Below are 72089 nucleotides of genomic sequence, written 5' to 3' on the forward strand. Positions count from 1 at the left end.
AGTTCATATTCGAGATAGGTTTCCATGGGCGACTGCACCACTGTGTCACGATGAGGGGTGCCAGGCGTTTTGGCTTCACTTGGTTCTGTGTTACTTCACACAAGCTGGATCTTGCAGAGCCATCTGCTCTGCAGTTGACACATGCAACCCTTTACTGCAGGTTTTTTTAAGTGGAATTTGTGGCCATGGGCCACTTGTAAGACCCAGCTGGAGAGCGAACCGCCCCACTACCATAATGTAGTTCGCTCAAAAATAAAAGCCCTTAGCGGGTTTTCCTAAACATTACCTTGGCCAAATAACTTTACCAGGTCCACGCTTTAATTTATATTGCACTGCAATCACAGCTATACATGTGACTGCATTGTACTCCAGTGGCCTCAATACACTTCTATGCGCATACTGGGGGATACATATTGTAGTGCAGTAGTGTCCTCGCTGTGCAGTGAGAAGGCAGTGACCAGCAAAAGTTCAAAATAAAGTCTTGTTTAATGTACAGCGTATTCACAAACAGAAAGTAAAACGGATCCTCCGGATCGCAGTCGGGAAAGCAAAGACAATCCCTGACCAGTTGCTGAGGGTTACGGCACCACCGTGTAAGCTGAGGGTGCCAGGCTTTTGGTTCCGCCTCACACAGGTAGTGCTCTGCAGATCTGTCTGTTCTGCCTGCTTGCAAGCCAAAAACTGACATACCCAAGCCCTTTACTGCAGGGCCTTTAAATTGAATCTGTGGCCGTGGGCCACATGGAAAACCCGATGCCAGGGAAGAAAAGGACCAACCCCACTACCTTCCTGTAGTCAGTTTAAAAAATAAAAACCCATGACAGGTTTTTCCTAAATCTGCCTTGGACAAATAGCTTGCCCAAAGCTATGCTTATGTCACGAGCCATGTTTGGATGTGTGGCAGATCTGGTTTCCCTCAGATATAAACTTTTTTCCTTTCTGGTCATTGGGGGTTAATGCAATTTACTCCCCCCGGTGGCCGCTGGTGTTATTGCATTGCATTGCTGCTGGGTCAGCTGATGTTTGTGACCACTCCCACCATCCTTTATAAGGTCACCTGGTGCTTCAGCTGACTGTTGGTTATACAGGTCCTTTGGATACCAACCTTGCTGGAATAAGAGCTTGCTGAGTGCTGTTGTTCTACAGCTTAATACTTATTCCTGGTGCCTTACTCTGCTGTGCGGTGCATTGCAGCAGAGAAAGCTAAGTGTGGTGTTATTGTTTCTTTGTTATTTTGTAGTTTGTGCATTCACCTTTTGGTATCATGTTCCCCTCACTCTCATATTGTTTATTCCTGTTTATTTGCTTTGTGGTGCTGTTTTCTCTGTTCACCTCCTGGGGTGGGGGTTGGGGGTTTAGTTCAGGGTTTAACAGGAGATTATAACCAACCATCCCATATTTTTTTTTTCTGGTGAGCTATGGCTCAAATGCAGGCCTTTGCCCAACTGCTTCAGATCCTTACTGATGAGTTTAAGGTGCTTCGTGGTGAGGTGTTGCAGCAGCTGCAGCAGTTGGTGGGGTTTTGGGCTTCGGCCCAGGTACATGCTCAACCAGAGCCCAAGATATCTCTTCCTGACAGGTTTTCTGGAGGGAGAGATAAATTTTTAGTTTTTCAGGAAGCCTCTAAACTTTACTTCAGGCTCCGCCCTCGTTCATCAGGGAGTGAGGAACAGCGTGTGGGGATTATAACCTCCCTTCTTAAGGGTGATCCCCAATCCTGGGCTTTCTCCCTGCCGGCCGGTTCTCCATCTTTATGGTCAGTGGACGAGTTTTTTGCGGCCTTGGCGCTCGTGTATGGGGACCCTGATGGCGTCTCCCTGGCAGAATCCCGACTGCATAAAATCAAGCAGGGGGCTATGTTGTGAGTTCCGCTCTTGGGCTCCCTCCTGTGGTTGTAAGTGGCACTTTTGTGAGTTCTGCTCTTGGGCTCCCTCCGGTGGTTTTAAGTGGTATGGCTGCTCCTTGGATTTAGCAGTCTGCAACTGCTTCCACTGATTGTCTTTCTGCTCGGCTATTTTTGCCTGGCTCTTCCCTTCAGCCAGTGCCACTTGTCAATGGTTCCTGGTTGGATTCACATCTCTTTGGATTTCACTGTTATCCTGACCAGTTCAGCAAAGTTAAGTCCTTGCTTGCTCTTTTCTGTCCACAGGTTGTGGACTTATCCGTTCTGTGCTTTCTATGTTTTGTCCAGCTTGTCAGTATGAATTAATTCAGTGAAGCTGGAAGCTCTGGGAAGCAGATTTACCCTCCACACCTTTAGTCAGGTGTGGAGATTTTTGTAAACTCTGTGTGGATTTTTTGTAGTGTTTTATACTGACCGCACAGTATTCCATCCTGTCCTATCTAGCTAGACTGGCCTCCTGTGCTACATCCTGGTTTCATTCTGTGTATGTCTTTTCCCTCTCCACTCACAGTCATTACTTGTGGGGGGCTGTTGTGAATTCCGCTCTTGGGCTCCCTCCGGTGGTTGTAAGTGGCACTTTTGTGAGTTCTGCTCTTGGGCTCCCTCTTGTGGTTTCAAGTGGTATGGCTGCTCCTTGGAGTTAGCTGTCATCAGCTGCCTCCACTTATCGTCTCTTCTGCTCGGCTATTTAGGCCTGGCTGTTCCTTCAGCCAGTGCCACTAGTAAATGGTTCCTGGTTGGATTCACATCTCTTTGGATTTCCCTGTTATCCTGACCAGCTCAGCAAAGTTAAGTCCTTGCTTGCTCTTTTCTGTCCACAGGTTGTGGACTTATCCGTTCTGTGCTTTCTATGTTTTGTCCAGCTTGTCAGTATGAATTAATTCAGTGAAGCTGGAAGCTCTGGGAAGCAGATTTACCCTCCACACCTTTAGTCAGGTGTGGAGATTTTTGTAAACTCTGTGTGGATTTTTTGTAGTGTTTTATACTGACCGCACAGTATTCCATCCTGTCCTATCTATCTAGCTAGACTGGCCTCCTGTGCTACATCCTGGTTTCATTCTGTGTATGTCTTTTCCCTCTCCACTCACAGTCATTACTTGTGGGGGGCTGTTGTGAATTCCGCTCTTGGGCTCCCTCCGGTGGTTGTAAGTGGCACTTTTGTGAGTTCTGCTCTTGGGCTCCCTCTTGTGGTTTCAAGTGGTATGGCTGCTCCTTGGAGTTAGCTGTCATCAGCTGCCTCCACTTATCGTCTCTTTTGCTCGGCTATTTAGGCCTGGCTGTTCCTTCAGCCAGTGCCACTAGTAAATGGTTCCTGGTTGGATTCACATCTCTTTGGATTTCCCTGTTATCCTGACCAGTTCAGCAAAGCTAAGTTTTTGCTTGCGCTTTTCTGTTCACAGATTGTGGACTTATCCGTTCAGTGCTTTCTATGTTTGTCCAGCGTTATCAGTATGAATTAATTCTGTCTTGCTGGAAGCTCTGGGAAGCAGATTTACCCTCCACACCTTTAGTCAGGTGTGGAGATTTTTTTTTGTAAACTCTGCGTGGATTTTTGTAGTGTTTTATACTGACCGCACAGTATTCCATCCTGTCCTATCTATCAAGCTAGACTGGCCTCCTGTGCTCATCCTGGTTTCATTCTGTGTATGTCTTTTTCCTCTCCACTCACAGTCATTATTTGTGGGGGGCTAATCTATCCTTTGGGGATTTTCTCTGAGGCAAGATAGTTTTCCTGCTTCTGTCTTTAGGGGTAGTTAGCTCTTAGGCTGTGACGAGATGCCTAGGGAGAGTTAGGAGCATTCCACGGCTACTTCTAGTGTTGTGTTGAGTTTAGGGACTGCGGTCAGTACAGTTACCACTTCCTTCAGAGCTCGTTCCTTGTTGCTCCTAGACCACCGCATCATAACAGTGGGCTATCTATCCTTTGGGGATTTTCTCTGAGGCAAGATAGTTTTCCTGTTTCTATCTTTAGGGGTAGTTAGTTCTCAGGCTGTGATGAGGTGCCTAGGGAGTGTCAGGAGCATCCCACGGCTACTTCTAGTGTTGTGTTGAGCTTAGGGACTGCGGTCAGTACAGGTACCACTTCCTTCAGAGCTCGTCCCATGTTGCTCCTAAACCACCAGTTCATAACAGGGCTAGGCCAGCTGAGGATTACTGCTCGGAGTTTTGGAGATGGGCCACTGACACACAGTGGAATGACCCTGCCCTTAGGAGCCATTTTAGGCAGGGTCTGTCTCTAAGGTTGCAAGATGCTCTTGTGCAGTATGCCGCCCCCAGGTCATTGAAGGCCGCCATGTCCCTTGCCATCCGGGTAGATAGACGTTTGAGGGAGAGACATACACCTAATGTGTCTCCGGTAGTACTTGCTAGGGAGGAGGACACACCTGAGCAAGTGGATGAACCCATGCAGGTGGGAGGAGTTGTTTCTCAAATGGGGTTGCCTGCAGTTCGTCGTGGTGTGGGGGCATGTTTTTACTGTGGGCAGACTGGTCACTTTATCGGTGTCTGCCCAGCTCACGCCAAAAAACCTGTACCACCTAAGAAGCCGCATTCCGCTGGTCATGTGAAGGGAGGCGACCAGGGAGTGTATATTTCCTCCATATCTTCTCCTCAGTGTAACCTATCAGCTGAAGTAGTGGTTGGCGGGGTAACTGAGTGTATACCGGTGTTTGTGGACAGTGGAGCAGGTGTCAATCTGGTGGATGCTCATTTTGTCCAGACCCATGGCCTGAGGTGTAGAACACTAACTAAACCCCTACGTGTCCAGGCCATTGACTCCATAGCACTCAGCCAGAGGTGGGTGACCCAAGTCGTGGATGATATACACCTGCGTATAGGGATTCATCATGAGGAGTTCCTGTCGTGCTATGTCTTGGGGGGAATACCAACACCCATCGTTTTAGGACTCCCTTGGTTGAAAAAACACAACCCGGTCATAGATTGGCAGTCAAGGGAAGTGGTCAGCTGGGATCAGTCGTGTGAGGGCTGCAGCCCAGGGGCAACTGTCTCTGCCGTCCTTCTACAACCTACCCCTTCCTCTCCAGTGGGGGCAGCAGAGATGCTGCTAGAGAGTAGGGGCAAGACTCTTCCCTCACTACATGCTAACCTGGTGTGTCAGAGACCTGGAGGGGTCAGAGGAGGGTGGTGGTTCCCTCTGAGCATAATGGGGGTGTGAGTTTGGTGACACAGGGGGACGCCTCTGTTGTCAATTCCTCTAGAAATTCACCATCTTGTGGCAGACGCATGCATGGATATAAACGTTCAGGTCGGGACCTGGGTGTGAATGAGTATGTATGGGTTTCCACCAAAAACATCAGGTGGCAGTGTGCAACTGGGTCCTGGAGTTCCAGGGTGATTGGGCCATATCAGGTGTCAGCCATTCTCAGCCCAGGGACTTATCAGTTGGAGTTACCCCCAGTTATGCATGTACACAACTCATTCCCCAGGTCGGCACTCTGGAGGTTTGTGGCGCCTCTGGAGCCCTCACTGGTGGCATTTTCATCAGGCCACGTTTGCCGTAAACCTGAGAGTCAGGTGACTGCCGAGGTGAACGTTGGTGGATCGAGGCGTCCTCACCATAGGTTGTTATGTGGTGAGGTCTGATGTTGAGTGTCCAGAGGCCACTCACTGAAAGGGGGGTACTGTCACGATCAATGTTTAGATCTGTGGCAGATCTGGTTTCCCTCAGATATAAACTTTTTTCCTTTCTGGTCATTTGGGGTTAATGCAGTTTACTCCCCCCAGTGGCCGCTGGTGTTATTGCATTGCATTGCTGCTGGGTCAGCTGATGTTTGTGACTACTCCCACCATTCTTTATAAGGTCACCTGGTGCTTCAGCTGACTGTTGGTTATACAGGTCCTTTGGATACCAACCTTGCTGGAATAGGAGCTTGCTGAGTGCTGTTTTCTACAGCTTAATACTTATTCCTGGTGCCTTACTCTGCTGTGCGGTGCATTGCAGCAGAGAAAGCTAAGTGTGGTGTTATTGTTTCTTTGTTACTTTGTAGTTTGTGCATTCACTTTTTAGTATCGTGTTCCCCTCACTCTCATATTGTTTATTCCTGTTTATTTGCTTTGTGGTGCTGTTTTCTCTGTTCACCTCCTGGGGTGGGGGTTGGGGGTTTAGTTCAGGGTTTAACAGGAGACAGGGACTGTTATGATCTGGTGGCCTAGGAGCAGCAGGAGACGTACTCTGGAGAAGGTGGTACCTGTACTGACCGCAGACCCTGAACTTAGCACTGCAACTAGAAGTAGCCGTGGGATGTACCTAACACTCCCTAGACACCTCGACACAGCCTAAGAACTAACTTCCCCTAAAGATAGAAACGGGAAAACTATCTTGCCTCAGAGAAAATCCCCAAAGGATAGACACCCCCCCACAAATATTGTCTGTGAGAGGAGAGGAAAATGACATACGCAGACTGAAATCAGGATTTAGCAAAGGAGGCCATTCTAGCTAAAAACAAAGAATAGGACAGAGTACTATGCGGTCAGTATTAAAACACTAGAAAATATCCACCACAGAAAATACAAATCTCCGCATCTGACTAAAGACATGGAGGGTATATCTGCATCTCCAGAGATACAGCTGGGCTGCAAAAAATCCTTACACAGACAAAGCTGGACAAGACAAAACATGAAAATGCACTGAACTATAAGGCCCACAGCATGTGGACAGCAAAAACAAAGCCAGAACTTATCTTTGTTGAAATGAACAGCAAAACAGGAGAGACCAGGTATGGATGTGAATCCTCCAAAAACAATGGACAACTGGCACTGACTAAAGGATCAAGCAAGACTAAATAGCCCAGTCCAAATTGCAATAAGTGGACACAGCTGATAAATGCTGCGATCCAAAGACAGCAGCACTACCACTCATAACCACCGGAGGGAGCCCAAGAGCAGAATTCACAACAGGGACAGGTCGGTGACTTGGGCCTCCCTACCTTCAAGGGTACCCCCAGGTTAAGGAAAGGCAGGGCTTCCTCTAGCCTGAGGGGCAGTTTAGGGGCCCAGATTCCTCATCTCCTGTTTTCCTATTTCTGCATCGTGACAGCTTACTTTTATTCTGCATTGCAATCACAGCTATGCCTGTGACTGCAATGCACTCCCACGGTTTTCATATGATTCTTTGTTTATCCTGGGAACACATAGTGACCCTCGCATATAACACTGGTCACTGCCTCACAATATCGAGTTTCCTTCCTCAGGTGACGAGGTTAAGTCGTTAGGTGCTGCTCTATTTAACTCCACCTAGTTCTTTGTTCCTGGCCTCCAGTCAATGTTCCAGTATTGGTCTTGCTCTCTCCTGGATCGTTCTTGTGGCCTGTCTGCCCTGCATAAGCTAAGTTCTGCTTGTGTTACTTTTGATTGCTATTTTTTCTGTCCAGCTTGCTATATTGGTTTGTCTTGCTTGCTGGAAGCTCTGGGACGCAGAGGAAGCACCTCCGTAACGTTAGTCGGTGCGGAGGGTCTTTTTGCGCCCTCTGCGTGGTTGTTTGTAGGTTTTTGTGCTGACCGCAAAGCTATCTTTCCTATCCTCGGTCTATTTAGTAAGTCGGGCCTCACTTTGCTAAAATCTATTTCATCTCTGTGTTTGTGTTTTCATCTTTGCTCACAGTCATTATATGTGGGGGGCTGCCTTTTCCTTTGAGGAATTTCTCTGAGGCAAGGTAGGCTTTTTTTCTATCTTCAGGGCTAGCTAGTTTCTCAGGCTGTGCCCGAGGCACCTAGGTCTGGTCATGAGCGCTCCACGGCTACCTTTAGTGTGGTGTGATAGGATTAGGGATTGCGGTCAGCAGAGTTCCCACGTCTCAGAGCTCCTCCTATGTGATTAGCAACTATCAGGTCATTTTCTGTGCTCGTAACCACCAGGTCCATTGTGGTTCTGAATCACCTGTTCATAACAGTACTGGAGGCCCAAAGTACTAAAGCTTCTCAATAGAGGGAAAAGAGAAGTTCTGAGACCATTTTTTTTTCTTTGCACTGTGTTTTGTCTTTCTTTTCCCCTTTACATCAGGGTGGTTCAGAACACAGGTGTAGACATGGACATTCAAGGTCTGTCCTCTTTGATGGATAATCTCGCTATAAGTGTACAGAACATTCAAGATTTAGTGGTTCAGAATCCTATGTTAGAACCTAAAATTCCTATTCCTGAGTTATTTTCTGGAGATAGAGCTAAGTTTCTGAATTTCAAAAATAATTGTAAACTATTTCTGGCTTTGAAACCCCGCTCCTCTGGTGACCCAGTTCAACAAGTAAAGATCATTATTTCTTTATTACGTGGCGACCCTCAAGACTGGGCATTTTCCCTTGTGCCAGGAGATCCTGCATTATGTGATATTGATGCATTTTTTTCTGGCGCTCGGGTTGCTTTATGATGAACCTAATTCAGTGGATCAGGCAGAGAAAATCTTGCTGGCTCTGTGTCAGGGTCAGGATGAGGTAGAGATATATTGTCAGAAATTTAGGAAGTGGTCTGTGCTCACTCAATGGAATGAATGTGCTCTGGCAGCAATTTTCAGAAAGGGTCTCTCTGAAGCCCTTAAGGATGTCATGGTGGGATTTCCTATGCCTGCTGGTCTGAATGAGTCTATGTCTTTGGCCATTCAGATCGGTCGACGCTTGCGTGAGTGTAAAACTATGCACCATTTGGCGGTATTACCTGAGCATAAACCTGAGCCTATGCAATGTAATAGGACTTTGACCAGAGCTGAACGGCAAGAACACAGACGACGGAATAGGCTGTGTTTTTACTGTGGTGATTCCACTCATGCTATCTCTGATTGTCCTAAGCGCATTAAGCGTTTCGCTAGGTCTGCCACCATTGGTACGGTACAGTCGAAATTTCTTTTGTCCGTTACTTTGATCTGCTCTGTCATCCTTTTCTGTCATGGCATTTGTGGATTCAGGCACTGCCCTGAATTTGATGGACTTGGAGTTTGCTAGGCGCTGTGGGGTTTTCTTGGAGCCCTTGCAGCATCCTATTCCATTGAGAGGAATTGATGCTACGCCTTTGGCCAGGAATAAGCCTCAGTATTGGACCCAACTGACCATGTGCATGGCTCCTGCGCATCAGGAGGATATTCGCTTTTTGGTGTTGCAGAATCTGCATGATGTGGTCGTGTTGGGGTTGCCATGGCTACAAGTCCATAACCCAGTATTGGATTGGAAATCAATGTCTGTGTCCAGCTGGGGTTGTCAGGGGGTACATGGTAATGTTCCATTTCTGTCTATTTCATCATCCACCCCTTCTGAGGTCCCAGAGTGCTTGTCAGATTACCGGGATGTATTTGATGAGCCCAAGTCCAGTGCCCTACCTCCGCATAGGGATTGCGATTGTGCTATCGATTTGATTCCTGGTAGTAAGTTTCCTAAAGGTCGACTGTTTAATTTGTCTGTACCTGAGCACGCTGCTATGCGGAGTTACGTAAAGGAATCCTTGGAGAAGGGTCATATTCGCCCCTCGTCGTCGCCATTGGGGGCAGGGTTCTTTTTTGTGGCCAAGAAGGATGGTTCGTTGAGACCTTGTATTGATTACCGCCTTCTAAATAAAATCACAGTCAAATTTCAGTACACCTTGCCGCTGCTGTCTGATTTGTTTGCTCGGATTAAGGGGGCTAGTTGGTTCACCAAGATAGATCTTTGTGGTGCGTATAATCTTGTGCGTATTAAACAGGGCAATGAATGGAAAACAGCATTTAATACGCCCGAGGGCCATTTTGAGTACCTGGTAATGCCATTCGGGCTTTCTAATGCTCCATCAGTGTTTCAGTCCTTTATGCATGACATCTTCCGAGAGTATCTGGATAAATTCCTGATTGTATACTTGGATGATATTTTGGTCTTCTCGGATGATTGGGAGTCTCACGTGAAGCAGGTCAGAATGGTGTTCCAGGTCCTGCGTGCGAATTCTTTGTTTGTGAAGGGATCAAAGTGTCTCTTTGGTGTTCAGAAGGTTTCATTTTTGGGTTTCATTTTTTCCCCTTCTACTATCGAGATGGACCCTGTTAAAGTTCAGGCCATTTATGATTGGACTCAGCCGACATCTCTGAAGAGTCTGCAAAAGTTCCTGGGCTTTGCTAATTTTTATCGTCGCTTCATCAATAATTTTTCTAGTATTGCTAAACCGTTGACTGATTTAACCAAGAAGGGTGCTGATATGGTCAATTGGTCTTCTGCTGCTGTGGAAGCTTTTCAAGAGTTGAAGCGTCGTTTTTCTTCTGCCCCTGTGTTGTGCCAACCAGATGTTTCGCTCCCGTTCCAGGTCGAGAAGATTTTGGATTCTCGTTTTTCGAGGCGGAGGCTTCAGTATCTTGTCAAGTGGAAGGGTTATGGCCAGGAGGATAATTCTTGGGTTGTTGCCTCCGATGTCCATGCCACCGATTTGGTTCGTGCTTTTCATTTGGCTCGTCCTGATCGGCCTGGGGGCTCTGGTGAGGGTTCGGTGACCCTTCCTCAAGGGGGGGTACTGTTGTGAATTCCACTCTTGGGCTCCCTCCGGTGGTTGTAAGTGGCACTTTTGTGAGTTCTGCTCTTGGGCTCCCTCTTGTGGTTTCAAGTGGTATGGCTGCTCCTTGGAGTTAGCTGTCATCAGCTGCCTCCACTTATCGTCTCTTCTGCTCGGCTATTTAGACCTGGCTGTTCCTTCAGCCAGTGCCACTAGTAAATGGTTCCTGGTTGGATTCACATCTCTTTGGATTTCCCTGTTATCCTGACCAGTTCAGCAAAGCTAAGTTTTTGCTTGCGCTTTTCTGTTCACAGATTGTGGACTTATCCGTTCAGTGCTTTCTATGTTTGTCCAGCGTTATCAGTATGAATTAATTCTGTCTTGCTGGAAGCTCTGGGAAGCAGATTTACCCTCCACACCTTTATTCAGGTGTGGAGATTTTTTTTTGTAAACTCTGCGTGGATTTTTGTAGTGTTTTATACTGACCGCACAGTATTCCATCCTGTCCTATCTATCAAGCTAGACTGGCCTCCTGTGCTCATCCTGGTTTCATTCTGTGTATGTCTTTTTCCTCTCCACTCACAGTCATTATTTGTGGGGGGCTAATCTATCCTTTGGGGATTTTCTCTGAGGCAAGATAGTTTTCCTGCTTCTGTCTTTAGGGGTAGTTAGCTCTTAGGCTGTGACGAGATGCCTAGGGAGAGTTAGGAGCATTCCACGGCTACTTCTAGTGTTGTGTTGAGTTTAGGGACTGCGGTCAGTACAGTTACCACTTCCTTCGGAGCTCGTTCCATGTTGCTCCTAGACCACCGCATCATAACAGTGGGCTATCTATCCTTTGGGGATTTTCTCTGAGGCAAGATAGTTTTCCTGTTTCTATCTTTAGGGGTAGTTAGTTCTCAGGCTGTGATGAGGTGCCTAGGGAGTGTCAGGAGCATCCCACGGCTACTTCTAGTGTTGTGTTGAGCTTAGGGACTGCGGTCAGTACAGGTACCACTTCCTTCAGAGCTCGTCCCATGTTGCTCCTAAACCACCAGTTCATAACAGGGCTAGGCCAGCTGAGGATTACTGCTTGGAGTTTTGGAGATGGGCCACTGACACACAGTGGAATGACCCTGCCCATAGGAGCCATTTTAGGCAGGGTCTGTCTCTAAGGTTGCAAGATGCTCTTGTGCAGTATGCCGCCCCCAGGTCATTGAAGGCCGCCATGTCCCTTGCCATCCGGGTAGATAGACGTTTGAGGGAGAGACATACACCTAATGTGTCTCCGGTAGTACTTGCTAGGGAGGAGGACACACCTGAGCAAGTGGATGAACCCATGCAGGTGGGAGGAGTTGTTTCTCAAATGGGGTTGCCTGCAGTTCGTCGTGGTGTGGGGGCATGTTTTTACTGTGGGCAGACTGGTCACTTTATCGGTGTCTGCCCAGCTCACGCCAAAAAACCTGTACCACCTAAGAAGCCGCATTCCGCTGGTCATGTGGAGGGAGGCGACCAGGGAGTGTATATTTCCTCCATATCTTCTCCTCAGTGTAACCTATCAGCTGAAGTAGTGGTTGGCGGGGTAACTGAGTGTATACCGGTGTTTGTGGACAGTGGAGCAGGTGTCAATCTGGTGGATGCTCATTTTGTCCAGACCCATGGCCTGAGGTGTAGAACACTAACTAAACCCCTAAGTGTCCAGGCCATTGACTCCATAGCACTCAGCCAGAGGTGGGTGACCCAAGTCGTGGATGATATACACCTGCGTATAGGGATTCATCATGAGGAGTTCCTGTCGTGCTATGTCTTGGGGGGAATACCAACACCCATCGTTTTAGGACTCCCTTGGTTGAAAAAACACAACCCGGACATAGATTGGCAGTCAAGGGAAGTGGTCAGCTGGGATCAGTCGTGTGAGGGCTGCAGCCCAGGGGCAACTGTCTCTGCCGTCCTTCTACAACCTACCCCTTCCTCTCCAGTGGGGGCAGCGGAGATGCTGCTAGAGAGTAGGGGCAAGACTCTTCCCTCACTACATGCTAATCTGGTGTGTCAGAGACCTGGAGGGGTCAGAGGAGGGTGGTGGTTCCCTCTGAGCATAATGGGGGTGTGAGTTTGGTGACACAGGGGGACGCCTCTGTTGTCAATTCCTCTAGAAATTCACCATCTTGTGGCAGACGCATGCATGGATATAAACGTTCAGGTCGGGACCTGGGTGTGAATGAGTATGTATGGGTTTCCACCAAAAACATCAGGTGGCAGTGTGCAACTGGGTCCTGGAGTTCCAGGGTGATTGGGCCATATCAGGTGTCAGCCATTCTCAGCCCAGGGACTTATCAGTTGGAGTTACCCCCAGTTATGCATGTACACAACTCATTCCCCAGGTCGGCACTCTGGAGGTTTGTGGCGCCTCTGGAGCCCTCACTGGTGGCATTTTCATCAGGCCACGTTTGCCGTAAACCTGAGAGTCAGGTGACTGCCGAGGTGAACGTTGGTGGATCGAGGCGTCCTCACCATAGGTTGTTATGTGGTGAGGTCTGATGTTGAGTGTCCAGAGGCCACTCACTGAAAGGGGGGTACTGTCACGATCAATGTTTAGATCTGTGGCAGATCTGGTTTCCCTCAGATATAAACTTTTTTCCTTTCTGGTCATTTGGGGTTAATGCAGTTTACTCCCCCCAGTGGCCGCTGGTGTTATTGCATTGCATTGCTGCTGGGTCAGCTGATGTTTGTGACTACTCCCACCATTCTTTATAAGGTCACCTGGTGCTTCAGCTGACTGTTGGTTATACAGGTCCTTTGGATACCAACCTTGCTGGAATAGGAGCTTGCTGAGTGCTGTTTTCTACAGCTTAATACTTATTCCTGGTGCCTTACTCTGCTGTGCGGTGCATTGAAGCAGAGAAAGCCAAGTGTGGTGTTATTGTTTCTTTGTTACTTTGTAGTTTGTGCATTCACCTTTTAGTATCGTGTTCCCCTCACTCTCATATTGTTTATTCCTGTTTATTTGCTTTGTGGTGCTGTTTTCTCTGTTCACCTCCTGGGGTGGGGGTTGGGGGTTTAGTTCAGGGTTTAACAGGAGACAGGGACTGTTATGATCTGGTGGCCTAGGAGCAGCAGGAGACGTACTCTGGAGAAGGTGGTACCTGTACTGACCGCAGACCCTGAACTTAGCACTGCAACTAGAAGTAGCCGTGGGATGTACCTAACACTCCCTAGACACCTCGACACAGCCTAAGAACTAACTTCCCCTAAAGATAGAAACGGGAAAACTATCTTGCCTCAGAGAAAATCCCCAAAGGATAGACACCCCCCCACAAATATTGTCTGTGAGAGGAGAGGAAAATGACATACGCAGACTGAAATCAGGATTTAGCAAAGGAGGCCATTCTAGCTAAAAACAAAGAATAGGACAGAGTACTATGCGGTCAGTATTAAAACACTAGAAAATATCCACCACAGAAAATACAAATCTCCACATCTGACTAAAGACATGGAGGGTATATCTGCATCTCCAGAGATACAGCTGGGCTGCAAAAAATCCTTACACAGACAAAGCTGGACAAGACAAAACATGAAAATGCACTGAACTATAAGGCCCACAGCATGTGGACAGCAAAAACAAAGCCAGAACTTATCTTTGTTGAAATGAACAGCAAAACAGGAGAGACCAGGTATGGATGTGAATCCTCCAAAAACAATGGACAACTGGCACTGACTAAAGGATCAAGCAAGACTAAATAGCCCAGTCCAAATTGCAATAAGTGGACACAGCTGATAAATGCTGCGATCCAAAGACAGCAGCACTACCACTCATAACCACCGGAGGGAGCCCAAGAGCAGAATTCACAACAGGGACAGGTCGGTGACTTGGGCCTCCCTACCTTCAAGGGTACCCCCAGGTTAAGGAAAGGCAGGGCTTCCTCTAGCCTGAGGGGCAGTTTAGGGGCCCAGATTCCTCATCTCCTGTTTTCCTATTTCTGCATCGTGACAGCTTACTTTTATTCTGCATTGCAATCACAGCTATGCCTGTGACTGCAATGCACTCCCACGGTTTTCATATGATTCTTTGTTTATCCTGGGAACACATAGTGACCCTCGCATGTAACACTGGTCACTGCCTCACAATATCGACCCTCGCATATGATCCCCCTCACATGTCCCCCCTTCTGTTCAAACTTATGGGGTAGAACATTTGTCACCAAACAGCGTGCCCGTGACAGGGCATCCGCATTCCCCTGCGACTTCCCCACCCGACATTCCACTGAAAAACTGAAGTTTTGTAGGGACAAGAACCATCTGGTGATCAGAGCATTCTTTTGGGTGAATGGTCTGTTACCAAATGAAACTGACGCCCGAGCAAATAGCGTAGGGACTCCAAGGCCCACTTAATCGCCAAACACTCCTTCTCCACTACGCGATAATTTCTCTCTGCCGGTGTCAGTTTCCTGCTCAAGTAGGTGACTGGATGTTCATCTCCATTCACCTCTTGTGACAGTACTGCTCCTAGGCACCCCTCCGATGCATCTGTTTGCACGATAAAGGTTTTGGTGAAGTTGGGGCTGATGAGGACAGGCTGTCCACACAATGCGGACTTCAGGGACTAGAATGCTTGATGATTCCACCGGACCATAACCGACCTCTTACCCTGTAACAGGGCGGTTAGGGGTGCTGATCTCCCAGCAAAATTGGGTATAAACTGGCGGTAGGACCCAATGATGCCAAGGAATGCCCTAATCTGTTTTGTACTTTGCAGCTTGGGCCAGTTTTGGATGGCCTCAATCTTATTTATTTGGTGTTTGTTAACCCCGCGGCCAATCACGTATCCTAAGTACGAGGCTTCCGGGAGTCCTTTCGCACACTTTTTTTGGGTTCCCTGTTAGCCGAACCTGCAAAAACTCTAGTCCATGCCCTCATCATCTCCCGCATCGACTACTGTAATCTCCTGCTCTGTGGCCTCCCCTCTAACACTCTCGCACCTCTCCAATCTATTCTAAACTCAGCTGCACAATTAATCCACCTGTCCCCCCCCCCCCGCTATTCCCTGGCCTCTCCCCTCTGTCAATCCCTTCACTGGCTCCCCATTACCCAGAGACTCCAGTACAAAAGCCTAACCATGACATACAAAGCCATCCACAACCTGTCTCCTCCATACATCTGTGACCTCGTCTCCCGGTACTTTCCTGCACGCAACCTCCGATCCTCACAAGATCTCATTCTCTACTCCCCTCTTATCTCCTCTTCCCACAATTGCATAAAAGATTTCTCTCGTGCATCACCCCTACTCTGGAACTCTCTATCACAACATATTAGACTCTCACCTACCATCGAAACCTTCAAAAAGAACCTGAAGACCTACCTCTTCCGGCAAGCCTACAACCTGCAGTAACCACCGATCGACCAAACCACTGCACGACCAGCTCTATCCTCACCTACTGTATCCTCACCCATCCCTTGTAGATTGTGAGCCCTCGCGGGCAGGTTCCTCTCTCCTCCTGTACCAGTTGTGACTTGTATTGTTTAAGATTATTGTACTTGTTTTTATTATGTATACCCCTCCTCACATATAAAGCGCCATGGATTAAATGGCGCTATAATAATAAATAATAATAGAATAATGAATCACAGGGTTATTATTATTATTGAGAGAATCCAACACTGCTAGTACCTGGGACAGGTGGACATTCCAGTTGGTACTAAAGATGACTATGTTATGTAAATATGCCGACGCATACTTCCGATGAGGCTCTAACACTATGTCCATCAGACTCAGGACTGTGGCCAAAGCCCCATGTAATCTATAAGGCAAGAGGAAAAAGTGATAGAGACCCTCTAGCTTTAAAAATGCAGTTTTCTCTTTTGCCGATTCTGTCAGTGGAACCTGCCAGTAACCTTTGGTGAGATCAAGCATGGTGAAGTACTGGGCCTCCCCCAGTCTTTCAAATAGCTTGTCAACCCCGGGGGAATTGGATAGAGGTCAAACTTTGATACCTCATTCAACTTTTTGAAGTCATTACAAAAGCGTAATGACCCGTATGGCTTTGGAAGTAGTACAATGGGGCTAGCCCACTCACTCTGAGATTCCTCAATGATTCCTAACTGGATCATTTGCTTCACTTCAGCTGCAATGGTTTGTGTTATGTAGGCAATCCAGTAACACAGTGTGCAGCAATCAGAGCACATACAGTGATCTGACAATAACCCAAAAACAATAGAACGAGCTCTGAGACGTGGAATCTCTGTAGACCGCAATACCTGAACCTATCCTAACACAACTAAAGGCAGCTGTGGATTGCGCCTGTCACTACCTATGCAACTCGGCACAGCCTGAGGAGCTGACTAGCCTGAAGATAGAAATACAAGCCTGACTTGCCTCAGAGAAATACCCCAAAGGAAAAGGCAGCCCCCCACATATAATGACTGTTAGCAAGATGAAAAGACAAAACGTAGGGCTGAAATAGATTCAGCAAAGTGAGGCCCGATATTCTAGATAGAGCGAGGATAGCAAAGAGAACTATGCAGTCTACAAAAAACCCTAAAGCAAAAACCACGCAAAGGGGGCAAAAAGACCCACCGTGCCGAACTAACGGCACGGCGGTACACCCTTTGCGTCTCAGAGCTACCAGCAAAAACGAAAAGACAAGCTGGACAGAAAAAACAGCAACAAAAGCAAAGAAGCACTTATCTAAGCAGAGCAGCAGGCCACAGGAAAGATCCAGGAGCTCAGATCCAACACTGGAACATTGACAAGGAGCAAGGAAGACAGAATCAGGCGGAGTTAAATAACAAGGCAGCCAACGAGCTCACCAGAACACCTGAGGGAGGAAGCCCAGAGGCTGCAGTACCACTTGTGACCACAGGAGTGAATTCAGCCACAGAATTCACAACAGTAACCCCCCCTTGAGGAGGGGTCACCGAACCCTCACCAGGGCCCCCAGGCCGACCAGGATGAGCCACATGAAAGGCACGAACAAGATCTGGAGCATGGACATCAGAGGCAAAAACCCAGGAATTATCTTCCTGAGCATAACCCTTCCATTTAACCAGATACTGGAGTTTCCGTCTAGAGACACGAGAATCCAAAATTTTCTCCACAATATACTCCAATTCCCCTTCCACCAAAACAGGGGCAGGAGGCTCAACAGATGGAACCAAAGGTGCCACGTATCTCTGCAACAACGACCGATGGAATACATTATGTATGTAAAAGGAATCCGGGAGGGTCAGACGAAAGGACACAGGATTGAGAATCTCAGAAATCCTATACGGACCAATAAAACGAGGTTTAAATTTAGGAGAGGATACCTTCATAGGAATATGACGAGAAGATAACCAAACCAGATCCCCAACACGAAGTCGGGGACCCACACGGCGTCTGCGATTAGCGAAAAGTTGAGCCTTCTCCTGGGACAAGGTCAAATTGTCCACTACCTGAGTCCAGATCTGCTGCAACCTGTCCACCACAGAATCCACACCAGGACAGTCCGAAGACTCAACCTGTCCTGAAGAGAAACGAGGATGGAACCCAGAATTGCAGAAAAATGGAGAGACCAAGGTAGCCGAGCTGGCCCGATTATTAAGGGCGAACTCAGCCAACGGCAAAAAGGACACCCAATCATCCTGGTCTGCAGAAACAAAACATCTCAGATATGTTTCCAAGGTCTGATTGGTTCGTTCGGTCTGGCCATTAGTCTGAGGATGGAAAGCCGAGGAAAAAGATAGGTCAATGCCCATCCTACCACAAAAGGCTCGCCAGAACCTTGAAACAAACTGGGAACCTCTGTCAGAAACAATATTCTCAGGAATGCCATGCAAACGAACCACATGCTGGAAGAACAAAGGCACCAAATCAGAGGAGGAAGGCAATTTAGCCAAGGGCACCAGATGGACCATTTTAGAAAAGCGATCACAGACCACCCAAATGACTGACATCTTTTGAGAAACGGGAAGGTCAGAAATGAAATCCATCGAAATATGTGTCCAAGGCCTCTTCGGGACCGGCAAGGGCAAAAGCAACCCACTGGCACGTGAACAGCAGGGCTTAGCCCTAGCACAAATCCCACAGGACTGCACAAAAGTACGTACATCCCGTGACAGAGATGGCCACCAGAAGGATCTAGCCACTAACTCTCTGGTACCAAAGATTCCTGGATGACCAGCCAACACCGAACAATGAAGTTCAGAGATAACTTTACTAGTCCACCTATCAGGGACGAACAGTTTCTCGGCCGGACAACGATCAAGTTTATTAGCCTGAAATTTTTGCAACACTCGCCGCAAATCAGGGGAGATGGCAGACACAATGACTCCTTCCTTGAGGATACTCGCCGGCTCAGATAAACCCGGAGAGTCGGGCACAAAACTCCTAGATAGAGCATCCGCCTTCACATTTTTAGAGCCCGGGAGGTACGAAATCACAAAGTCAAACCGGGCAAAAAACAGCGACCAACGAGCCTGTCTAGGATTCAAGCGCTTGGCAGACTCGAGATAAGTAAGGTTCTTATGATCAGTCAATACCACCACGCGATGCTTAGCTCCTTCAAGCCAATGACGCCATTCCTCGAATGCCCACTTCATGGCCAGCAACTCTCGGTTGCCCACATCATAATTACGCTCAGCAGCAGAAAACTTCCTGGAAAAGAAAGCACATGGTTTCAACACTGAGCAACCAGAACCTCTCTGTGACAAAACCGCCCCTGCTCCAATCTCAGAAGCATCAACCTCGACCTGGAACGGAAGAGAAACTTCTCGTTGACACAACACAGGGGCAGAACAAAAACGACGCTTCAACTCCTGAAAAGCCTCCACGGCAGCAGAAGACCGATTAACCAAATCAGCACCCTTCTTGGTCAAATCGGTCAATGGTTTGGCAATGCTAGAAAAATTACAGATGAAGCGACGATAAAAATTAGCAAAGCCCAGGAACTTTTGCAGACTCTTCAGAGATGTCGGCTGAGTCCAATCCTGGATGGCTTGGACCTTAACCGGATCCATCTCGATAGTAGAAGGGGAAAAGATGAACCCCAAAAATGAAACTTTCTGCACCCCGAAGAGACACTTTGATCCCTTCACGAACAAAGAATTAGCACGCAGTACCTGGAAAACCATTCTGACCTGCTTCACATGAGACTCCCAATCATCAGAGAAGATCAAAATGTCATCCAAGTAAACAATCAGGAATTTATCCAGATACTCACGGAAGATGTCATGCATAAAAGACTGAAAAACAGATGGAGCATTGGCAAGTCCGAACGGCATCACTAGATACTCAAAATGACCCTCGGGCGTATTAAATGCCGTTTTCCATTCATCTCCTTGCCTGATTCTCACCAGATTATACGCACCACGAAGATCTATCTTAGTGAACCAACTAGCCCCCTTAATCCGAGCAAACAAGTCAGATAACAATGGCAAGGGATACTGAAATTTAACAGTGATCTTATTAAGAAGGCGGTAATCAATACACGGTCTCAGCGAACCATCCTTCTTGGCTACAAAAAAGAACCCTGCTCCCAGTGGTGATGACGATGGGCGAATATGTCCCTTCTCCAGGGATTCCTTCACATAACTGCGCATAGCGGTGTGTTCAGGCACGGACAAATTAAATAAACGACATTTAGGGAATTTACTACCAGGAATCAAATTGATAGCACAATCACAATCCCTATGCGGAGGTAGGGCATCGGACTTGGGCTCTTCAAATACATCCTGAAAATCAGACAAGAACTCTGGGACCTCAGAAGGAGTGGATGACGAAATAGACAAAAATGGAACATCACCATGTACCCCCTGACAACCCCAGCTGGATACCGACATAGAGTTCCAATCCAATACTGGATTATGGGTTTGTAGCCATGGCAACCCCAACACGACCACATCATGCAGATTATGCAGCACCAGAAAGCGAATAACTTCCTGATGTGCAGGAGCCATGCACATGGTCAGCTGGGCCCAGTACTGAGGTTTATTCTTGGCCAAAGGTGTAGCATCAATTCCTCTCAACGGAATAGGACACCGTAAAGGCTCCAAGAAAAAGCCACAACGTTTAGCATAATCCAAATCCATCAGATTCAGGGCAGCGCCTGAATCCACAAACGCCATGACCGAATACGATGACAAAGAGCATATCAAGGTAATGGACAGAAGGAATTTGGACTGTACAGTACCAATGACGGCAGACCTATCGAACCGCTTAGTGCGCTTAGGACAATCAGAAATAGCATGAGTGGAATCACCACAGTAGAAACACAGCCCATTCAGACGTCTGTGCTCTTGCCGTTCAACTCTGGTCATAGTCCTATCGCACTGCATAGGCTCAGGTTTAATCTCAGACAATACCGCCAGATGGTGCACAGATTTACGTTCGCGCAAGCGACGACCGATCTGAATGGCCAAAGACATAGACTCATTCAAACCAGCAGTCATAGGAAAACCCACCATGACATCCTTAAGAGCCTCAGAGAGACCCTTTCTGAACAAAGCTGCCAGCGCAGATTCATTCCACAGAGTGAGTACAGACCACTTCCTAAATTTCTGACAATATACTTCTATATCATCCTGACCCTGGCACAAAGCCAGCAAATTTTTCTCAGCCTGATCCACTGAATTAGGCTCATCGTACAGCAATCCGAGCGCCAGGAAAAACGCATCGACACCACTCAATGCAGGGTCTCCTGGCGCAAGAGAAAATGCCCAGTCCTGAGGGTTGCCGCGCAAAAAAGAAATAATAATCAAAACCTGTTGAACTGAATTACCAGAAGAATGAGGTTTCAAGGCCAGAAATAACTTACAATTATTTTTGAAGCTCAGAAACTTATTTCTATCACCAAAAAACAAATCAGGAATAGGAATTCTTGGTTCTAGCATAGATTTCTGATCAATTGTATCCTGAATCTTTTGTACATTTATAACGAGATTATCCATTGAAGAGCACAGAGCCTGAATATCCATGTCCACAGCTGTGTCCTGAAGCACCCTAATGTCTAGGGGAAAAAAAAGACTGAACACAGAGCTGAGAAAAAAAAATGATGTCAGAACTTCTTTTTTCCCTCTATTGAGAATCATTAGATGGGCTCCTTGTACTGTTATGTAGGCAATCCAGTAACACAGTGTGCAGCAATCAGAGCACATACAGTGATCTGACAATAACCCAAAAACAATAGAACGAGCTCTGAGACGTGGAATCTCTGTAGACCGCAATACCTGAACCTATCCTAACACAACTAAAGGCAGCTGTGGATTGCGCCTGTCACTACCTATGCAACTCGGCACAGCCTGAGGAGCTGACTAGCCTGAAGATAGAAATACAAGCCTGACTTGCCTCAGAGAAATACCCCAAAGGAAAAGGCAGCCCCCCACATATAATGACTGTTAGCAAGATGAAAAGACAAAACGTAGGGATGAAATAGATTCAGCAAAGTGAGGCCCGATATTCTAGATAGAGCGAGGATAGCAAAGAGAACTATGCAGTCTACAAAAAACCCTAAAGCAAAAACCACGCAAAGGGGGCAAAAAGACCCACCGTGCCGAACTAACGGCACGGCGGTACACCCTTTGCGTCTCAGAGCTACCAGCAAAAACGAAAAGACAAGCTGGACAGAAAAAACAGCAACAAAAGCAAAGAAGCACTTATCTAAGCAGAGCAGCAGGCCACAGGAAAGATCCAGGAGCTCAGATCCAACACTGGAACATTGACAAGGAGCAAGGAAGACAGAATCAGGCGGAGTTAAATAACAAGGCAGCCAACGAGCTCACCAGAACACCTGAGGGAGGAAGCCCAGAGGCTGCAGTACCACTTGTGACCACAGGAGTGAATTCAGCCACAGAATTCATAACAGGTTTGCCTCCGGGCCTCTGGCATTCGGTACAGTTTCATCCGTACCCTTACCTGGGGTTCGGTGACAATGTTGCGTGGGACCACCGAGGTTCGACCTTGCAGTTCTGAGAATATGTCTGTATTCCGTTGTACCAAAACTCGAGCCTCCCATTGCGGCTGTTGAAGGGGATGTGCTGGGTACATATAATACTCCACTCTCTTCTCTTTTGATAAGGTTATAATTGCTGTTATGTGCCTAATGTACAGTATATAATTTTATATTGCATGTACTTGTTAAATAGGAAAAGTGTAGTATTGGAGTTTGGACACTAGAGGGGGGCACAATAACGTGCATAGTCATGATAGGAGGGGTCAGCTGCAGTTAAGATAGGGAGGACTTCCTGATTAGAGTCAGAAGGACCAGGGTGCCCAGACAGTCCACACTGGCTAAAGTGCCAAGGACAATAGCAGCAACCACACAACGTTTATTAACAGAGTAGCCCAGCCATCCACAGCATCGGGCTGGAACAGCAGAGGCCAGTACAGCAGCGGGAAAGGAGAAACTAGACAGAAACACTGACAGGACGGGAGCACAGGTAGCTCCATGATTTGGCAGCTTATAGCTTGGGCAGATGCCCTCAGTACTGGGGGGAAACGGCCGCTGAGAGAACGCTCGGATGCAGTGAGCTTGGAACAGGAGTACACTGGGTCACCACGAAGCACAGTACAGAAGGGCAGATCGCTCGCCACGTAGCAACTAGCTTTGGAGACAGAAATTCTCTTGTCTGGAGCGAAACAGTCTAAGGAAGGACTAACCATTACAGAGCAGAATTGGGAGGACTCCGAGGAACCGTGCGGCACGGTCCAACCCGGGTGTGTGCTGTGTGACAGGAAGGGAAGTGCAGGGAAAGAAGTAGAAATGTGTAATGCGAATCCTGTTGTTAATGCTGTGAAGAATATGGATGTGCTGTGTAAAGGAAACAGTAAAGTTGTTTATTTGAAAGTTGAAAAGGACTGTGTCTCAATCTTTATAACACAGACTGATTTGAGCCTACAGCGAAACAGATGTGACCCTGACGGCACGGAAAGTGGAGCAACAGGTACGCAAAGTGATGGACAATGTTTTCATGTAATGGGAGGCCAGTGCTCTGGTCGTGCCTCTTACACTGTCTTGTGAGGAATTCATTGATCTTAATGTCACCCTGGCCAGTGACAGAGGGTTCTCTAATGGTATGACCGGAGTCACCTCCGTAACCAAACATTCCCGGTCCTTCCAGCCTTTTATCAGGTTCACACGGTACAATTGTTCAGGTTTGTTTTTTTTCGGGCTGGTAGACTTGGTAGTTCACTTCTCCCACCTTCTCCCGATCCCCCTCTTTAAAGGTCCTGACCGTGGCTCTTTTATTATACGTGCAGCTCTGAGCGGCTGGGCATCCATCAGATGCTCCTTTACTATGGGCTTGACTGCCGCAATCCAGTCTTGCATGCTTGCCACGTGCTCGATTACACTCTGATGCGGAGTTGGCTCTGGTTCCCATGTCTCCTTGACTATGTCCAGCAACCCCCTTGGATGCCTGCCATACAATAGCTCAAAAGGGGAGAACCCTAGCCTGTGAAACCTCGCGGATAGCAAACATTGAATAGGGCAATAACATGTCCCAATCCCTCCTGTCCTTGGAGACCACCTTTTTGAGCATGAACTTCAGGGTCTTATTAAACTTTCAACCAAACCGTCGGTTTGTGGGTGGTACACCGACATGCGTAGCTGTTCAATCCAGAGCAGCTTACATAGCTCCCTAGTCTCCTTGGACATTAAAGGAGTCCCCTGATTTGTAAGGATCTCCTTTGTTAGCCCAAGGTGACAAAACATGGCAAACAGCTCGGGGGTGATTAATTTTGCCCAGGTGTGGCAAAGTGGTATCACCTTTTCTGTACCGCATGGCATAGTCCACCCCAACAAGAATATGCTGATTTCACTATAGGCCCTACCAGATCCATTGCTATCTACTCAGAGGGTACCTCTATAATGGGTAAGAGGCATCCATGGACTCCGGAATTTTGCAATGGGTGTGGTCAGTTGGCAATCGGGGCATGACTCAATACCGTTGTACTTCCGCAAAAACCCGGGCCAAAAGAACCGCTGAAGTATACATTCTTGGGTCTTCTTACCCCTAAGTGTCCCTCCAGCATGTGTGTATGCCATCTCTAGTACTGCCCAAAGGAATAACTAGGGCACCACCAGCTGTTCTACCACTTCATCTTGGATTTTATCAATCCTATGCAATAATTCTTGGTTGACAGCCATGTGGGGAAAACCCATTTCTGCACCTGGGTGCTGAGTCACCCCATTTATTTCCACCACCTTTTCTTGTGCTCGGGCCAGGGTGGGATCCTGTAGCTGGGCAGTCCCAAACGTACCAGGGGACACTTCCAGCTCTGGGATCGACAAAGTCTCCGTGACCTCTCTTGCCAATACCTCTAAGGGAAACCTATTGGGGTTACAATCTGTCCCTAGGTTGGCGACCCCTTCGGCACGTATCCCCGACTTGGGATCTTTGGGTTCCATGTCCAGAATGACATTTACCCTGGGAGGGTTAACTCTGTTCTCACACTGGGACCAAAATGGGGGCAAGTCTCTTTCCGAATAAAGTTCCATAAGGAAGGGTCTTTGCCACTTCCACCACGTTTCATCTCTCCCCACGGAGTGGAAAAAACAACCTCTGCTGTCCGATATTCTCAGAGGCCCCCATATATACATGCAACCCCCAATTTTCGACCCTTGGGGTTGTCCCAAGCAACTAGCGACCCATGGACCAGAGTCACTAAGCTCCCCGAGTCCAAGAGAGCCTACGTTTGGTACCCATTGACGAGTACCTGGTACAGGTCGAGTTCCATGCCTGCACTGCGATGCAGACTGGCTGGCCATACATCGAGTCTTTGCGCGTAAACCCGTAGTCCATAGGTTCAGCTGTCAGGGGGCAGTTGGCAGCCATATGTCTGGGCCCTTGGTACCGCCAACACCTAATAGCAGCAGCATGATTGGTCCATGGGACCTGTAATGGGGTCTACCAAGCTGGGGTACCTCTTTCAGTACCACCCCGTGTTTCAGGAGGTCCACTCTGCTTTGGCTGGAGTCTGAATGAAGGACGCTGGCTGGAATTGCTTGGTTACATGGGCGCATATAAAAGATCACTGCTTCTCCACGTATTTCCAGTCTGACAACACTTTATTCACAGGACACAGAATATATCACACAGATACAGAGGGCAGGCCAATAGAAAAGCGGCAGGTCAGACATACATTACAATAGCCGCAGGTAGCCGGAGCCTGCCGATATTTACTGTGGCACTTACAAAGGTGGGGGGGCGGACAAAAGGGGAATATCGTGTCCCCTCTGCCCAGGGCACAGCCTGTGGGCTGTTGCATTAGGGACATGCATCTCACATGGAACCTATTATACATACATATAACTGCACAACATATTCTGGGTGCTGAGTGGTTCCGTAACACGTAACAGGACCAGTTTAGAGGAAACCAAATTTTTGTCACTCTCACTTGGGAGAACCCCCTCAGTACAAGCTTGGTTCTGATTGGCCCCAGCAGAGGGCTGTGGACGTTTGCCAGGGTCCTTGGCTGGCGGTGCCCGACGTTACAGCCAAATTGGACCAATGTCCCGTATAAAGTCCTGAGTGGCCATATACCACTCAATCAGTCCAACCACCTGGTCCAGAGTGCCTGGGTCCCCTTGCTTCACCCAACGCTGAATGGCTGCTGGCAGAGCCCTCACCAGCTGGTTGACCACTACCCTATCTACCATCTGGAAAGGGGTTAAGGTCTCAAGCTGAAGCCATTTTATTTACCAGCTGCAACAAGTCATATGCCTGAGACCTGGCAGGTCGAGTCTCCACAAAGGACCATTGGACACCTATTGTGCATGTATGTGTTATCCCCCAGTTGGGCAAGGATCTCACCCTTCAGCTTCCCATAGTCCAGGGCATCATCCCGACTGATGTCCAAGTAGGCTTTCTGGGCACTTCAGCCCACTGGGAAAGCGGCAAGCACCTTCACTCTGCTGTGCGTGCGAACACTAAGGGAAGTCTCCATATCATCCTCAGGACTCATCTTACAGAGTGCTGACCAAACCTTGTACTGGGCCTCAGAACGGATCGGAGTCATGGGTGAGGGCGACTCCCGCAGGGCTGGAATCTGTTGCAGGATAAAACTATTGGTCTGCTGCTGCTGACTAAGGACCAATTGCTTCAGCAGCTTCTCCTTTTTGTCGGTCGGCTTGGGCTGCGGCATTACAGGTCTAATAACCAACATGCAATGGGCTTTGGGTATGCCTCAGTTCACACTGCCTGCATTCTGCACCATACATAGTGCAGCTGGGTTGGTGCAGTGCGACAGATAGGCAGTGACCACAGGAAAGTTCAAAACAAAGTGTCTAATGTCCAACGTAACTCACAAATGGAAAACAAATGGTATCCTCCGGACCACAGCCAGGGCGCCAAGACAGTCTGTATCTGAGTCCAGTTGCCAAGGGCGACTGCACCACAGTGTCACAGAGGGGTGCCAGGCGTTTTGGCTTTGCTTGGCTCTGTTACTTCACACAGGTGGATCTTGCAGAACCACCTGCTCTGCATCTTGAAAACCAAAAGTGACACACCCAACCCTTTGCTGCAGTTTTTTTTTAATGTAATCTGTGGCCATGGGCCACTTGTAAGATCCGGCTGGAGAGAGCGAACCGCCCCACTACCATCCTGTAGTTCGCTCCAAAAATAAAAGCCCTTAATGGATTTTCCTAAACACTGCCTTTTATTTTCCCTTCCCCCATGATGGCACACCTGAGAGAGGAGATCCGCCCAGCCAGGACAGGAAACCCTACTGAAAATAAAAGGGCGGTACCTCTCGGTCGCTTCAGTTGGATTTCCTGTCTTGACAGGGACCCTCATACTGAAACACGGCGGTGATTCCACTTACCCAGGTCCCGTCCCGGCGTGGAAGAATCAGGCAGCGCCTGTGCGTCGGGTTCGGGAGTCTGGAAGCGCCGTCCGCAGGTCCCCCGGGTCTCTGCATCCGAGCGGGCGTTGTTGCAGCACGGTCGGAGGTTCCAGCTCCTTCCGTGGATGCCGCGCCGCCCTCCTCCCTCTGCCGGCGTCCAGGTGCAGCAGCCATTTCCGGGTCGCCCGTCTGACGTCACGCGCAGGGCACTCTGGGAATAGGTGTGCCCGTGTGACGTCGGGGGCGGGCGCCGGATCCAAGATGGCGGCGCCCATGAAGAAACGCCGGCCGGTGGAATGGGACTCCGGCAACGCGGCAGAGGAGGGGAGGGATCACTATTGGGCACCGAAGGAGGCGGGGAGTGCAGTGGTCCCCCATTAAAGGGTGTCTGACCACAGAAGACGCGCTCATGTCCACAAGCTTCAACATGGAAGTGGGACAACAGGAGCAGCAGCAGCAGCAGCCACCGCCATTACAGCAGCAGCAGCGTCAGGAGCTCTCATCAGATGCCTTGCCGAGCCACCAGCACAGGAGCAGCCGCTCAAGTGGTAGGAGTGGCGGCCGTCCCGTCCGGCAAGACTCTTCAGCGTCCAGGAAGGACACTACACGTGTAACTGTCCAGCCTCCAAAATCGGTACCCTTGACGGTCGGCGGTGGTGAGTGATCTACGTGAATGTCACCCTTATCGTAACAGGGTCCATTTTTTCTGCTTGATCACTAGGGGTCGAGGAAATCTAGCGGCAAAACAAAGAACCGTGAATGTGCCCTTTGTAAAGTCCCGCTTGCAGTTCAGTGGCAGAAGGACCTCTGCGCTGACTGTATTAATAGAACTATTCAGGAAGAGACCCCTAATTTTGCCACGAGCCTTAAAGCCATAATTCAGGCAGAGATAAAAGACTCCTTAAAATTGGCCCTCAAAAAAGCTGGGAGGAAAAGCCGTAAAGTGTCTACGGATTCGGAGGCCTCTCAGAAACAAGGGAGTCAAAAATCATCCCGGTCTCCTTCTACCTCTTCCGCCTCTGTCCAGTCCTCAGATTCCTCCTCAGATAATGATACAGGGGGGGCGTCCATGTTTCCCAACTGAGGATGTAGAAAAATTAGTTAAAGCGGTCAGAACTGCTATGGGTCTTAAAGAGGAAAAAACGCCTAGGTCACTTGAGGATGTCATGTTTGGCGGTTTAGAAGAAAAAAAGAAGCGAACATTTCCGGTCAATGCAAAAATCAAGGCATTGATCGAAAAAGAATGGAAGAAACCTGAAAAAATGGGTACCCTACCTTCTTCTTCAAAAAGGAGATATCCTTTTAAAGAAAAAGACTCAGAATCATGGGAGAAAATCCCTAAGATTGACGGTGCGGTAGCCAAATCCTTGAGGAGATCATCCCTTCCGTTAGAAGATTCAGGGGTCCTAAAAGATCCACTAGACAAAAAAGCAGATGGGTTCTTGAAACACATCTGGGAAGCCGCGGCAGGAGGCCTGAAACCAGCTATAGCTGGAACTTGTACAGCTGGAACTTGTACAGCTAAGGAATAAAGTTCCTAGGAATGACATTCTTGCAAACATATCCTAGTTCAAGGGGCAGCAGCCTTCTTGGCAGATTCCTCCATAGACTCTGCGAAGTTAACGGCTAGAGCAGCGGGCCTGTCCAACGCGGCCAGGAGAGCCTTATGGCTCAAAGGGTGTCCGGGAGATTTACCATCCAAACATAAGCTTTGCTCCATCCCATGCGACGGTCAACTCCTCTTTGTGAAAAAGTTAGAAGAGATATTGGAAGAGGCAGGAGACAAAAATAAAGCCTTTCCAACCTTCCCTAAGGATCCTAAAAAACCTTTTTTTCGGAGAAGATATAATAGAGGCAGACCTCCAGGAGATAGGAGAAATTGGGATTTCAAAGATAAAAGGAGATCGGGCTATATGTTCAAAGGGCCCTCTACCTCAGCAAAAAAATCCCCCCAATGACATTACATCACTGGTTGGAGAAAGACTTTCCCTCTTCTATCCAGCCTGGATAAACATCTCCCCGAGCACCTGGGTTCTAAATATTATAAAAGACGGCCTAAAAATAAAATTTATCCATCCACCCAGGCACAATTTTGTAATAACTCCTCGGAGGAAAGTCCAGCAGGAACAATTAGCTCCCGAAACAGAAGTCCTTGGTCTGATTCAAAAAAATGTCTTGCAAGAAGTCCCGGTTCAGGAAATAGGAAGGGGGTTTTACTCCCCCCTCTTTCTGATACAGAAACCCGATGGTTCATGGAGAACCATAATGAACCTAAGAAAACTCAACCATTCAATAGACAATCACTCCTTCAAGATGGAGTCCATCAATACAACCACAAAGCTTCTGTTTCCTCACTGCTTCATGACAGTAATAGACTTGAAGGAGGCGTATTACCATATTCCAATACATCGCGGATACTGGAGATACTTGAGAGTGGCACTCTCCATACAAAACCAAGTGAAACATTACCAATATACAGCCCTTCCATTCGGCCTATCTACAGCTCCCAGGGTCTTCACCAAGGTGATGGCAGAGGTAATGTCATATCTCCGTTCCCGGAATGTCATGATTGTCCCGTATTTGGACGATTTTCTTGTGATAGGGAAGACAGAGGCCGATTGCTCCCATCAGATAACGGTAGTGACATCAACTCTAATAGAGCTGGGTTGGATGATAAATGTTACCAAATTGAAATTAGTTCCAGTAAAGGTACAGTCTTTCCCAGGGTTAATACTAGATTCAGAACGTCAGCTCTGCCTCCTCCCGGAAAACAAAGTAGCCAAAATAATCAACTTGACCACTGCAGCAATACACCAACCCGAGATGACCCTAAGAAAAGCGATGTCCCTACTAGGCTCGTTAACATCTTGCATTCCGGCCGTAGGGTGGGCACAATTACACCTGAGACAACTACAGTGGGAAGTTCTGTCAGCCCAAAGACTGTTAAAAGGGCGTTTGGAAGGAAATCTATGTCTTCATCGGGATGTAAGAGATTCCTTAGTGTGGTGGACCATAGAGGAACATCTCACTATGGGAGTTCAGTGGCAGAATCCGGTCGAGGACATCATCACGACCGACGCAAGCGGTTTAGGTTGAGGAGCTCACTTAAGATCCCATTCAGTTCAAGGAACTTGGTCCTCCCAAGAAAAGAGCTATGGCTCAAACGTAAAAGAACTATGGGCAGTAGAAAAGTCCTTGAAACATTTTCTTCCCCTGCTCCAGTGCCGCCATGCTCGAATTATGACAGACAATCGAGCAGTAGTGGCCTACATCAATCACCAAGGGGGGACGAGGTCTTGGAACCTCATGGAGGTGTCAAATTTACTATTTCATTGGGCAGAACAACACCTATCTTCCCTAACAGCACTACACATAAGGGGTGTAGAAAACTCACGGGCAGATTTTCTGAGTCGCAGAATTCTGAGACAAGGGGAGTGGTCCCTGAATCCCGGGGTATTTCAACAAATAGTACAGGCCTGGGGTACACCAGAGATAGACTTATTTGCCACCTCACACAACAAGAAAGTGAAAAAGTTCTGCTCACTGAACCCAAAGGAACATCCTTTCGCGGTAGATGCCCTACTAATACCGTGGAAATTCTCTCTGGCTTACGCATTTCCCCCGATAGTGATGATTCCAACAGTAGTCCGTAAAATCAGAGAAGACCGAGCGAAAATAATACTCATCGCTCCATTCTGGCCAAGAAGACCATGGTTCTCCCTTCTAAGGCAGATGTCATTAACAGACCCGTGGATCCTGCCAGATGTGCCGGACCTGTTAACCCAGGGACCAGTAACCCACTCTCAGGTGAAGGGCTTCCATCTGGCAGCCTGGAATTTGAGAGGGCGTTACTGAGTCGCTAAGGATTCTCCCCAGGGTTAATCTCCACCCTGTTAAAAAGCAGGAAGCCTATAACATCCAGAATCTATAGTAGGACCTGGAATAAATTTTTAGACTTCTTGGGTGAACCGTTAGGGGATGTAGCTCCAGTGGGTCCCATCCTAGAATTTCTACAAGCGGGTTTGCAACTAGGATTAGCAACTAGCACCCTTAAGGTTCAGGTTTCAGCCTTAGGGGCCCTATATGTTAGGGGTCGAGTTCCCGCTTCTGCACTGGGGGAATCTCGAGCCACTTCCGCTGCGGTCTCCCATTCTTGTCCAGCCGCAGTGGAGCCTGCTCAGCAAGGACGTCGGTCCCAGCGTCTTGCTCATTCTCACTCTGTTCAGAGAGTTAGTGCTGCTTCTCCAGTCTCTGCCATTAAAGTCAGTACTGGTCAGCAGCGAGCGGACTTCTCTGGGACTAAGTCCTTGTCTGCATGTACTGAGCATGCCCAGCGTAAGGTCTCCCGTTGGAGATCGAGGGTCATGTGCTCAGGCTCTGCAGCACATTCCATTGGTCCTCTTGGCAGGTCCTAGAAGGGCAAAAGTGCTGTGGCCACTTCCTGTGCTGCTCCTATATAAACTGCGCATGACCGCACGGCCATGCGCTAGTATTGTCTAACAATTGTTGATGTGTGTATGTTGTGAGTGCAAGTCGTCCTTTGAAATCCCTTCCCTATTGAATGTCTGTTCGCGGAAGGTGTATGGCTGCTACCTAGCGCCCGACTTAGCCTACAGCACTAGACACACATCTCAGCGTCCTGTAGCTGTGCCTGCCAGTACGGCGCCGTGCGCCTGCCTTGCGCTTTCCATACCCGAGTCTGGGTGGTTAGTGGCGTCCGTTAGTGCGGCATCGCTCGCACTCTTGTGCACTTATACTTCTTAAAGTTCTCTACACACCCAGTTGCGGTGTTACGCCAGCAAGGGTCTAATCGGGCTCCAATCCCTTCTGGGGTTAAGTCCGCTGACCACTTGCTCGCGCACTAGTGCGGTACTGCGGTCCTGTGGATTAACAGGATCGCTTTCTTCACGCTGGGTGAGGTTTAACCCACGCGTGTATCCTTTAGTGTACCGCCATATTGTCCGTCTTGCTAGCTGCAGGGTCTTTTACCTGCACGGTGGACCTCGGACTGCGAACGCACCTAGTTTCGTACCATCTATACATGGTGCGTTCCGCCAGTCCTTAACATAATACTAGCGCCAAGGTCTGGCTAGTATGGCGGACATTCAGCAATCTTTGCGGTATATCCAGCAGTTGGAGGGTAGGTTGAAGGTTCTCGAGAACTCAACCTCAGCTGTGGATGTTACCGCAGTTGCTGTAAAGGCTGCTGGCGTGGCGGCAGCAACCTTGTCCACTGCCACCCCTGTTCCGACATTATCCCGCCTCCCGTTGCCAGAAAAATTTTCTGGAGATTGCAAAACTTGTAGGGGATTCGTGAGTCAGTGCTCTATCCACCTCGAGCTCCTGGCTGCACGTTTTCCTACAGAGCGGGCTAAGGTGGGATTTATTGTCTCGCTGTTGTCGGACAGGGCGTTGGAGTGGGCTACGCCGCTGTGGGAGCGTGATGATCATGTGGTGCAGAGTGCTCCGTTGTTTCTGGGCACGCTGAAAAAGGTCTTTCTAGGACCTCAACTCACCCATGATACAGCGCTCCAACTACTGGCATTAACTCAGGGTGAGTCCTTGGTCAGCCATTTTTCCGTCCGATTCCGTACGTTAGCTTCCGAGCTGGAGTGGTCGGATAAAGCCCTTATCCCCATATTCTGGAGGGGCCTGGCTGACCATGTTAAGGACGCTCTGGCCACTAGGGAGATTCCTGCCACACTGGAGGAGTTAATATCTATTTCTACTCGTATAGACCTCCGTTTTAACGAGCGGAGGTTGGAACGAGCCCAGTGTAGGCAGAGGTTTCGGCTGGCTCCTACCTTCGCCAAACCTTTGAAATCTCCAGTCCAGACATCGGAGTCACATGAGACCTTGGAGGTGACACGAGCGGGATCCAAGTCTCAGTCCGCTCGTGCACATAAGGTTCGTCCTGTTCGCCAGCAGTCAGGACGTCTTGCCTCCAAGAGTCCTCAGCGGTCGGGGAAACGTCAGCGTCTAGTGGCAGTTGGAGGAGGTACACTAGACACGGCGACGTTTGCCTCAAAGTTGTCCTTCAAGGGGACAATTACCATAGGCCCATCCACTCTCACGGTCGAGCTATGCTTGGACTCTGGGGCAGAGGGTAACTTTATGTCCTCCGCCTTTGCCCAGCGTCACGCAATACCCTTGGTGATGCTCGCCCAGCCAGTGACCGTTCGAGTGGTAAATGGGTCAACACTACCTTCACAGATTACTCACCAAACCATTCCTTTCACCCTATCTGTGTCTCCATCACATCAGGAGATAATCTCCCTATTAGTCATTCCTGAGGGAATTGATGAGGTCCTGTTGGGGATGCCATGGCTTCGCTACCATTCTCCTCATATTGAGTGGTCCTCTGGGAGAATTTTGGGATGGAGTAAATCCTGTGAGGGTAGATGTCAGAGGGAGTGCGTTCAGGTTGCTTCTACACAGGTACCCGCAGATCTTTCCTCTCTCCCCAAGCACTATTGGTCCCATGCAGACGTGTTCTCCAAAAGAGCTGCGGAGACCCTTCCGCCTCACCGCCCCTATGACTGTCCTATTGACCTCTTGCCTGGTGCTGAGCCTCCCCGGGGTCGAGTCTACCCGTTATCTCTCCCGGAGACGGAGGCAATGTCCCAGTATATTCAGGAGAATCTGGCAAGAGGATTCATTAGGAAGTCAGTGTCACCGGCAGGGGCTGGGTTCTTCTTCGTACAGAAGAAGACTGGAGACTTACGTCCATGCATAGACTACAGGGGTCTTAACGCAATTACCGTTAAGAACAAGTACCCATTACCCCTGATATCTGAGCTCTTTGATAGGCTACGGGGAGCAAAGGTATTTACAAAGTTAGATCTGCGGGGTGCTTACAACCTGATTCGCATCCGTGAGGGGGATGAATGGAAGACGGCTTTTAACACCAGGGATGGGCACTATGAATATCTAGTGATGCCTTTTGGGCTCTGTAATGCCCCAGCCGTTTTCCAAGACTTTGTGAACGACATCTTTCGGGATATGCTCACCACCTCGGTCGTAGTCTATCTGGATGACATTCTCATCTACTCTCCAGATATAGACTCCCATCGGAGAGATGTTCGCAAAGTCTTCGACCTCTTACGGGCAAACTCCCTCTACGCTAAGTTGGAGAAGTGTGTGTTTGAGCAGGAGTCCTTGCCTTTCCTTGGATATATCATTTCTGCCCAGGGTTTGGCTATGGATCCTGCCAAGCTACAGGCTGTAATGGACTGGCAGGAACCCCATTCTCTTAAAGCGGTGCAGCGCTTTATGGGGTTCATTAATTATTATCGCCAGTTCATTCCACACTTCTCAACTTTGGTAGCTCCCTTGGTCGCCCTCACCAAGAAGGGAGCAAATCCCAAGTTGTGGTCAGAGGAGGTCTCCAAGGCCTTTCTCTCGATTAAGTCACACTTCGCTAGCGCTCCCATCCTACATCGCCCCGATGTAGATAAACCATTCATCTTGGAGGTGGATGCCTCATCCGTTGGTGCTGGAGCAGTCCTTTTCCAAAAGGATGCTCAAGGTCGGAAGCATCCTTGCTTCTTCTTCTCCAAGACCTTCACACCAGCGGAGAGGAATTATTCCATCGGGGACAGGGAGTTGCTAGCTATGAAGTTGGCTTTTTCAGAGTGGAGACACCTCTTGGAGGGAGCTCGCTTTCCCTTCCAAGTCTTCACTGACCACAAGAACTTGGTGTATATACAGACGGCCCAGCGGCTGAATTCTCGCCAGGCTAGATGGTCCCTGTTCTTCTCCCGGTTCCATTTTACTCTCCATTTTCTCTCCGGGGAGAAGAACGTTCGTGCCGACGCTCTCTCCCGCTCCGTAGTGTCATCTGAGGAGGAGGAGGAGGAGCCTCGGCTTATTGTCCCTTCTGAGAGCCTGAGAACTGTAGCTCCGGTTTCGCTAGAGTCTGTGCCCCCGGGCAAGACTTTCGTGCCAGCTAACTTGCGACCGGAGGTTCTCTCTTGGGCTCACTCCTCCAGAGTGGGGGGGCATTTTGGGACAAAGAGGACATCAGAGCTTTTGGCGAGAACATACTGGTGGCCGCATATGGCCCGAGATGTCAGGGACTACATTCAGGCGTGCGTTTCTTGCGCCCAGAATCGGTCTCCTCGGCAACGGCCTGCTGGGTTGCTTTACCCTCTACCGGTGGCAGACAGGCCCTGGGAGATGGTCGGAATGGACTTTGTGGTGGGTCTACCCAAGTCGCGTGGCTGCTCCATTATTTGGGTTGTCACTGACCATTTCTCTAAGATGGTGCATTTGGTGCCGCTTCCTCGGTTACCCTCAGCACGGGCCTTGGCGGTGTTGTTCGTTAAACACGTTTTCCGTTTGCATGGTATGCCTGATAAGATTGTCAGCGATCGGGGTCCCCAGTTCGCATCTCGGTTTTGGAGAGAGCTCTGCCGTTTACTCAGCATAGAGTTAAACCTCTCCTCTGCTTACCATCCCGAGACGAATGGGTTGGTGGAGAGAACCAACCAGACTCTGGTGACATATTTGCGACATTTCGTCTCTGCTAGGCAGGATGACTGGGCATCTTTGCTACCTTGGGCGGAATTTGCCCTGAACAACGCCGTAGCCGATTCCACTGGTCAAACTCCTTTTCTCCTTAATTACGGCCAGCATCCGCGTGTCCCTGTGCCCATGCCCGTGTCCTCCACCGATTCTAGGGTGGCAGACTGGGCGGTGGAGGCACGTGACATCTGGGACCGCACACAGGATGCTATCCGGGCCTCCAAGGAGAGAATGAGGGTTTCGGCTGATACACACCGGCGCCCCGCTCCGGTCTTTGCTCCCGGCGACTTAGTGTGGCTCTCCGCCCGTAACATCAGGCTGCGAGTTGAGTCCACTAAGTTTGCTCCTCGCTACATTGGCCCGTTTAAAGTTCTGGAACAGGTCAACCCTGTGGTTTACCGTTTGGCCATTCCTCCACGCCTTGGTATCACCGATACCTTTCACGTTTCCCTCTTAAAGCCCGTTCGCTTGTCTCGGTTTTCTGAGTCTTCTGCTGGGACATCGGGTTCATCCACGGATGAATTTGAGGTGAATGCTATTGTGGGAAGCAAGGTGGTACGTGGCAAAAAATTTTATTTGGTGGATTGGAAGGGTCATGGTCCAGAGGATAGAACCTGGGAGCCTGTGGAGCACATTCGGGCTCCGCAGCTCATTGCTGCCTTTGAACGTAGCGAGGCCCAAGGAGGGGGGGGCCCTAGGAGGGGGGGTAATGTTAGGGGTCGAGTTCCCGCTTCTGCACTGGGGGAATCTCGAGCCACTTCCGCTGCGGTCTCCCATTCTTGTCCAGCCGCAGTGGAGCCTGCTCAGCAAGGACGTCGGTCCCAGCGTCTTGCTCATTCTCACTCTGTTCAGAGAGTTAGTGCTGCTTCTCCAGTCTCTGCCATTAAAGTCAGTACTGGTCAGCAGCGAGCGGACTTCTCTGGGACTAAGTCCTTGTCTGCATGTACTGAGCATGCCCAGCGTAAGGTCTCCCGTTGGAGATCGAGGGTCATGTGCTCAGGCTCTGCAGCACATTCCATTGGTCCTCTTGGCAGGTCCTAGAAGGGCAAAAGTGCTGTGGCCACTTCCTGTGCTGCTCCTATATAAACTGCGCATGACCGCACGGCCATGCGCTAGTATTGTCTAACAATTGTTGATGTGTGTATGTTGTGAGTGCAAGTCGTCCTTTGAAATCCCTTCCCTATTGAATGTCTGTTCGCGGAAGGTGTATGGCTGCTACCTAGCGCCCGACTTAGCCTACAGCACTAGACACACATCTCAGCGTCCTGTAGCTGTGCCTGCCAGTACGGCGCCGTGCGCCTGCCTTGCGCTTTCCATACCCGAGTCTGGGTGGTTAGTGGCGTCCGTTAGTGCGGCATCGCTCGCACTCTTGTGCACTTATACTTCTTAAAGTTCTCTACACACCCAGTTGCGGTGTTACGCCAGCAAGGGTCTAATCGGGCTCCAATCCCTTCTGGGGTTAAGTCCGCTGACCACTTGCTCGCGCACTAGTGCGGTACTGCGGTCCTGTGGATTAACAGGATCGCTTTCTTCACGCTGGGTGAGGTTTAACCCACGCGTGTATCCTTTAGTGTACCGCCATATTGTCCGTCTTGCTAGCTGCAGGGTCTTTTACCTGCACGGTGGACCTCGGACTGCGAACGCACCTAGTTTCGTACCATCTATACATGGTGCGTTCCGCCAGTCCTTAACACTATATAATTGCAACCTAGCATCTAATAGGTGGGTTTCACGATTTATAAAATCCTGTGGCAGGTCTAGACCGGTTATTATCCCCAAAATTCCTTCTTGGGATCTAAATCTGGTCTTGGAGGCTTTAACCAAAGATCCTTTTGAGCCTTTGCAGGACATATCACCTAAATTACTCACTCTGAAAACAGTCCTACTAGTAGCCCTAACATCGGCCCGTAGGGTAGGTGATTTACAAGCTCTATCAATATGCCCTCCTTACACTCAGATTCTTGATGACAGGATAATCCTAAGACCAGATCCAGCGTATCTCCCCAAAGTAGTACAAAAGTTTCATAGGAGTCAGGAGATTACGTTACCATCATTTTGTAATAATCCTAAAAATCTGGGGGAACAAAAGTTCCATATGTTAGATGTGAGGAGATCCATGTTACAATTCATGACCATGACTACTCAGTGGAGGAAAGATCAAATCCTATTTGTAGCCTTTCAGGGTAGTAAAAAAGGGTGTGGGGTAGCTAAAAGTACCATTGCTAGATGAATCAGGGAGGCCATTAGTCTGTCCTATTTTGCAAGTGGCACTCCGGTTCCTAACGGCATCAAGGCTCACTCCACCAGAGCTATGGCTACTGTTGTGAATTCTGTGGCAGAGTTCACTCCTGTGGTCACAAGTGGTACTTCGGCTGATTCTCTCTGGGATCTTCCGTTTGTGGAGGAAAGTGGTACTGCAGCTTCTGAGTTTCCTCCCTCAGGTGATCTGGTGAGCTCGTTAGCTTCTTCTCTACTTAACTCCACCTGATGCTTTGATCTATGCTTCCTGTCAATGTTTCAGTGTGGGACTTGTTTTTTTCCCTGGATCATTCCTGTGGCCTGCTGCTCTGCAAAGCTAAGTTTTGCTTATGTTATTTTGTTGCTATTTTTCTGTCCAGCTTGCTTAATTGGTTTTTCTCGCCTGCTGGAAGCTCTGAGACGCAGAGGGACCACCTCCGTACCGTTAGTTGGTGCAGAGGGTCTTTTTGTCCCCTCTGCGTGGTTTTTTATAGGTTTTTGTGCTGACCGCAAAGTTATCTTCCCTATCCTCGTTCTGTTCAGCTAGTCGGGCCTCACTTTGCTAAATCTGTTTCATCTCTATGTTTGTGTTTTCATCTTACTCACAGTCATTATATGTGGGGGGCTGCCTTTTCCTTTGGGGAATTTCTCTGAGGCAAGGTAGGCTTATTTTTCTATCTTCAGGATTAGCTAGTTTCTCAGGCTGTGACGAGGCGCCTAGGTTCTGGTCAGGAGCGCTCCACGGCTACCTTTAGTTGTGGTTTGATAGGCTTAGGAATTGCGGTCTGCAGAGTTCCCACGTCTCAGAGCTCGTTCTATTATTTTGGGTTATTGTCAGTTCACTGTATGTGCTCTGACCTCCATGTCCATTGTGATTCTGAATTGCCTTTCATAACAGGCTACCTCCTGGGCAGAGAAGGCTGAGGTATCAATTGACCAAATTTGCAAGGCCGCTACCTGGTCCTCACCCTCGACTTTTTTCAAACACTACCGGCTAGACCTTTCCTCCTCTGCTGACCTAACCTTTGGTAGAAGGGTACTCCAAGCGGTGGTCCCTCCCTAAGGTTTTTTCTTTCTACAAAAGTCTCTCAGGTGTGCCGTCATGGGGGAAGGGAAAACACCAAGGTTACTTACTGGTAGCCGGTTTTTCCAGAACCCATGACGGCACCCGTATATTCCCCCCCCTTTTATCACCCTTTCGGTGTGCACTATTGTTTTGGGTGCTTTTAGTTAATATGATGTGGTGTTGGATTGCCATGTGTACTAACCAGGGGGGCCTCTCATGCTCTGAAAACCAACTGAAGCGACCGAGAGGTACCGCCCTTTTATTTTCAGTAGGGTTTCCTGTCCTGGCTGAGCGGATCCCCTCTCTCAGGTGTGCCGTCATGGGTTCCGGAAAAACCGGCTACCAGTAAGTAACCTTGGTGTTTTGCATTGCAATCACAACTATGCCTGTGACTGCAATGCACTCAAGCAGCCTCAATATGCTTCTATGCGCATCCTGGGGAGATATGTATCGACCATTGCATATGATCCCCATCACTGTCTCACACACACAATCAACGTTGTAAAAGCAAAACACAAAAAAAGGCGGAACTGCATTCTTTCTCCAATTTCACCACACTGAACATTTTTTCCCATTTTTCAGTACATTTAACCACTTTCTGAAATCGGACGTAATGATCCGTCTATGTGACTTGGGCCAATTTGACCCTGGATGGATCATTACGTCTAAGCGATCGGCCACGCTCATGGGGGGTTCTTGGGTGATTGCCGCTGGGTGTCAGCTAATTCTGACACCAGGAGTGGTCACAGACCCCTCACAGCACTTTAACCTCCGAAATGCTGCGATCAAATACGATCGCATCATTCCGGAAGCCGGCACAGAGCTGACAGCCCCTCTGCCTTTGGATTGGAGACCCCGCGGTGTGACGCGGGTTTCCCGATCGTTGCCATGGTGAGTGGATGTCGTCATGACGACATCTGGGTCAGCAGAGTGAGGACTCTTTCTAACTAAGTAAAAAAGTTAGAAAAAGTAAAAAAATGTTTTAAAATAATTGTAAAAATATAGAAAAAATAATAATTATAAAAAAAAATCAATATATATTCTATCACTAAATATATATTTGAATGAAAAAAAATCTAAACAATAAAAGTACATATTTTTGGTATCACTGTGTCCGCAACGACTCGACCTATAAAACTGTCCCACTAGTTAACCCCTCTAGTGAATACCATAAAAAATAAACATAAACAACAAGGCAAAAAAACAATGCTTTATCATCATACCGCCGAACACAAAGTGGAATAACATGCAATCAAAAAGATGGATATAAATAAACATGGTACCGCTGAAAACGTCATCTTGTTCTGCAAAAAAAACAAGCCGTCAAACAGCTCCATCAGCAGAAAAATCTAAAAGTTATAGCTCTCAGAATAAAGTGATGCAAAAATATTTTTTTCTATAAAATAGTTTTTATCGTATAAGAGTTAAAACATAAAAAAAAAAGATATAAATATTATCGCTGTAATCGTTCTGACCCAAAGAATAAAACTGCCTTATCAATTTTACCACACACGAAATGGTATAAATGCCCCCCCAGCCATCTTCAGGGGGTGGGGGATAGGTGGAGATAGTAACTGGGCTACACACGCACACTTAAGGTACCTTCACACTGAGCAACTTTAGAACGAGAATGACAGCGATCCATGACGTTGCAGCGTCCTGGATAGCGATCTTGATGTGTTTGACACGCAGCAGCGATCAGGATCCCGCTGTGACATCGCTGGTCGTAGCTAGAAGTCCGGAACTTTATTTGGTCGTCAGGTCGGCGTGATTCGTCATGTTTGACAGCAAAAGCAACGATGCCAGCAATGTTTTTTCATGGAGCTAACAACCAGCGAGAACGACAAGTACGTCACTGGATCGCTCCTGCATCGTTCTGCTGTTGCCGTGTTTGACGTCTCCTAGCGACCTAAACAGCGACGCTGCAGCGATCGGCTCGTTGTCTATATCGCTGCAGCGTCGCTGAGTGTAACGGTACCTTAACACATAAAATTACTTTGATTAGGGAACGTGATAGGCCGCTCTGAACAAATGTGTTTTGAGGGAGCACCTACAACTGTGCAAGTTGTGGCTGGTCCTAATTTATTGGGATAGAGCACTCCAGAGGATTGACGCAACGTGGGAGAAGTATTTGTGCGATGTGTTTGGGCAAGATGGGCTGAGGTTTTTCAGGAAGGTGAGAAGTGCTTGGGAGCTGTACATATTGCAAAACAATGGGGAGAGAAAGAGCGCAATAGGGTCTTATCCACGTTACACAGAGGAGAATATACACCAAATTTGCTCACCTGGTTAGGATGAGATTAGAGCATATAGATAGCGGCTGCTGCAGATCCACAGGTCTTCACCGACCAGAGAAAATAATGTCTTCAAAGGGAGATTTGTAGTTAAAATTCTGCGCTGCCGCTAAGGCCGGTTTCACACGTCAGTGGCTCCGGTATGTGAGGTGACAGTTTCCTCACGTACCGGAGCCACTGACGCATGTAGACACATAAAAATCAATGCATCTGTGCAGATGTCATTGATTTTTTGCAGACCGTGTCTCCGTGTGCCAAACACGGAGACATGTCAGTGTTCGTGGGAGCGCACGTATTACACGGACCCATTAAAGTCAATGGGTCCGTGTAAAACACGTACCGCACACGGACGTTGTCCGTGTGCAGTCCGTGTGCCGTGCAGGAGACAGCGCTACATTAAGCGCTGTCCCCCCCACTGGTGCTGAAGCCACGATTCATATCTTCCCTGCAGCATCGTTTGCTGTAGAGAAGATATGAATAATCGTGTTTAAAATAAAGATCTATGTGCCCACCGCCCTCCCACCCCCTGTGCGCCCCCCCCCCCCCCCCCGTTCTGAAAATACTCACCCGGCTCCCTCGTTGGCTGTCGCTGCTTCCTCTCCTGGCCGCACCTTCTACTGTATGCGGTCACGAGGGGCCGCCGATTACAGTCATGAATATGCGTCTCCACCTCCCATAGGTCAGGGAGGATTAAGATCCGTAACGCGCATCGGGGTGCGCTATATGCGAGGTACATTATGACCTATAGGGCATCACACGTAGGCTGATATATATGGATATTTCTTGGTAATTGCAACTCTGCACTTTATATATCGCAAATTAGATATACTACCTCACATATAATTTTTGTCATAAATTTTTGTCATTTATTTCTGTTATAAATTTTTTCATATATATATTTTTTTAAACATAGGGTAGCACTAACCTTATATCTAGATATATAAATCAAATTGGGTCAGCCTTTACCATTTCCTTTTTAATATATATATATATATATATATATATATATATATATATATATATATATTTTTTATATATCAAATTAGTTGTAAATTTTTCTTGTCCTGTTGTGCGCACAATTTGTTATATTATTATTTTTGCCAATCACATATAATAAAGGCATTTTAGATCTATTCCCTGCTTGGTGTTTTTTCTGGGTACTTCTGTATATTGGTTGTGTTTGCCTCTATTACTCCCATCAGCCTACCCCTGCTGCTGCTAATAACAGTAACAGCAGGAGCGGCTGATGGGGGTATTCATCAGCCGCCTGTGCTATAAATGAATACATGTAAAAAATGGCATTGGTTCCCCGGCACTTTGTCAGCTTCAGCAAGGCTGGTTATCAATAATAGAGGGGTCCCCACGCTGTTTTTTAAAAAAAATTATTTAAATAAATTTTTTTTAAAAATGGCGTGGGATTTCACGCCATTTTTGACAACCGGCCTTGCTAATGCTCACAGCTGGGGGCTGGAATTCTCAGGCCATAGATATTAACCTCCCCCAGCCCTGTAGCGGAGGCAAGGGGGGTTCATATTTGTGGGGTTGATGTCACCTTTGTATTGTCAGGTGACATCAAGCCCAAGGCTTAGTGATGGAGAAGTGTCTATACAGTAAAACACCTCTCCATTACTAATCCTATAGTTATATGGTAAATAAAGACACAGCCAGAATAAAGTCCTTCAATTGAAAAAATGACACCTTTATATATTCTCAATCAAACCATACTTACAACCTCCCCTAACTCCACCAAAGCCTTTGATTTCCTGTAATAAAAGGAAAATAAAAAAACAACAATATACCATACCTGTCCTTCTTTCTGTCCCATGTCATAATCCATGTCTGGGGGATAATTAGTTTTCAACCTGGACGGTGCCAAGATGCGACCGTCCATGGTGAAAACCACCGGTGAATGAGCTGCTGGGAATGCAGCGACAGTGACTGGGGGTGATATCATAGAGGTAACCTACAGTCCCTGGGCTCCGTTCCCAGCCGGGCTGCGCTGCGGTGAGATCCTTGCTAGCACCGTGAGTTGCGCTCAGTGACCGGGGGTGACGTCATAGAGGTTACCTCCAATCATTGGGCTCCGTTCCCAGCCGGGCTGAGCTGTGGTGAGATCCCAGCTAGCACCATGAGCGCTCATGGCTCTGTGACGCTCTGTTTTAAGGGCATAAAAATTTGAAGTTTGAAAATTGCTAAATTTTCCAAATTTTTGCCAAATTTCCATTTTTTTTACACAAATAAACGCAAGTTATATCAAAGAAATTTTACCACTAAAGTGAAGTACAATATGTCATGAAAAAACAATCTCAGAATCGCCAAGATCCATTGAAGCGTTCCAGAGTTATAACCTCATAAAGGGACAGTGGTCAGAATTGTAAAAATTGTTCCGGTCATTAACATGCAAACCACCCTCGGGGGTTAAGTGGTTAATGGTAAAATGAATGCATAATTCAAAACTACAACTTGTCCAGCAAAAAAAAACAAGCCATCAAACAACTATATGTATGGAAAAATATGGATCTTGGAACAAGAGGAGGTGAAAGACCCACAAAAATGAAAATTGGTTGCAGGGGGAAGTGGTTAAAGGGCTTTTCTCATTACAACAAATGGTAAAAATAAAAATAATTTGTAAATTAAAATTGATACATACCGTAGTTTTTTTAGTTAGCTAAATACATTTTAGCTCTTGTGCAGTTTTTAGAAAGTGCCTCCAAAGCTATACTGCCTTCCTGGTCGAATTTGTGCCACACTTTTAGTTCTCTGCTCTTCTCTGAGTCCCCGGACCGCAACGCCCATCGGACCGGACCGCCCCCCCAGGTGAGTATAATCTTACCTCTTTGTCTCATATTTCAGGATACATCAGGGGCTTATCCACAGCATTATAGAATGCTGTAGATAAGCACCTGATGCTGGTGGGCTTAGCTCATCATCGATTTTGGGGATGACAGGTTCCCTTTAATTTTTTGCATGTTTCACTGAAGTTGATTGGGTCTATGGGTATGACAGAGCACGTTCAGCAACAAAGTAATTTTGGGGCATATTTTTGAGTCAATGAGCTTCTTATAGAAAAATCACATGAAAAAAAATGCATGACAAAATTGTATGAATTCCGAAGCTACCACAAAAATTACACGAAGGAAAAAATACATAGAATTCTCAGTAATTTTATTTTATAAGCCAACAAAAAAAGTGTGCAGTAAGGAGACCTTACCCCCTGGTTTAACACAATTTATGCCGCATTTTTGCATAGTAAAGTTTAATCTTGTGCTCAGATTACAGCACATAAGGGCAGGACTAGATGACTATATTTCTGAGTGTGATACGACAAAACATCAGATCGCACTAGGACCAATGTTATTCTATAGCACCATGCATATTTTCAATTTTTTCTAGGCTCAGATCACGACAGCCTGAAAGAATCACTGCATACCCGAGTTGGATCCAATATTTGAATCACCCTTAGCCATACCAGTCAATGAGTTCATGGAAAACATTGGACTGCACTCGAATGACATCTGAATGCAATCTGAACTGACAGAATGGAGAAGATGAAGATAACATTTTCTTTCTCATCTGAGAGAATCGGATCTCACTGATCACACCCTGATTACAGTGTGACTTGCATAATCAACCCCATTCCCTCAAATGACAGAATACACAGTCGTCTGCACCTGCCCTAAAAGTGATAACCTTTCTTTAGGATAATCTATCAATAAAAGATCATTGGGGTCCAACACTGGCAGCCCTCCGAGTAGCCGTTATCACCCTCGCTCGATGTACACAGGGAACAGAATCAAAACAGCCCAATGCCATTCACTGCTGTTGCCAAGAACTGCAGCTTAGTCCCTATTCAATTGCAAACTGCAGATTTTTACACTGTTTAGTGTCGCTGCTAGGTACAGCAGATCAGCTCCTATTGAAATGAATAGCAGATGATTGGTAGTATCTTGGTGCAGCTATTGAATAATGTTTGGACATCTATACTAATGGCAGTTCATCAATATAAAGCCGGGATGGGGAACCTTAGGCCGGTTGGCCGTTTAAGGCCTGCGATGACCATTTCTCCTGCCTCCAAGCAGATTCCCGGGACTGCAGTACTCAGGAGGGCAGCTGCATTTGGACGGCTGCCAGTCCTTTACAGTATTTTTCAGACTATAAGATCCACCGGACCATTAATGGTTCAATTGGGGTTCCATCTTACAGTCCTGAATTCAGCTTACCTGGGGGGGATGATCGGTAGCGCCGGTGGAGCGGAGTCACAGGGGGTGTTTGGTTGTCCGGCGATGATATGACCCAGAGTGGTGCACAGGTTCGGCGGTGCTCGATGGTGCGGGGGCGATATTTTGTGAAAGCCAGGAGCCCCTGTAGCCCAGATCCCAGTCTGGTGTTGCAGGTTCAGCAGTGCTCGGTGGTGCGGGGGCTACGTCGACATTTTGTGAAAGCCCCTGGGCCCCCGCACTTCTATTGCCTCGATGCTGTGACCTCTTGGAAAATGGCCGCCGGAGGCAGCGCATGAGCAGATTGAGATCTCGTCTTGAGATCTCGGGAGACGACATGTCAGAGCTGAGAGCTCAATTTGCGCATGCGCCGCCTCCGGCGGCCATTTTCCCAAAGTCCAGAATGATTCCCCAGGTGCATATTGAGATCTTGGCAATGAGAGGTCGCCCCGAGATCTCAGGAGAGGAGATCTCAGAGCCGACATCTCAATCTGCACATGCACCGGCGGCCATTTTCCCATAGGCCACAGAATCGAGGCAATAGAAGTGCGGGGGCTCTGGGCTTTCATAAAATGTCGCCGGAGCCCCCTGCACCACCAAGCACCGCCGAACCTGCCGCACCAGGCTGAGATAGGAGCGAGATCATCGCCCTGCAGCGTCGGACCACCGGAAGAATCGACCAACTCCTGCTGCCACCACATTAACTGTAAGTACATTCAGACTATGAGACGCACCCCTGTTTTCCCCAAAAAAAATTTGGGAAAAAAGTGCGTCTTGTAGTCTAAAAAATATGGCAATTTCTTTTTACACATTCAGCGTTTACTACTGAATGCTGCGATGCCTGCAATGAACAATTACGTTGTGACACTAACTAGTACCAGTGTCAGGACGTACTTTGTGGGCAGATTTATTGCACAATGAGGTCCCTCAAACGACAACAGTCCCATGTCTCCTGTGATGTACATGCTGCAGCACCGAATCTCCTGTGATGTCTATGCCACAGACTCATATCTCCTGTGGTGTCTATACTGCAGCCTCATAACTCCTGTGATGTATATACCCAGGGCCAGACTGGCCATTGGGCAGTTCTGGCAAATGCCAGAAGGGCCGGTGCCAGTAGTGGGCTGCTGCATGCCGACTCGCCCTTCCCCCCCAGCGCCGCTGCCACATTCAACTACACCAGCGTCTAGAATGCCGGTACAGTTGAATGCAATGATGGAGGAGAGAGCGTCACCTGATGCTCCCTCTCCCATCATTCCCCGCTCTGCCTCTGACACTGCGGGTGCACGCAAACTCACTGTGTCCCAGGCGGTGCAGTGGCAGCCGCCAAGACAGGAGCAGGGAGCACCGCAGGCAAGAGGGGAGGTGAGGAGTTTTTTTTTTGGTTTTTTTACTGGACTGTGGGGCCATTCTAGGGGGGGAGGAGAGATGTGGGCTCTGCTGTATACTACTATGTGGGCTGTGCTATACACTACTATGTGGGCTATGCTGTATACTACTATGTGGGCTATGCTGTATACTACTGTGTGGGCTGTGCTGTATACTACTATGTGGGCTGTGCTATACACTACTATGTGGGCTCTGCTGTATACTACTATGTGGGCAGTGTTGTATACTACTATGTGGGCTCTGCTGTATACTACTATGTGGGCTGTGCTGTATTCTACTTTGTGGGCTGTGCTGTATACTACTTTGTGGGCTCTGCTGTATACTACTGTGTGGGCTGTGCTGTACACTACTATGTGGGCTGTGCTATACACTACTATCTGGGCTCTGCTGTTTACTACTATGTGGGCAGTGCTGTATACTACTATGTGGGCAGTGTTGTATACTACTATGTGGGCAGTGCTGTATACTACTGTGTGTGGGCTGTGCTGTATACTACTATGTGGGCTGTGCTATACACTACTATCTGGGCTCTGCTGTTTAGTACTATGTGGGCTGTGCTGTATACTACTGTGTGGGCTGTGCTGTATACTACTATGTGGGCTGTGCTGTATACTACTGTGTGGGCTGTGCTGTATACTACTATGTGGGCTGTGCTGTATACTACTACTATGTGGGCAGTGCTGTATACTACTATGTGGGCTGTGCTGTATACTACTTTGTGGGCTGTGCTGTATACTACTGTGTGGGCTGTGCTGTACACTACTATGTGGGCTGTGCTATACACTACTATCTGGGCTCTGCTGTTTACTACTATGTGGGCAGTGCTGTATACTATTATGTGGGCAGTGTTGTATACTACTATGTGGGCGGTGCTGTATACTACTATGTGGGCTCTGCTGTATACTACTATGTGGGCTCTGATGTATACTACTACGTGGGCTGTGTTATCTGCCATGCGGGTTGGGCTATATGCTATGGGTGTATATTATATTCTATGGGGGAGGCCGTGTTACAGTAGATACTATGTGGCTGTTATATACTATTGTGGGGGTATATTATATTCTATGGGGGAGGCTGTGTTATACTATGGGAGGCTGCATTATATTCTATGGGGGCTACATTATATATTATGGGGAGGTGGGCTGTATTATATTCTATGGGGAGGCTGCATTATACTCTGGGGTGGCTGCATTATATTCTGTATGGTGGTGGCTGCATTATACTATATGTGGGCTGCATTATTCTGTATCGAGGATTATGGGGAATACGTTATACTACATGAAGAACTATGGGGTGCATTACACTATGGGAAGTGAATTGTACTACATGGATTACTATGGCGGTGCATTATACTAAATGGAGCACTATGAGGAGTGTATTATGCTATATGGAGGACTGAGCAGTGTATTTTAATATATGGAGGAGTATAGGGAGTGTATTATACTATATGGAGGACTGTGGTGCACATTATAATATATGGAGGACTATGGGGTGTATTTTACTAAACAAGTAAAATTCTGCATATTCAGATTGTTTTTGCTGGAACAAAAATCATTGTACTCAGCAGCACATCGCCGGTGTAAACTGTAGATATTATGCAGTCACCATGTGACAAGTGGGCCTATGTAACTTCAAATGCCAGGGCTGAATTTTAGTCCCAGTCCGGCCCTGCATCATGGTACAGTATTGAAGAACGTAGGGACATTGGGAATATTCAGGATAGAATGAGGAGGGGCGAGACTGGGAGGGAATTTTGAAATGAAAGAAATAGGTAACAGATAAAATCTAGGTTCTTGATTCAGTTTTTGAGTTTCTTTTGTTTGATTATATGTTCAGATAGGAGGAGAACTGTTGTAATAGTAAAAATATTAAAAAAAAGGATTAGATAAAAATGTGCATTTTTGTTATATTTCTATCTGTTACTGTTTATTTATTGTTTGATATCACATTGTTGAATATTATCAGCTGCAAATATTCTGTCTCATCAAATAAAGCTTGTTAAAAAAAAGTCAAAAGGCACTATCAGGGGATATCGGCCAAATCTTGTTTTTCATGGCTTCAGCAAGTTGCCCAGATAGAGCCACTGACAAGGACAAACTGTAATTTGTAAAAATGAATCTTGATAACAGTGCCAAGCAGTGCCATAAGTGGAGGATGTGACAGGGTGTGTGAAAGCAGGCAGGGACAGCAGGCAGATTAACAATACAAAAGCTATAAATTGAGATGGGGAGAATATAACATCACACGTAGATATGGTTTCTTAAAGCCTGCAAGGAATATGCAACAACAGCCTTTATATTCGGTACCCAAATCCAGCAGGGTGACGAAACATCACTATCCCAAGTGGCAAATGATCTCCAATATCCATACATGGAACCAGGACCTGGCCGCAGCTGCATATCCTCTCCCTTCCAAATAATAATAATAATAATAATAATAATAATAATTTTTATTTATATAGCGCCAACATATTCCGCAGCACTTTACAATTAAGCGGGGATATGTACAGACAATAAATTCAATACATGTTAAGACATTTTAAACAGTGACATTAGGAGTGAGGTCTCTGCTCGCAAGCTTACAATCTACAAGGAAATGGGGGGACACAATAGGGGAAAAGTGCTTGTTATTTCAAGTCTGGCAATTATAATAAATAGGGATTTTCATATAAAGCTGCATGATCCGGTCATAAGCCCGTGTGTTTAAGTTCAATAGTCAAGAATCAAGTGCAGTTGTCATGTGCATGGAGGGTGTGGAGACAGATGAATAGTAGGATGCAGATTCAGAACAATATTTGGAAGGAGGGAACAGGGCAAAGTTAGTTTACTGAGTAGTTGATGTGGTTGGCTTGTTTGAAGAGATGGGTTTTCAAAGTGCGCTTGAATAGGTCGGGGCTAAGAATCAGTCTGATCATCTGGGGAAGTGCATTCCAGAGAGCTGGCGCAGCACGAGAGAAGTCTTGGAGACAGAGGAGCGAGGTTTGGATTACGGGGGATGTTAGTCTTAGGTCATTTGTAGAACGGAAGACACGTGTAGGGCGATAGACAAAGATGAGAGAGGAGATATAAGGCGGTGCAGAACTGTGGAGAGCTTTGTGAGAGAGATGAATTTATACTGGACCCTGTAGCGAATGGGTAGCCAGTGTAATGACTGGCACAAGATGGAGGCATCGGTGAAGCGGCTGGACAGAAATATGACCCCGGCTGCCACATTCAAGATGGATTGGAATGAGAAAGTTTGGTAAGAAGGAGACCGATCAGATGAGAGTTGCAGTAGTCCAGACGAGACTGAATAAGAGCGACAGTAAAAGTCTGAGAAGGTGAGAAAAGGTTGGATTCTGGAGATGTTTTTAAGATGCAGGTAACAAGAGCGAGTGAGTGATCGGATATAGGGTGAAAAGGAAAGTTCAATGTCGAATATGACCCCAAGACAGAGGGCATGCTGCTTGGGAGTTATGGTTGAACCCTCCAGGGTAATTTCGATGTTAGGTAGAGTGAGGTTAGTAGAAGGGAGAAACACAAGTAGTTCAGTTTTGGAGAGATTTAGTTTCAGATAGAGGGAGGACATGATGTTAGAGACAGCAGACAGACAATCCTTGGTATTTTGAATTAGGGTAGGGGTGATGTCAGGGGAAGAAGTGTATAATTGGGTGTCATCAGCATAGAGATGATACTGGAACCCAAATCTGCTGATTGTTTGTCCAATAGGGGCCATGTATAGAGAGAAGAGGAGGGGGCCTAGGACTGAGCCCTGTGGAACCCCGATAGTAAGGGGACGAAGAGAGGAAGAGGAGCCAGCAAAAGATACAGTGAAGGAGCGGTCAGAGAGGTAGGAGGAGAACCAGGAGAGGGCTGTGTCCTTGAGGCCTATACAGCGGAGCATAGTGAGAAGGAGCTGGTGATCTACAGTGTCAAATGCAGCAGAGAGATCCAGGAGAATCAGCAGAGAGCAATGATCTTTGGATTTAGCTGTTATTAGATGATTAGAGACTTTAGTGAGGGCAGTTTCAGTGGAGTGTAAAGAGCGGAAACCAGATTGAAAGGGGTGTAGAAGAGAGTTATCCAAGAGATATCGGATTAGATGGGAGTGGACCAAGCGTTCCAGGAGTTTAGAGATGAAGGAAAGGTTAGAGACAGGTCTGTTATTAGCAAATACACAGCATCAACTAACTAAAAAATATGACTTATTGTACTATCTCTCTTGGGATCAGCTCCGTTATTGGTCAGAGATACTAACACCCACCCCCTTAAACATAGCTCAAAGGATGAAGACTGTTCCAGAAGCCTTGTCTCAGCCTGTCTGCAGGTTTGTGTATTCTGGGATGCCCCCTGCAGAGAGGAATAAAGACAAACGTGCCCCCCCCTTCAGATGCAGGAAAAGAAATGCTAATGTAGGCTTGATTACAGTATGGTCCATAAAAAAAGGCTGGGGTGACACTCCCTTACAACCCCTTCCCCCCTCAAATTGCGTACAGACTAGTGACCTCAACAGGTTGCTTGTCAGGTACAAGTAGACATGATCAACAAGACTCATGGCTCTTCCTTTCTGGACAATCCATCAGTATTTTTGTGTTGACTTCCTCTTCTATACTTTATGGTGAAGTTGTAGGGTTTAAGACCGACCTCCATTTCACATCCTCGTTGACTTAAACTCTGCTTCCTGCACCCACAAATCGACATTGTAGCTCTCCCACATCAATATCTGCAGGCAGGCCCCTCATCACCCCAACCACACATTACTTGACCTCCAAAGCCAAAGTCCAGTTCTATAATTGCTTTTGGAATATTCATTCATTGGCCTCCAGCTAATTCAATTGTAATCCCAGGTCCTTGCTGTACTGCCTCTGGCTGAACCACTCTGGGATCAGCTATGGTGAGAAATACCCCAGAGTCACAAAAACCAAGAACTCTCTAACAATCCAGCACAACCTCCTGTAAGAGCTTTCTTTAATGATTAGAGGAACTCGTAGCTGTGGACAGCACCCTATAAACCCCTAATGGTCAAACATTACTGTCTGAGCCATTAGGCAAATCAATTTGGAGGGATGACACCTCTTCTTCCATTGTATTTGCCTGTAAATAATTGATATGCTGAATTGGTGAATGGTCATTTCTCAATTGACCCTGAGGGCAGGTGTCTTGCAGATGCCAAGGCTGCCCACATCGGTAACATCTGTGATGTATCGCTTTCCTACCCTTTTGCATTCTGGGAAGGAATTAAGGGAATCTTGAGGCTGATAGCCATGTGAAGGTGTATGAGGTGGTTGTTGGGGTTGAAAACGATTCCTCCACTGGATAGCTGGGCATGTGGCCTGCAGATGCCCACAACCATAACATCTACGTTCTACTACTTTCTCTTCTTGTCACATTCCAAAGGATGAGGTAGGACTAGCTGGAAGGTGATTCACATGGGTACCAACATGAGGTGGTGGTCTAGTGGGAAAGCAATCCTTGGGGACTGAAGGATAAGGGACTAGATACAAGACAAGGAATGCTAGTACGATACGATACACTTTATTGAAATTATGGGAAATTATAGTATTACAAACAGCATTTCAAACACTACAACATTACAAATAGCATTACATAAAGTAATTACTAGACACGGATCTTGCACATGACTAACCACATTACGTAACAAACAAATTTGGGTGAATGTAGGTACTTAAATCTCTGATCATTGCCATTAGTACACTAGCCATAGGTCATTGTCGTCTTTCATCCTTAGGAAATTGTTATATATCCCCATAGCAGTAGGCACAAACGATTTCCTGAATTTCTCCTTCTTGCACCTAAGTAGGATTAGACGACTGCTGAATGTGCTGTTCTGCTTCAAGAACAGCTCGTATAGTGGGTGTGTATTATTGTTCAATATAGCCCTACACTTAATCTGAATCCTTTCTTCCACTACCTCCTCAAAAGAGTCAAGATGGAAGCCAACAGCTGCGCTTGCCTTCTTGATAAGTTTGTTAAGCTTATTAGCGTCAGCTACTCGCACCCTACTGCCCCAGCAAATGATAGCAAAAAAGATGGTGCTTGTCACAATGAACTGGTAAAACATTTCGAGCATTTCACTGCACACATTGAACGACCTGAGCTTCCGAAGAAAGTACAGTCTGCTCATTCCCTTCTTGCAAACCTTCTCGGCAAGATACCGATATGATAATGTAGGCTTGATTATAGTATGGTCCATAGAACAGAGGAGGTGCCTATTGAAACATATAGAATACTGTAGGCAACAACAACTTTTATTCTGCCCTAGTTCTCCACAGTGGAGCAGATGTAACAGTGGACAAATTATATAGCAAATAGTGCCAAATAATGTATCTATCAAATGTGCCATATACACATAAGAGTATGTCCAACTAACTATCCAAACTAAGGCCGGGATCACATATGCGAAAAATACGTCCGAGTCTCGCATGGTAATACCCGGCATTGCCGCCGTCACTCAGGAGCGGAGAGTGCGGCCGCATAGCAATACATGCAGCCGCATGCTCCGCTCCAGAGAGACTGTGGCAGTGACGGGTATTACCATGCGAGACTCGGACGTATTTCTCGCATGTGTGATCCCGGGCTAATAGTGCTATACAGTCCACGCAAAAACGATAAATAATGTCCAAATAATGTTGCCAAACAATGTCAACTAAAATAGCTAATTAATTTGTAAATAAAAAAATTAGTGTAAATAATAAATTTATTAAGGGCAGAATTAATGGCAGGGGGAGGAGTTGAAGAGGGGAATGATACATTGAGGGTGATGAGACGTCCTGTTTCTACATAGAGCAGAGAAAATGGAAGAATTGACTGGGTAGAAAGGCAAAATGAGCAATTGTAAGTACAAAGTGCCATATAATATGATGATTGCAATATAAGAGGGTAAAAACTTTTATGGGAGGAGGAGTGTTTCTTTAGAAAGAGTCCTGGGTATATCACATCTTTAGATATAAAGTATAATTTTTCACAACACAAGCCCCATTGTCTTTACCAAATATTACAAACTCCGTCTAGTGTGATACATAAAATCATGTGTGCACATGTGGATTTATGTACTTGCAAGAAAGAAATTATTTGCCATGAAGCCCTGGTTCGTTCCAGATCTATAGTGTCAAGAGAATTTAAAGTGATGGATATTGGTGAACACTTTCTATATGTTTGCAGGGGCTGGCTGGCACTTTTCAGCCTGGGGGGCAATCACAAGGCAGTGGCCCTTCAGTTGCGGTGGCCCTCCTTTTTCCTGCTTACCTCTGGCCATTGCATTAAAGCAGCAGACATAACAGGCTTTAAAAACATGCTGGTACAGAGATATGGAAACAGAACTGAGCTTGCTGCATAGATATGGGAGCAGAACTGAGCTTTCTCCAGAGATAAGGGAGCAGAACAGAGCTTACTACAGAGATATGGGAGCAGAACGGAGCTTACTACAGAGATATGGGAGCAGAACGGAGCTTACTACAGACATATGGGAGCAGAACAGAGCTTACAACAGAGATATGGGAGCAGAACGGAGCTTACTACAGAGATATGGGAGCAGAACGGAGCTTACTATGAGATATGGGAGCAGAACTGATCTTTCTCCAGAGATAAGGGAGCAGAACAGAGCTTACTACAGAGATATGGGAGCAGAATGGAGCTTACTACAGAGATATGGGAGCAGAACAGAGCTTACTATGAGATATGGGAGCAGAACAGAGCTTACTATGAGATATGGGAGCAGAACAGAGCTTACTACAGAGATATGGGAGCAGAACCGAGCTTACTACAGACATATGGGAGCAGAACAGAGCTTACTACAGAGATATGGGAGCAGAACGGAGCTTACTACAGAGATATGGGAGCAGAACGGAGCTTACTATGAGATATGGGAGCAGAACTGATCTTACTCCAGAGATAAGTGAGCAGAACAGAGCGTACTTCAGAGATATGGGAGCAGAATGGAGCTTACTACAGAGATATGGGAGCAGAACAGAGCTTACTATGAGATATGGGAGCAGAACAGAGCTTACTACAGAGATATGGGAGCAGAACAGAGCTTACTATGAGATATGGGAGCAGAACTGATCTTACTCCAGAGATAAGGGAGCAGAACAGAGCTTACTACAGAGATATGGGAGCAGAACGGAGCTTACTACAGACATATGGGAGCAGAACGGAGCTTACTATGAGATATGGGAGCAGAACTGATCTTACTCCAGAGATAAGTGAGCAGAATAGAGCTTACTACAGAGATATGGGAGCAGAATGGAGCTTACTACAGAGATATGGGAGCAGAACAGAGCTTACTACAGAGATATGGGAGCAGAACAGAGCTTACTATGAGATATGGGAGCAGAACTGATCTTAATCCAGAGATAAGGGAGCAGAACATAGCTTACTACAGAGATATGGGAGCAGAACGGAGTTTACTACAGACATATGGGAGCAGAACGGAGCTTACTACAGAGATATGGGAGCAGAACGGAGCTTACTACAGACATATGGGAGCAGAACGGAGCTTACTAGACATATGGGAGCAGAACAGAGCTTACTACAGACATATGGGAGCAGAACAGAGCTTACTACAGAGATATGGGAGCAGAACAGAGCTTACTACAGACATATGGGAGCAGAATAGAGCTTACTACAGAGATATGGGAGCAGAACGGAGCTTACTACAGACATATGGGAGCAGAACGGAGCTTACTACAGACATATGGGAGCAGAACAGAGCTTACTACAGAGATATGGGAGCAGAACAGAGCTTATTACAGAGATATGGGAGCAGAACGGAGCTTACTATGAGATATGGGAGCAGAACTGATCTTTCTCCAGAGATAAGGGAGCAGAACAGAGCTTACTACAGAGATATGGGAGCAGAATGGAGCTTACTACAGAGATATGGGAGCAGAACGGAGCTTACTACAGACATATGGGAGCAGAACAGAGCTTACAACAGAGATATGGGAGCAGAACGGAGCTTACTACAGAGATATGGGAGCAAAACCGAGTTTACTCCAGAGATAAGGGAGCAGAGCAGAGCTTACTACAGAGATATTGGAGCAGAACGGAGCTTACTACAGACATATGGGAGCAGAACAGAGGTTACTACAGAGATATGGGAGCAGAACAGAGCTTACTATGAGATATGGGAGCAGAACAGAGCTTACTACAGAGATATGGGAGCAGAACAGAGCTTACTATGAGATATGGAAGCAGAACTGATCTTACTACAGACATATGGGAGCAGAACAGAGCTTACTACAGAGATATGGGAGCAGAACAGAGCTTACTATGAGATATGGGAGCAGAACTGATCTTACTCCAGAGATATGGGAGCAGAACAGAGCTTACTACAGACATATGGGAACAGAACGGAGCTTACTACAGAGCAGTGGCGTAACTACAAAAGTTATGGGCCCCGCTGTGAACTGTCAAATGGGGTCCCCCCATGCCAAAATATATAGATGAATTAGAAATGGCGACACACGCAAACGTCATCTGCATTAGTAATACATGCACCATTACATAATTAGTTGTAGGCTGGGTTCACAAGAGTGAAGTTTACATTCTGTATACACACCACAACCTCCAGCCTAGCGGAGGGTATCCCTCCTGTAAACCCAGCCTGACGGGGTCAACCCCTTATAAATGGAAGTGTGCTCCTCTAAACCATGTAATCACTGCCAATCCTCCAACCGTAAGTGGTGAATTTCCAGAGCTGGGAAATGGGAGCTCAATATTAGAACACGTCAACTTTAGTTCCCATCCCGCCTCAAGGAAGTATGGCAGACAGGTGTGATAAGACTATTAGAAAAACTACTGCCACACACACAGCAGTACATACTGGCAGAAGTGTGAGGGCATTAGTGCCCGTGTATGGACATGTTAGTGCCTCTTAGCTTCTGGCAATGTTTTACCTCAGCTCACATTTGGGCCATACCATTGTAAAACAGGTAGACACATTTACCCACTGACCCTACTATTCATAAGGAACTGCTGTCTACCCCTTAGTTGCCACTGTATATAGTCAGGGTGGGAATGTGGGCTACAGAACAACACAGGGCGATGACACTGCTACCTGAACCCTTCAGCTGCCCTACTATGTGCAGGGAATAAAACCAGTACAAAGTAAGGCAGCCTCCCTGCAGAGCTGTCCAGGGCCGTACTGGAACAAAAAAGGAGCAATGCCACACAAACCCCACCAGCCCACAGACTATAACACTCCCCGACACCCGATCAGTGGATTTTCCTATACTGTGTTGTGTTCTTCAACGCTCCTCTTAAAGGCGTTATTGGAAGAGCTATGTTTGAATGCCGTCGCAGTGCGCACGATTGATCGCTTCTTTAGAGCGCCGGTTCTCGAGATCATGGGGGTCCCAGCGTTCGGACCCCAGCAACTACAAAGTTCTCGGGAAAGGGAATTACTTGGTATAATCCATTTAAATGTGTTTTCCAATATATATATATTTTTTATTTTCCCATAGTATTCCTGAAAATAATAAACCAATATTAACCCTCCCAAAGACCAATGTCGCCTATCCGAGAACAGGACAGGAGAAGTGGTACTGTGCATTGTATGTATACAGGACAGGAGGAGTGGTACTGTGCATTGTATATATACAGGACAGGAGAAGTGGTACTGTGCAGTGTATATATACAGGACAGGAGGAGTGGTACTGTGCAGTGTATATATACAGGACAGGAGGAGTGGTACTGTGCAGTGTATATATACAGGACAGGAGGAGTGGTACTGTGCAGTGTATATATACAGGACAGGAGGAGTGGTACTGTGCATTGTGTATATATACAGGACAGGAGGAGTGGTACTGTGCATTGTGTATATATACAGGACAGGAGGAGTGGTACTGTGCAGTGTATATATACAGAACAGGAGGAGTGGTACTGTGCAGTGTATATATACAGGACAGGAGGAGTGGTACTGTGCATTGTATATATACAGGACAGGAGAAGTGGTACTGTGCATTGTATATATACAGGACAGGAGGAGTGGTACTGTGCAGTGTATATATACAGGACAGGAGGAGTGGTACTGTGCAGTGTATATATACAGGACAGGAGGAGCGGTACTGTGCAGTGTATATATACAGAAGTGGTACTGTGCAGTGTATATATACAGCAGGAGTGGTACTGTGCAGTGTATATATACAGGACAGGAGGAGTGGCACTGTGCAGTGTATATATATAGGACAAGAGGAGTGGTACTGTGCAGTGTATATATACAGAAGTGGTACTGTGCAGTGTATATATACAGCAGGAGTGGTACTGTGCAGTGTATATATACAGGACAGGAGGAGTGGTACTGTGCAGTGTATATATACAGGACAGGAGGAGCGGTACTGTGCAGTGTATATATACAGAAGTGGTACTGTGCAGTGTATATATACAGCAGGAGTGGTACTGTGCAGTGTATATATACAGGACAGGAGGAGTGGCACTGTGCGGTGTATGTATACAGGACAGGAGGAGTGGCACTGTGCGGTGTATATATACAGGACAGGAGGAGTGGCACTGTGCGGTGTACATACACAGATACTTAGATTTACACCACGCAGGCTATATACAGTATATAAAACTGAGCAGCACCAAATATTTAAGGGCTTGTCCACTACTAGGACAACCCCTAAATGTTCGGCCCCGATAAATTAATAAAGCCTATACTCACCTCCTGTGCCAGCGCCGTTCCCACAGAGGCTGTGATGTGGTGTTGTGACACGTGATGCCCGGCACCAATCAGTGCTGGTGTCACTGTCTCAATCTTCACACAATCTGAACATGAAGAGGACGTCCGGGATCAAGCAGCTCACCCTGCACGTCCTCTTCATGTTCAGTTTGTCTGAAGGCGAAGACAGTGACACCAGCACTGATTGGTTCCGGGCATCACGTGTCATAACACCACATCACAGCCTCTGTGGGAACGGCGCTGGCACGGCAGGTGAGTATAGGTTTTATTAATTTATCGCGGCCGAACATTTAGTTTAAGACGAGGTTGTCCTAGTGGGAGACAATCCCTTTAAGCAGTGGACTCTTTATTAGCCCATATTCTCGGCCATATTCTCGGAGTCCACCGCACACACACAGGGAACCGTGGAATTACTGGGGCTCTGGCCTGTCGCAAAATGGCAGCCCCGGACACCTACGCAGCACTGCTGGGCACCGGAGACACCCGCAGCACCGGCCAGCAACCGCCAGGCACCCAGAGACACCCGGCAGCAGCACCAGACATGCACCAGCACAAGACCCCCCACACCATCACGCCGCACATCAGTGCCCCCCTCATCCTGGCCTGCAGCATCACCCCACTCCTGCCTCCTCCAGCAACGACCCTGAGACCCCCCTTCACTGCACCCACTACTCCTAGTAAGCAATAAGACGCATGGATTATAAGAAGCACCACCATTTTATTAAAAAATATTTTTTTCTTATTTTTCTCCTCAAAATTTGGGGTGTGTCTTATAATCCGGAGCGTCTTATAATCCAACAATTACGTGTATATATATATGTATCCAAAAACGAGGCAGCACTCCATAGTTCAATATAAAAACGTGCAGGGTTTAATTTACCCACATATTCTGGCAACGTTTCAGCTCACAATGAGCTTTTCTCAATAAGTATTTCTGTGCTGTTCCCTTTTTCTACTCGATATATATATATATATATATATATATATATATATATATATATATATATATATATATATACACACACACACACACATACATGCACGCACACACGTAGACACACACACATACAGACACTCACACACATATCTATATATACACATACATAGACACACATACATACATGCATGCACACACACAGAAACACACATATACACACACATACCCATACATACATGCACGCGCGCACACACACACATACATAGACACACACACTCACTCACACATACATTATATAGGTGAAACCGCGACTGCGGTATGTACATTATATAGCTGATACCACTGTGTGTAATATACTGCGACCGCTATGTATAGCCCATAAAGGCCAGACGCTGTGTGTGTACAAATGTGTGTGTGTGTGTCTGTGTATGTATATATATATATACACACACACACGTACATAAACACTGCGGCTGACCTCTATGGCCTATACACAGCGGTCGCAGTATATTACACACAGTGGTATCACCTATATAATCTACGTACCGCAGTTTCACCTATATAATGTATATACAACAGTATACAATATACATTAGACAGGTCAAACTGCAAATGCTGCATATACTTACAAAAGGTTTCATCTTGGTTCTCACCTGAGATAGTGGAGGATGAGGAGGGTCCACTGTCCAGCCGGCATTGGAGGTGCTAAGGGCGTGGGGCAGATGCCGGCTGGGGATTGGTGAGGAGAGCACTGTTCTCTGATGCTGGTTCTGGCCAGGGTCAGACACGGTGAGGCTCAGGTGTCTCTGCGTGCGGTGGCGGCCTTTTCAAACCTTTGCACAGGCCCTGGTGCGTGCGCTCTCCTGTTTGCATTCACTGACAAAAGCTGCAGCCGTGTACGCAAGCACGAATGAGGGCTGTGCTCATGTGGGCCGCCACGGCCTTGGTCAGCGCGTTCAGCAAAAGAGCACGCACCAGGGCCTGTGCAGAGGATTTAGAGGGCCGGTGGCCCATTTTGTAGCTCTGCGTGCTTAGGGGTCCCTTAACACTCCGGGCCCCGCTGCAACCTCTGTAGTTACGCCCCTGATAGTGGTATACCATAGGCACAGATATACAATGTTATATACACTGGATGGATCAATCCTGCACCTGGCCCTGGACATACATGCACTGTATATATATACAGGGCCATGTATATAGCATGTGATGTCTGGTCACCAGGTTCAGGCTTGATCACTCCAGTGCTGGATTCTGTAGACAGTCTCTGCTCACTCTCGGTATAGGGAGATTTATTGCAGGAGACTGAACTTTCCTGCAGTCTGGTGACCCTGGAGCCGATGACCTGGCACTGACAGGGTGAAAGTTCAGACCCCTGCAATAAATCTGTGAGCATCAGCAGAGCGGCCACTGATACTATAGGGACCGGCCCTGGACTTATCGGGAGGTGAGCAGCAGCGTTCACCTCCTCACCACACACAGAGCTGAAGGTACTCACTGATGTCTGGGCCATCCACATGCAGATCTCCAGCAGTTACATGCAGCAGTGTTCCTGTACCTCTGCAGCCGGCGCACACAGGGAGAAGGGGGCGTGTCTGCAGCTCCACTGTGAGGCAGCTGCCAGGACATAGAGAACACAGCGCCGGCCACCAGCAGCCCGAATCAGCTGCTTGGTGACCGGCCCGGGGGGCACATGCCCCTTTTCCACCCGGCCCAGCCCGCGCCTGTATGTTTGCACTGTTGAAATACAAATAAAAGCAATATGGTGCAACAAATCCAAAAGATAACAGTGATTTTTGTCTCCACGTTACAGGTGAGACGCCCCCGCCTCGCAGCACTCCATCTGTTCTAATTACGCTCAAGGTTTCCTGCTAATGACAGAGATACCTGCTGCCTAGTGACAGACTCGGGTTACAGATGGATAGAAAGCCTTTGTTATTTACCAGGACTCTTCACTGCTCTTAGCACACCCGACCAGCCTTGCATAGCAGTTACAGAACTAAATGTGCTGGTGTATGTGATCATGTGAGGACTGCATAATCCATAGGGGGCTTTGCTGACCCTGGAAAACAGATTTTAAACACCTGTAAATCCTAGGAAGCCTCTTCTCCGGTAATTAAATCATAATCTCCTGAAAACACCTAGATTATCCCACTAGAAGTTTCCATAACCTTGCTGCTGTGCTTTTGGGGAACACATCAACACCCATCCCAGTATGCTTATAAAATCCACTATTAGCATGCCAAGGCCTAATTACAGTTTTAATATTTGAGTTTAAAGGGAATCTGTCACCAGGTTTTTACCACCTAAACCGAAAGCAACACATTGTTGAGACGGAGAATATATCCAGTATGGTGAATTACTGGTTTGCTTCCTGCAGTTTTGATAAAATCAAACGATTAGCAGCAGGAGATTATCATTATATTCTAGTCAACCTGCTGCCAGGTAGTCAAGTATATTTTTTGAGCTCTGAATAACCCCATCACTGGCAGCTTTCTGTGTACACTATACATGAACGGAAAGCTGACAATTGGCGCGTATAGGGAGGGGAACTATACAGAGCTCATCATCCAGAGAACTAGTAGATCTCCAGCAGATAAATCTGGGACAGCCCAGAAAGTGACATATCACTGGAATCAAGGTCTCTGCTCTTATATTGTGCTACTTTCTCATTTCTTTCAATAAGATTTTGGACCTGTGCCAACAAGAAGCTACCTCTTTGTGGAGGCCCACAGAGGCTAGACAGACATCTGTCTGAGATGGTTTAGCGAATCCTGCAGGGAGTTGGTCACAATTACCCTCGAGGTCCCTTCCAACTTTAACATTCTATGCTGAATCATGCCACAGTTTAACTGTTGGTTTATAGAACATCCAATGTACCGTATTTTCCGGCGTATAAGACGACCCCCAACTTTTCCAGTTAAAATATATATCTTCTCAAAAGTCGGCGGTTGTCTTATATGCCGGGTGGCGTCTTATAGGGTGGGTGCGGAGCAATTTGCGGTCGAAGTATATAGTGGGGGGGAGTGGTCCCGATGACGAGGTGAGGGAGCGCCTCACCAGGAAGGTGTAAGTGAAGCAAACTGTCAGCGTCTGGGATGCCAGGGGTATGCAAAAAAAGAGAGAGAGCGGTGCTGTGCCTAGAAAAACACTCCTTTCACTCATCTGGCTCACCCTTGTATCCTATTATCTCTTTATTCAGTCGCCATGACAGCACAACGAGAGAGGGGATCCGCCCTTTAGGGACAGGAAACCTCAGACATAAAAAGGGCGGCACCTCACTCCCCCGCCAGTTGGTTTCCTGTTGTGAATTCTGTGGCTGAATTCACTCCTGTGGTCACAAGTGGTACTGCAGCTTCTGAGCTTCCTCCCTCAGGTGTTCTGGTGAGCTCGTTAACTGCTTCATTACTTAACTCCGCCTGATGCTGCTATCCTTGCTCCTTGTCAATGTTTCAGTGTTGGATCTGAGCTTCTCCTGATTGTTCCTGTGACCTGCTGCTCTGTATAGCTAAGTGCTTTTTGCTTTTTTGTTGCTTTTTTTCTGTCCAGCTTGTCTTTTGTTTTGCTGGAAGCTCTGAGACGCAAAGGGTGTACCGCCGTGCCGTTAGTTCGGCACGGTGGTTTTTTTTTGCCCCCTTTGCGTGGTTTTGCTTTAGGGTTTTTTGTAGACTGCAAAGTTCGCTTTACTGTCCTCGCTGTGTCCTAGAATATCGGGCCCCACTTTGCTGAATCTATTTCATCCCTACGTTTTGTCTTTTCATCTTACTCACAGTCATTATATGTGGGGGGCTGCCTTTTCCTTTGGGGAATTTCTCTGGGGCAAGTCAGGCCTATTTTTCTATCTTCAGGCTAGCTAGTTTCTTAGGCTGTGCCGAGTTGCCTAGGTAGTTGTTAGGCGCAATCCACAGCCGCTTTTAGTTGTGTTTAGGATAGGATCAGGTGTGCAGTCTACAGAGTTTCCACGTCTCAGAGCTCGTTCTTGTATTTTTGGGTATTTGTCAGATCACTGTGTGCGCTCTGATCGCCAAGCACACTGTGTTTCTGGATTGCCTTTATAACACCTGTCATTAGCAAACATAACAGTACAAGGAGCCTAACTAATGATTCTCAATAGAGGGAAAGAAAAAGTTCTGACATCATTTTTTTTTTTTTTTCTGCTCTGTGTTCACTTTTTTTTTCCCCCTAGACATTTGGGTGATTCTGAACACAGGTGTGGACATGGATATTCAGGGTCTGTGCTCTTCAATGGATAATCTCGTTATAAATGTACAAAAAATTCAAGATACTATTGATCAGAAATCTATGTTAGAACCAAGAATTCCTATTCCTGATTTGTTTTTTGGAGATAGAACTAAGTTTCTAAGTTTCAAAAATAATTGTAAGCTATTTCTGGCCTTGAAACCTCATTCTTCTGGTAATCCTATTCAACAGGTTTTGATTATTATTTATTTTTTGCGTGGCGACCCTCAAGACTGGGCATTTTCTCTTGCGCCAGGAGACCCTGCATTGAGTAGTGTCGATGCGTTTTTCCTGGCGCTCGGATTGCTGTACGATGAGCCTAATTCAGTGGATCAGGCTGAGAAAAATTTGCTGGCTTTGTGCCAGGGTCAGGATGATATAGAAGTATATTGTCAGAAATTTAGGAAATGGTCAGTACTCACTCAGTGGAATGAATCTGCGCTGGCAGCTTTGTTCAGAAAGGGTCTCTCTGAGGCTCTTAAGGATGTCATGGTGGGATTTCCTATGCCTGCTGGTTTGAATGAGTCTTTGTCTTTGGCCATTCAGATCGGTCGACGCTTGCGCGAGCGTAAATCTGTGCACCATTTGGCGGTACTGCCTGAGGTTAAACCTGAGCCTATGCAGTGCGATAGGACTATGACTAGAGTTGAACGGCAGGAATACAGACGTCTGAATGGTCTGTGTTTCTACTGTGGTGATTCCACTCATGCTATTTCTGATTGTCCTAAGCGCACTAAGCGGTCCGCTAGGTCTGCAGTCATTGGTACTGTACAGTCCAAATTCCTTCTGTCCATTACCTTGATATGCTCTTTGTCGTCGTTTTCTGTCATGGCGTTTGTGGATTCGGGCGCTGCCCTGAATCTGATGGATTTGGATTATGCTAAACGTTGTGGGTTTTTCTTGGAGCCTTTGCGGTGTCCTATTCCATTGAGAGGAATTGATGCTACACCTTTGGCCAAGAATAAACCTCAATACTGGGCCCAGCTGACCATGTGCATGGCTCCTGCACATCAGGAAGTTATTCGCTTTCTGGTGTTGCATAATCTGAATGATGTGGTCGTGTTGGGGTTGCCATGGCTACAAACCCATAATCCAGTATTGGATTGGAATTCCATGTCGGTATCCAGCTGGGGTTGTCAGGGGGTACATGGTGATGTTCCATTTTTGTCGATTTCGTCATCCACCCCTTCTGAGGTCCCAGAGTTCTTGTCTGATTATCAGGATGTATTTGAAGAGCCCAAGTCCGATGCTCTACCTCCGCATAGGGATTGTGATTGTGCTATCAATTTGATTCCTGGTAGTAAATTCCCTAAAGGTCGATTATTTAATTTATCCGTGCCCGAACACGCCGCTATGCGCAGTTATGTGAAGGAATCCCTGGAGAAGGGACATATTCGCCCATCGTCATCACCACTGGGAGCAGGGTTCTTCTTTGTAGCCAAGAAGGATGGTTCGCTGAGACCGTGTATTGATTACCGCCTTCTTAATAAGATCACTGTTAAATTTCAGTATCCCTTGCCATTGTTATCTGACTTGTTTGCTCGGATTAAGGGGGCTAGTTGGTTCACTAAGATAGATCTTCGTGGTGCGTATAATCTGGTGAGAATCAGGCAAGGAGATGAATGGAAAACTGCATTCAATACGCCCGAGGGTCATTTTGAGTATCTAGTGATGCCGTTCGGACTTGCCAATGCTCCATCTGTGTTTCAGTCTTTTATGCATGACATCTTCCGTGAGTATCTGGATAAATTCCTGATTGTTTAATTGGATGACATTTTGATCTTCTCAGATGATTGGGAGTCTCACGTGAAGCAGGTCAGAATGGTTTTTCAGGTCCTGCGTGCTAACTCTTTGTTTGTGAAGGGATCAAAGTGTCTCTTCGGTGTGCAGAAAGTTTCATTTTTGGGGTTCATCTTTACCCCTTCTACTATCGAGATGGATCCAGTTAAGGTCCAAGCCATCCAGGATTGGATTCAGCCGACATCTCTGAAAAGTCTGCAAAAGTTCCTGGGCTTTGCTAATTTTTATCGTCGCTTCATCTGTAATTTTTCTAGCATTGCCAAACCATTGACCGATTTGACCAAGAAGGGTGCTGATTTGGTTAATTGGTCTTCTGCTGCTGTGGAAGCTTTTCAGGAGTTGAAGCGTCGTTTTTGTTCTGCCCCTGTGTTGTGTCAGCCAGATGTTTCTCTTCCGTTCCAGGTCGAGGTTGATGCTTCTGAGATTGGAGCAGGGGCGGTTTTGTCACAGAGAGGTTCTGATTGCTCAGTGATGAAACCATGTGCTTTCTTTTCCAGGAAGTTTTCGCCCGCTGAGCGTAATTATGATGTGGGCAATCGAGAGTTGCTGGCCATGAAGTGGGCATTCGAGGAGTGGCGTCATTGGCTTGAAGGAGCTAAGCATCGCGTGGTGGTATTGACTGATCATAAGAACTTGACTTATCTCGAGTCTGCCAAGCGCTTGAATCCTAGACAGGCCCGTTGGTCGTTATTTTTTGCTCGCTTCGACTTTGTGATTTCGTACCTTCCGGGCTCTAAAAATGTGAAGGCGGATGCTCTGTCTAGGAGTTTTGTGCCCGACTCTCCGGGTTTATCTGAGCCAGCGGGTATCCTCAAGGAAGGAGTCATTGTGTCTGCCATCTCCCCTGATTTGCGGCGGGTGCTGCAAAAATTTCAGGCGAATAAACCTGATCGTTGTCCAGCAGAGAAACTGTTCGTCCCTGATAGGTGGACTAATAAACTTATCTCTGAACTTCATTGTTCGGTGTTGGCTGGTCATCCTGGAATCTTTGGTACCAGAGAGTTAGTGGCTAGATCCTTCTGGTGGCCATCTCTGTCACGGGATGTACGTACTTTTGTGCAGTCCTGTGGGATTTGTGCTAGGGCTAAGCCCTGCTGTTCTCGTGCCAGTGGGTTGCTTTTGCCCTTGCCGGTCCCAAAGAGGCCTTGGACACATATTTCGATGGATTTCATTTCTGACCTTCCCGTTTCTCAAAAGATGTCAGTCATTTGGGTGGTCTGTGATCGCTTTTCTAAAATGGTCCATCTGGTGCCCTTGGCTAAATTGCCTTCCTCCTCTGATTTGGTACCTTTGTTCTTTCAGCATGTGGTTCGGTTGCATGGCATTCCTGAGAATATTGTTTCTGACAGAGGTTCCCAGTTTGTTTCAAGGTTTTGGCGAGCCTTTTGTGGTAGGATGGGCATTGACCTATCCTTTTCCTCGGCTTTCCATCCTCAGACTAATGGCCAGACCAAACGAACCAATCAGACCTTGGAAACATATCTGAGATGTTTTGTTTCTGCAGACCAGGATGATTGGGTGTCCTTTTTGCCGTTGGCTGAGTTCGCCCTTAATAATCGGGCCAGCTCGGCTACCTTGGTTTCTCCATTTTTTTGCAATTCTGGGTTCCATCCTCGTTTCTCTTCAGGACAGGTTGAGTCTTCGGACTGTCCTGGTGTGGATTCTGTGGTGGATAGGTTGCAGCAGATCTGGACTCAGGTAGTGGACAATTTGATCTTGTCCCAGGAGAAAGCTCAACTTTTCGCTAATCGCAGACGCCGTGTGGGTCCCCGACTTCGTGTTGGGGATCTGGTTTGGTTATCTTCTCGTCATATTCCTATGAAGGTTTCCTCTCCTAAATTTAAACCTCGTTTTATTGGTCCGTATAGGATTTCTGAGGTTCTCAATCCTGTGTCTTTTCGTTTGACCCTCCCAGACTCCTTTTCCATACATAATGTATTCCATAGGTCGTTGTTGCGGAGATACGTGGCACCTATGGTTCCATCTGTTGAGCCTCCTGCCCCGGTTTTGGTTGAGGGGGAGTTGGAGTATATTGTGGAGAAGATTTTGGATTCTCGTGTTTCTAGACGGAAACTCCAGTATCTGGTTAAATGGAAGGGTTATGCTCAGGAAGATAATTCCTGGGTTTTTGCCTCTGATGTTCATGCTTCCGGTCTTGTTCGTGCCTTTCATGCGGCTCATCCTGGTCGGCCTGGGGGCTCTGGTGAGGGTTCGGTGACCCCTCCTCAGGGGGGGGGGTACTGTTGTGAATTCTGTGGCTGAATTCACTCCTGTGGTCACAAGTGGTACTGCAGCTTCTGAGCTTCCTCCCTCAGGTGTTCTGGTGAGCTCGTTAACTGCTTCATTACTTAACTCCGCCTGATGCTGCTATCCTTGCTCCTTGTCAATGTTTCAGTGTTGGATCTGAGCTTCTCCTGATTGTTTCTGTGACCTGCTGCTCTGTATAGCTAAGTGCTATTTGCTTTTTTGTTGCTTTTTTTCTGTCCAGCTTGTCTTTTGTTTTGCTGGAAGCTCTGAGACGCAAAGGGTGTACCGCCGTGCCGTTAGTTCGGCACGGTGGGGTTTTTTTGCCCCCTTTGCGTGGTTTTGCTTTAGGGTTTTTTGTAGACTGCAAAGTTCGCTTTACTGTCCTCGCTCTGTCCTAGAATATCGGGCCCCACTTTGCTGAATCTATTTCATCCCTACGTTTTGTCTTTTCATCTTACTCACAGTCATTATATGTGGGGGGCTGCCTTTTCCTTTGGGGAATTTCTCTGGGGCAAGTCAGGCCTATTTTTCTATCTTCAGGCTAGCTAGTTTCTTAGGCTGTGCCGAGTTGCCTAGGTAGTTGTTAGGCGCAATCCACAGCCGCTTTTAGTTGTGTTTAGGATAGGATCAGGTGTGCAGTCTACAGAGTTTCCACGTCTCAGAGCTCGTTCTTGTATTTTTGGGTATTTGTCAGATCACTGTGTGCGCTCTGATCGCTAAGCACACTGTGTTTCTGGATTGCCTTCATAACACCTGTCATTAGCAAACATAACAGTTTCCTGTCCCTGACAGTGGAACCTCTTCAGACAGGCCTTGAGAAGAGGGTCGAAGAAAAGAAGTTATCCCACTCCTGACAGGCCGATGCAGGTAGCGGGGGTCCCCTACCTCGGCCTGGTCAGGATGATTGAAGCACCACACGGCAGGGGGACTGTCTGTGTAGGTGACAGCAGGAGGAAGCAGCCCTAGGCAGTGGGGTTGGCTTCTAAAGGTGCCGCTTTATACCTGGTGAGTAGGGTCCCCATGGTACCGCATCTGCTGGAGCCTCTGGGGTCTGTCCGCCGCTTGCACTGGGGTCTGCGGTGGCTGGGGAGTGCTGCCGTCCTTGTTCGGCGCGTCTGCTCTCAGCGCCGCAGCTGCGTCCAGAAGAGGCGTGTCCGGATGACGCGGCGCGATGATGCGGCCGCGCATGCGCGGTGGCGCCTTGTTCCGGCTAATGGCGGCGCCCAGCGTCTGCGGGGGGATTTTGGCCACAGGGTTTCCGGCGCTCTCAAGCGGCTAGCGGTCGGACCTTATCGGTGCAGTACCAATCAGCGGTACAACGAGTGATTTCCCTGCTGACCCCCATCCGGGGGTGGTACCCAGGGGGATGGATTTAAACGGTGCACTGAGGCCTCAGCGTGTTCCTGTCCACCTTTTCCGGTATGGAGTCACTGGAGGGAACACCGCAGCTGTGCGGTGAGCAGCAGCAACCACTTGAGCAGCCTTTGAGAAGCTCCCAGCGACGTTCTAGTGGCAGTAGTCGCGCTGGTGAAGCTAAAGCGGCTCAGAAATCAACCAAGTCCTCGGGCCGTAAAGAATCTCCGGCTAAGAAGGACCCCCCCGATCACGGTACCATTCGCTGCAGGGATGGGTAAGTGAGCTTCGTGAAAGTACGCTTTCTGATTGCTGTCCCTCCTTGTATTCCCTCTCTCCTTATTAGGGGAGGAAATCTGTGTCCAAGTCCAAGCATAGGGAGTGTGCCATGTGTACGGAGCCACTTCCAGATGGACATAAAAAGAAGTTGTGCTGCATCTGCATACAACGTTTAATTGAGGAGGAGGCCCCTGACCTTACGTCTACTCTTAGGGATATAGTTAGACAGGAGGTCAGAGATTCCATGAGGTCTCAGAAGACGGTTTCCAGAAAGAGGAAGGAGATATTATCCCCGGCCTCAGATGTAGATTCAGACACAGGTGGTGTAAGCTCGGATTCTCGTCCATCATCATCATCAGAGGACATGGAATCTAGCCGAGCCTGTCTGTCACTGGATAGGATTAACCACCTAGTCAAAGCCGTCAACAACACTATGGGCATTGAAGAGACCCAGACGGAATGTTCCATCCAGGACATAATGTTTAAGGGCATAGATCGCAAATCCCGAAGGGTTTTTCCTGTAGTAGATAAAATTAAGTCGCTGATTACAAAAGAATGGAAGAAACCCGAAAGGAAGGGACCACTCCCACCAGCATTCAAAAGGAGGTATCCCTTTGAGGAAGAGGCTTCATCCTCGTGGGACAAGGTCCCGAAATTGGATGCAGCGGTGGCCAAAGCATGTAAGAAAACTTCTCTCCCATTTGAGGATTTGGGAAACCTAAAGGACCCGCTTGATAGGAAAGCCAAGGTGTTCCTTAAAGGAGCTTGGGAGACGTCAGCAGGATCCCTGAGGCCGGCAATTGCGGCCACCTGCACAGCCCGGTCGTTGATGGTATGGCTGGGACATCTGGGAACGAAATCCTATCATCTATGTCCATGATTCAGGATGCAGCAGCCTTCCTTTCGGATGCGTCAGCAGATTCCGTTAGGCTGGCCGCAAGGTCCTCAGCCTTGTCTAATGCAGCCCGTAGAGCTCTTTGGATAAAATGCTGGCCAGGAGACTTACAGGCCAGATCGAAGCTATGTAGCATCCCCTGTGAGGGCGTTCATTTGTTTGGCCCAGTGCTAGATGAACTTCTGGAAAAGGCGGGTGACAGCAAAAAACGATTCCCTCTTTTGACAAGACCCTTCTATAGGCGGGATTACAACAGAGGATGGCCGTATCGCCGAAGATCGGACAGAGATTCAAATAGAGAATCTACCAGATATAACTCTTACAGAAGAAGAGGTAGAGGTTATATGTTTAACTCCTCTAGAGACTCTAAAAAACCTCAATGACTGGCGGTCCAGGTGGGCGGTAGGCTTTTAGCCTACTACCCGGCCTGGTTAAAGATCACCAATAGTCCATGGATACTCAGTATCATTAAAGTGGGGTTAAAGTTCCAGTTCCATCATATCCCTCAAGACAAATTTAAATTAACTCCTATCCGTTCTTCTCCTGTAGAACAATTGGCATTGGAGTCAGAGGTTCAAGATCTCCAACAAAAGGGGGTTCTTATTAGAGTACCCACGGAAGAACGAGGTATGGGGTTTTATTCCCCTTTATTCCTGATAAAGAAGCCAGATGGGTCATATCGTACCATCATCAATCTAAAAGGCCTGAATGAATTCTTGCGTATCCCATCCTTTAAAATGGAATCTGTGAAAACGGCAATAAAGCTTCTTTTTCACAATTGCTTCATGGTTGTCTTAGATCTGAAAGACGCCTATTACCATGTCCCGATACATGTAAATCATCAGCGCTTTCTCAGGGTGGAAGTTTCTCTTGCCGGCAGATCACTTTCAATATCAGGCACTCCCTTTTGGTGTTGCAGTCGCACCCCGGGTTTTCACTAAGATTATGGTAGAGGTTATGGCACACCTTCATGAGCAAAACGTACTAATAATTCCCTACCTAGATGATTTATTGATTGTTGGGCGTTCAGAATCACACTGTAAAGATCAGTTGGGAAAGGTGATGGCAGCATTACATAACTTAGGATGGATTATCAATCTCAAGAAATCGCGTCTTCAGCCCTTAACATCACAGGAGTTTTTGGGTCTTATTGTAGATTCGGGTCAGCAGGAATGTCGCCTGCCGGACTCAAAAGTTGATAGTATTCATCGGCTGGCCTCCAGAGCAATTAATAATCCCGTAGTCTCTAAGAGGTGCAATGTCACTTTTGGGTTCTCTTACTTCTTGTTTTCCGGCGGTGCTGTGGGCACAGTTTCACTCCAGGTCTCTGCAGTGGGATGTTCTACATAATTTTCGTCGGCTGGGCGCTAACCTCGATAAGAAATTTTCTCTATCTGTTGAGGCCACTGATTCACTAATTTGGTGGACGCACATTCCGAATCTGCGTAGAGGGGTACCCTGGACAAATCGAATAACGCGAGTAATAACAACTGATGCTAGCCCCACGGGTTGGGGGGCACACTGGGAAGATAATTGCATTCAGGGTCTGTGGTCCCAGTCTGAGCGAGACACGTCTTCCAATCTAAAAGAATTGTTGGCGGTAGAACGCGCCTTGAATGGATTCCTTATACCTCTGCAGGGTAGACATGTCAGACTACTCTCTGACAACCAGGTGACCGTTGCTTATGTTAACCACCAAGGAGGTACACGGTCTAGGTCATTAATGGACGTTACAAATCGTATTTTTCAGATGGCCGAAAATCACCTACTCTCCCTTACGGCTCTTCAT

This window comes from Ranitomeya imitator, chromosome 5, assembly GCF_032444005.1.
Source record: "Ranitomeya imitator isolate aRanImi1 chromosome 5, aRanImi1.pri, whole genome shotgun sequence".
Classification (NCBI taxonomy): Eukaryota; Metazoa; Chordata; class Amphibia; order Anura; family Dendrobatidae; genus Ranitomeya; species Ranitomeya imitator.